The sequence below is a fragment of the Fistularia commersonii genome, chromosome 8 (assembly GCF_037954325.1).
Source record: "Fistularia commersonii isolate RoL2024-O1a breed Wild chromosome 8, RoL_Fcom_v1.0, whole genome shotgun sequence".
Taxonomy (NCBI): Eukaryota; Metazoa; Chordata; class Actinopteri; order Syngnathiformes; family Fistulariidae; genus Fistularia; species Fistularia commersonii.
In genome coordinates, this window is record NC_141291.1 from 20291823 (window position 1) to 20363911 (window position 72089).

The 72089-nt window shown below is 43.7% G+C and overlaps 1 pseudogene; it reads left to right on the forward strand.

Moving 5' to 3' along the window:
* Window positions 1-38611: 38611 nt before the first annotated feature.
* Window positions 38612-57408, forward strand: LOC147232217 (uncharacterized; annotated as a pseudogene).
* The last annotated feature ends 14681 nt before the right edge of the window (window positions 57409-72089 follow it).

Below are 72089 nucleotides of genomic sequence, written 5' to 3' on the forward strand. Positions count from 1 at the left end.
AAGGCCCATTAAAGTTCCATTCAAGAAGTCGCCTTTCATGATTAATTTCCAATCATTCATCTTTCCTATACTGTTATACAGGTATGTGTATACTGTATTCACAGATCATCAAATTTGTCTAGACACTGATTTGTCTGACACATTCATTGATTGTCGGTTTTCAAACTTTAATCAAACATTTTCATTTTTAGAAAGCTGTTCAAGGCCCATTAAAGTTCCATTCAAGAAGTCGCCTTTCATGATTAATTTCCAATCATTCATCTTTCCTATACTGTTATACAGGTATGTGTATACTGTATTCACAGATCATCAAATTTGTCTAGACACTGATTTGTCTGACACATTCATTGATTGTCGGTTTTCAAACTTTAATCAAACATTTTCATTTTTAGAAAGCTGTTCAAGGCCCATTAAAGTTCCATTCAAGAAGTCGCCTTTCATGATTAATTTCCAATCATTCATCTTTCCTATACTGTTATACAGGTATGTGTATACTGTATTCACAGATCATCAAATTTGTCTTTTATACCCTCATTGTTATATTTTATCCTCGAAAGTGGACATAGTTTGAAACGATCCCCCGTTGCAACGATTGACAGCTATAGAACGTGACCTGGTTGACTGAGAACCTCCACAGACTGTTTGACACATTGATAATGACAAGATAATTGACAAGATCAATTAGACAATGAAAGAATAGACAATGCCAAAAAAGTATAAGATAATGCATTACATTCTGATGGTGTAGAGGGTATTTCAGTTACCCTTCACAGCTATTGGATTCCTGTAGAAAGAAAATTAACTCTGCAATTTATTTCATCATGCTATGTAATGTGGTTGTTGTTTTAGAAAATATTGAAAAGGCTTACCTCATATTAGGTTTTTTTATAACATTTACTGGATTTTCATAATAATAACAGTAATTAAGATACTTAAATAGGTGAAATAATAAATAAACAAAATTTAAAAACAAGAAAGAAATTAGATGCAAATCAAGAGACAAAATCACTATTGAACATATGCTTTTTCACAGAACTGTTTGTCAGGCAAGTTTCAACATGAATTGGGTATTGAAACTTGCCTGACAAACTGTCCCCCAAGGTTTAACATGAATTGGGTATTAAACCTTGGAGGACAGTTTGTGAAAATTGATTAGGAGCAATTATTTTAATTGATAATGTATTGGATATCTGAATTAATAGCCATCTGTGATTTAGGACATAATTTTCTGTGTGCTCACTTCCTTTGAGAAAATTTGGTCAATTACTTTGAGAGACTAGTTGATCAGTTCCATTTTTGGATTTTGGACAAAATGTGAAGAGAGGCTACGATAATTCAGACAGAGACAGCACAAGATAAAGAGAAGCAAGCAGGCCAGATAAGGGCAGGGAGGGAGGGAGGGAGGGAGAGAAGCGTCCGCCTTCATTGAGAGCCAGAAGAAGAATTAAGTAAAATGTTCTCGTAAGATAAGATAAGCTAAGCTAAGCTAAGCTAAGCTAAGCTAAGCTAAGATAAGATAAGCTAAGATGGGTTAATTGTAGAGAACAAATTTCCACAAGGGGATTAATAAAGGATAAATTAAAGGATAAAGGATAAATCAGTATTATTATAATACAAATTAATACTTTATTGATCTTGTAGAGGAAACTTGTTTGTCACAGCAGTTCAACTTGTGTGAGTACATTGTCGATATGATTGAAAAAAAATCTTCATGTACAATACAATAAGGCACTGCAATCATTGTTTGTTGATTTTTAAGTTAGGAATCAGGGCTGTTTCAGGGATGATGGATGATGCACAGGTGTGCCATATTTTCAATCTCATCCTCGGCAGTAGCAATCCACACTGGGTGTAGTCATGGTCTTGGGTGAAAAGGCGGGTCACTGATGCTGATTTAGCACTCCTCGGAAAGCGCATTCGAGTCTGATGATGTTCATACCACTGAGAACAAGGGTATAAGACCAAAAGTAGTTGTATTAATCAAGCAACAGTTATACACATCCACCAACAGTCCATTGGCGGATAAAAAACCTATCCCATGAAGATGGACTTTGTCCCATTATCAGATAAGAAATTGTGTCTGGGATGAACAGCAGGCCCATGCAGCCAACCCTCATGTCACTACTCAGGGCCGACACTGGAGTTTCCCGTTTAATGAAACTTGAAAGGCCAAATGCACTGCTTGGCTTTGGGTCCAAATTTAGAATGGTCTAAACAAATCATGCTACTCAGCATGTTGGTTGGCATAGTAATCTGTGTTGGCCACATTGGACATTGCAGCATTGGCAGAGATGAACACAGAGGCTGTCATATCATGTTGTTTAACAGTCAGGAAAATCATGGCCTCCTTGGCGAGAGAACAGTGGTCAGTGATGGAGGTGCTGAAGAAAGCTGTGTGTACTGTAGTCAGGAGTTGGACGAAGAGATAGTCATGGTTGTGCCCCTCCTGGAGTCCATAAGCTCAGAGGACTTGCTGTATCCGAAACCATGCAGTGAAAATAATTGCTCTGCTACTGTCCAAAATGTAATTTTTCTAAAAAGATAAAAATGCACCATCCTAATCCCCGTGTAATTGTGGATGTTGTACAATTTGGATAGATCCTGCATTACTTAAGGGCCTGTTCAACTCATTCTGAAATCAAGGACAAAAAAAATATTTTTCAAGGCCAAATGTATAGTTTCGTCTCTTAGACCTGTGTGTCCAGCAGCCATGAAGCTTAAATATTGGGTATTTTCTTTCCCTCTTATTCTCCTATTTGTCAAAATTCCTGGAGACCACACATTGGATTTGTGTGATTACAGTTGCAACCAGCCAGCAGGTGCCATCGGATGCCCATTTAGGGAATGATAATGAATTAATTGAGTTCATTATTTCTATGTTGTTGTGGGAGGCAACTAACTGGCAAATTTGAGGAAAAAAAGAAAATTATTTGAAAATGCCTCTGTATCCATTAAAAAACAACCAAACCAAATTAAAAATACATTTTTAAAAATGATTTTTTTCCTTCTTTTTTGTGTAAATCTATTAACCATTTTCAAATCTCTGACATATGCAATGATCTTTAGCAAATTAAAACTCATTAATTTTTTGGCTGATAGTGATTTCCTATGTGGATTGTACTATATATAGTTTTATTGTATACAATATAGTTTCAGCCTCTAACTATAGAGCCTGAATTTGACATGCACAAAAGATTTTTTTCCTACTTTATAATCTTCTTCTTCTATCGGCTTTTCCCCTCAGGGGTCGCTAGAGCAACTCAACTTTCTCCATCCTACTCTATTCTCTGTAATCTTCCTCTTTCACACTAACTACCTTCATATCCTCTCTCTCTACAACCACAAATCTTCTCCTTGGTCTTCCTCGAGACCTCTTGCCTGGCAGCTCCAATTCCAGCATCCGTCTACCAAAATATTCTCTATCCATCCTCTGTACATGACCAAACACTCTCAGTCTGGCTTCTCTGACTTTCTCTCCAAAACATCTAACATGTGCTGTTCCTCTGATAGCCTCATTCCTGATCCTATCCATCCTGGTCACTCCCAAAGAGAACCTAAACATCTTCATCTCTGCAACCTCTAGTTTTGCTTGCTGTCTTTTGGTCATTGTAACAGTTTCTAGTCCATACATCATCGCTGGTCTCATCACTGTCTTGTACACCTTTCCTTTTATTCTGGCCAATAGTCTTCTATCACATAGTACCGCTGACACTTTTCTCCACCCATTCCAACCTGCTTGGACCTGTCTCTTCACCTCTTTCCCACATTCTCCGTTGCTCTGGACCGTTGACCCTAAGTACCTGAAATCCTTCAGCTTCTTGATCTCCACTCCCTGTAGCCTCACCGTTCCACCCGAGTTCCCCTCATTCACACACATATATTCTGTCTTGCTGCGACTAACTTTCATTCCTCTCCTTTCCAGAGCATACCTCCACCTCTCTAGATTTTCCTCTTCCTGTTGTCTGCTCTCACTACAGATCACAATGTCATCCGCAAACATGGTCCATGGGGATTCCTGTCTAACCTCATCTGTCAGCCTGTCCATCGCCATTGCGAACAAGAAGGGGCTCAGAGCTGATCCCTGATGGAGTTCCACCTCCACCTTGAACTTCTCTGTTACCCCTACAGCACACCGCACCAGTGTCTCACTGCTAGCATACATGTCCTGCACCAGTTTAACATACTTCTCTGCCACTCCAGACTTCCTCATACAATACCAGAGCTCCTCTCTTGCCACCCTGTCATATGCTTTTTCTGGGTCTCCAAAAACACAATGCAGCTCCCTCTGGCCTTCTCTGTTCTTTTCTATTAGCATTCTCAACGCAAATACTGCCTCTGTAGTACTCTTCCTAGGCATGAAGCCATACTGCTGTTCACAAATGCTGACTTCTGCTCTCAGTCTAGTTTCCACCACTCTTTCCCTCTATAATTGCCGCAATTCTGCACATCCCCTTTATTCTTAAAAACAGGCACCATCACACTTTGTCTCCATTCTTCAGGCATCTTCTCACTCTAAGATCCTGTTGAATAATCTAGTCAGAAAATCTACCGCTGCCTCTCCTAGACACTTCCACACCTCCACAGGTATATCATCAGGACCAACTGCTTTTCCACTCTTCATCCTCTTCGGTGCCTTCCTCGCTTCACTTTTACTAATTTGTGCTACTTTGTGGTCTACAATAGTCACCTCTTCTACCCTTGCCTCTCTTTCATTTTCCACATTCATCAGCTCTTCAAAGTACTCTTTCCATCCTCCCATCACTCTTCTAGCATCAGCCAATACATTTCCCTCTCTGTCCTTAATCACCCGGACCTGTTGTACATCCTTTCCATTTTTATCCCTCTGTTTCGCCAACCTGTATAGATCATTCTCACCCTCCTTACTATCCAACCGAGCATACAAGTCATCGTACGCCCTTTGTTTTGCCTTTGCTACCTCTATCTTTACCTTTTGCCGCATCTCCCTGAACTCTTGTTTGTTCTCTTCAGTCCTCTCAGTATCCCACTTCTTTGCTAACCGCTTTCTCTGTATATACTCCTGCACTTCCTCATTCCACCACCAAGTCTCCTTATCTACTTTCCTTCCAGATGACACACCAAGTGCTCTTCTACCTGTCTCCCTGATAACACTAGCTGTAGTTGTCCAATCATGTGGAAGCTCACCCTGACCACCCAGACCCTTTCTCAACTCCTCCCTGAAAACCATGCAAAAGCACTCCCTTTTCAGCTTCCACCACTTTGTCCTGTGCTCTGCCTTTGTTCTCTTCATCTTCCTTGTCACCAGAGTCATCCTACAAACCACCATCCTATGCTGTCTGGCAACACAATCACCTACTACTACTTTGCAGTTACTGATCTTTTTCAGGTTACCTTGTCTATACAAGATGTGGTCTACCTGTGTGCTCCTACCGCCGCTCTTATAAGTTACCCTATGTTCCTGTTTTTTTCTGGAAAGAGGTGTTCACTACGGCCATTTCCATCCTTTTTGCAAAATCTACCACCATCTGTCCCTCTGCTTTCCTATCCTGGATACCAAATCTGCCCATCACTTCTTCATCCCCTCTATTGCCTTCACCAACATGTCCATTGAAGTCTTTTCCTACTTTATAATACCATTCCTTTTCTGTTGCTGTATTCTATTTACCCTGCTGTAACTTGAATATGAATTTATGATAAATTAATATTTATCTTGATCTTCAAAGATGGGAAATTTGTTAGTCAGATATTGTCATCTTTTTAATTTTTTTTTTTTTAAGACACAGGAAAACTGAGCCATTTGTTGCATAAGGAGTAAATCATTTTTGCCAAAAAGGACTGGGTTCTGGGGGGGGGGGGGGGGGGGGTTGAGGTCAGCCATGACTTCCTCAAGGCTATGGATGTTGTGGATGTGCTGGCTGACCATTTCTGCAACTTTGCTTGGATGTCAGGGGCTGTGCCTCCAGAATGGTAAGCCAGGATGTTGATCTCCCTCTTTAAAATGGGGGATTGGACAGTGTACTCCTACTACAGTGGGATCATACTCCTAAGCCTCTCTTGAAAGGTCTTGAAGGTGCTGGAGAGGACGATTTGCTGGGCAGTTGAATCTCGGATTCAGGAATAACTTGTGGCTTTTTTTCTGGTCATGGAGCAGTGGACCAGCTCTATACCCGTAACTGGGTCCTTGAGGGTGCGTTGGAGTTTGCCCAACCAGCCTACATGTGTTTTGTGGAGAAGATATTCAATTATGTTCCATGGGGAGTCCTGGGGGGGGCATGATACAGGAACCAGATCCTGTAATGTGGGTTATTTGGTTCCTGTATCATGGGTGTCCGAGCTTGGAGTCAGATTTATTTCCAGGGAGGGTTAAACTCGTCCAGAGCCGCCCTTTGTCACAGATTCTGTTATTAACCTGTATGGACAGAATGTCTAGGCACAGTCTGGGTGTCAAGGGGATCTAGTTTGGTAGCCTCAGGATTGGATCTCTGCTTTTTTCAGATGATGTGGTTCGTTGGCTTTATCATACGGTGAACTTGAGAGAGAGTGGTTTGCAGCCACATGCATTTTCTAGCTGCTACAATCTGCAACGTCTGCCAAACAAATCCCACTGCAGTTTTTCAAATCATTAGAAGTCATCAAGGGTGAAATAAAATGGACTGGACAGACGTGCAGCACCGCAGGATCACATTGCATTCTGTGTATTCTTCATGGGGAGATCAGGTGGAGAGTCGTCTGCAGGGCTCACTTAATAGAAATGCGGTGATGATTGCTGAATCAGGGCAGGTGTGCAGTGCAGCTCCTGTCCGCACCTCCCTGACGCTGGAGAGCGTACCTCTATCAGGCAGATGTGCACAGGCCTGCGGCAACGGGTTGTGGAGTGGGAGGGGGACATTATGGAGAAGGTGTAGGCACACACCTCAGAGCCCTAACACTGATTTTTGCTCATCAAAGCTTGCCTCACTTTCTTCTTCTTCATCTTCTTCTTCTTTCGGCTTTTCCCGTCAGGGGTCGCCACAGCAACTCAACTTTCTCCATCCTACTCTATTCTCTGTTTCCTCCTCTCTCACACCTACTAAATTCATATCCTCCCTCACTACGTCCATAAATCTTCTCTTCAGTCTTCCTCAAGACCTCTTGCCTGGCAGCTCCAATTCTAGCATCTATCCCTCCTCTGTACGTGTCCAAACCATCTCAGTCTGGCTTCTCTGACCTTCTCTCCAAAACATCTAACATGTGTTGTTCCTCTGATAGCCTCATTCCTGATCCTATCAATCCTGGTCACTCCCAAAGAGAACCTGAACATCCTCATCTCTGCAACCTCCAGTTCTGCCTCCTGTCTTTTGGTCATTGCAACAGTTTCGAGGCCATACAACATCGCTGGCCTCACCACTGTCTTGTACACCTTTCCTTTTATTCGGACCGATGGTCATCTATCACATAGTTCCCTTGACACTTTCCTCCACCCACCCCAACTTGCTTGGACCCGTCTCTTCACCTCTTCTCCACACTCTCCGTTGCTCTGGACTGTTGACCCTAAGTACCTGAAATCCTCCAGCTTCTTGATCTCCACTCCCTGTAGCCTCACTGTTCCACCCGAGTTCCTCTCATTCACACACATATATTCTGTCTTACTCTGACTAACTTTCATTCCTCTCCTTTCCAGCGCATACCTCCACCTCTCTAGATTTTCCTCTACCTGTTGTCTGCTCTCACTACAGATCACAATGTCATCCGCAAACATCATGGTCCATGGGGATTCCTATCTAACCTCATCTGTCAGCCTGTCCATCACCATTGCGAATAAGAAGGGGCTCAGAGCTGATCCCTGATGGAGTTCCACCTCCATCTTGAACTTCTCTGTTACCCCTACAGCACACTGCACCAGTGTCTCGCAGCTAGCATACATGTCCTGCACCAGTTTAACATACTTCCTCCATCATCCTACAAACCACCATCCTATGCTGTCTGGCTACACTCTCACCTACAACTAATTTGCAGTCACTGATCTCTTTCAGGTTACCTTGTCCATACAAGATTTATTCTACCTGCGTGCTCCTATCTCCGCTCTTATAAGTTACTCTATGCTCCTGTTTTATCTGGAAAAAAGGTGTTCACTACAGCCATTTCCATCCTTTTTGCAAAATCTACCATCATCTGTCCCTCAGCATTCCTATCCTGGATACCAAATCTGCCCATCACTTCTTCATCCCCTCTATTGCCTTCACCAACATGTCCATTGAAGTGTGCACCAATTACCACTCTCTCATTTCTGGAAATATTCTTTGTCACTTCATCTAGCTCATTCCAGAACTTCTCCTTCTCTTCAGATTCACATCCCACCTGTGGGGTATAACCACTGACAACATTGAGCACCACACCTTCAATTTCCAGTTTCAGACTAATAAGTCTATCTGACATTCTTTTCATCTACAGAACATTCCTAACAAACTCCTTCAAAGTCCCTACTCTTAGTCCCAGGCTCTTTCCTTTCCTCCTCTCTCTCTGCTTCTGAACACACACTTTTCTTCTTGTTCTTGTTCTTCGCCCTTCCTGACGCAACCCTCTGCATTTATCCGGGCTTGGGACCGGCACAGGGAGACACTGCTCTGTGCCCCCCTAAGGCAGGCTTGGAGAGACATGGGCCAGTGCCGCCCTGAGGCTGCCTCACTTTCACCAGTTTACAATAATGAACCACTTGCTTAAGTTTAAAGTACTTCTTTTATGTCTCTCAAATAATGTGTTTGTCAAATGAGCTTTTTGTCAAATGGATTAAAGGATATTTAAATATCTTTATGTTCTACTCTCAACAGAGATCCGTGGAATTAAAATAACAGATCCTGACATCATTGTTTTAATGCAGGTCTGGAATGAGTGGGTCAGGGTAAATATATATGTGTATCTCAGATTGGCATGTGAGTGGCAGAGGTGTGCCCTCTGTCCTGTACAACCTTTTTCTTGATTAAATTTTGTTCATTATAAAATCAAATATTTTGTAGGAGCATTGATCATCCCTTGGTGCAGCTCCGTGGTGCAGAGTTTGCCATTTCTGACTCACAGCAAGAAGGCGGGAGGTTCAATCCAACTTTTCTGTGTAGAGTGAGGATAATCTTCCTCCCTCATTTCAAAATCATACATTAGATAAACTAGAGACCCCAAATTGCCCAGACATGTGGATGAGACAATTAATGGTTGTTTGTCTCTATATGTGGCCCTGTGATGGACTGTCGCCCACTCAGGCTCCAGCAGCACTGCTACCATGAGTGCAGGATAATGTGTATTGATAAGAAAAGGACGAAAGAATAAAAATCAACTCTTTTGAAGAAGCATTGATGATCCCTGAGTGATTTCCCAATATTCACCCAAACTTTTTTTATTTGATCAAAGATAGCTTTAATTTTTCTAAAAATGCGACATCTAAGTATACTCAAGCAAACATACAAGAGCAATTTCAGTAAATGATAAAGGAGACCCATGAACAGTTTATTAAAACGTGATGTTATTCACGTGACTGATAAAGTGTTCATGGAAGCATAGCAAGAGAACCGCTAAGAAAATATGTCGAAAAATCCAAAGCAAACGGGCAGATAGCATCCAATTGTTCTTCATCTTATTGTCATCTTTGTGAGTAGATTCAAGATAAATATGAGTCACATTTGAAGATTACAATTTAACATTTCTGACACGGCGACAAACTGCCCTGGCTTTACGATACTGTGTAACATAAAAATACATTTTTCAAGGACACAATATTTTGCTACATTTTATCTTTTTGCAAATGTACCCCACTGTATATCAGGCTTTGGTCAGTATGAGTCATGTCTGAAAGGTGTATAGATAGCTATTGTACTTGTTATTTGAGTTAATGAAGTTGTCAGCTAGTCAAATTGGGCTTGGTTGTTGTTTTGGGTTTAGTGTATTCAGAATAAAAAGGCTGACTGAGTAATGCTACTGCCCCGTCATTGGTAAAGAGCTCACTGCAATGCTCATTGCAAGATGAAATAAATTTGGGACTAACACCGCATTTATCCGGGGCTTGGGACCAGCTCTGGGAGACACTGCTCTGTGGCCCCCCGAGGCTGGCTTGGGGAGACACCACCCACTGCCGCCCTGAGGCTGTATCAAACTGATTGAAATGTCTTTTCTCATTTAGCACCCATGTCTACTTCTACTATTGCTGAAAAATACTCTCTGTGCCCATCACTCTTAGCTCTGATGTCTACAACATAATGTTGTCAGAATGGTTATCTGTTACATTCTAGAAGCAGCCAAATATCACTAAAAGTGGTGACTTTGGTGATTCACAAGAGCCGAATCTCAGAAAGTCTTGTGTCAAATATAACTGCACGACAATTTCATGTAACTGCCATCTATCTAGCTCTCATCTAACAGATAAGTTTTGCTTAATAAAGCCCCCAGCTCGGACCTTTATAAGCCATGCAACTGATATCTCTCTTGGTAGGACTCTGAATGACCCACCCATAATGATTGGAAAATATTGCATATGAGCACTAAGCAAGAATCAAGAAACATGTACTCCTGATTAATTAGCGAGGGGGGGTTACTATGTCTGATTGTAGCTGCTTTATTACATGGGCACAGGGACAATTATGTGCAGAGGAAGCCAATAAACATAATTTTTGTGTTGTAACTGTATTCTCTCAAGCCATCCACTGCTGCAAGAACAAGTTGATGTACTGGCCATAAAACTGAGTGACACCTGATACCAGATGTCTGCAGGTGGCCAAAGATGCAGCCTCATTTTGGCTTTCAAAATCCGGGTAATTCCAGTGACTAAATCCATGAACAGCGTTCAGTTGATATGACATTAGGAGCATCATTAGAACATGTGAAAGAAAAGTTTAAATGTAACCCTGTATCCTAAATGTTTCTAGAGAGACACTTGTATTAGCTAACTGTTGCTGCAACAATGAAAATCAATTCAAATTTTATCTGCGAAAACAACATGCCCTATGCTTTGAGCAAAAAAGTGCTTTGGTGTACAAGATGTTAAGTGGACAAGCAAGCTAGAGTCTATGCGCTGATGAACATTTGACACAAAGTTCTTTATTCCCTGCATGAAAGCCTTGAGCTGATAATAAAGTTTTAAAGAGAACAGAGTCTCTGAAACATCTGCAAGATAAAACTTGATGAGGATTTAGCTGCCATTTAATACCCCTTATCCCCAACCTACACTTGCATTTCTTCCTCATCATGTGTCAAATCTTCTGTTCAGGCTGAAATCTCGGCATCCTGCTCACTTCAAAGGCCAACTTTCAGATATAAGTCTGGAATTTGTTTTATTGGATTTGTTTACTTAATCGAATATTTATGCTCTGTGTTCTTGTGAATGCAGCACAGTTTGTGCCACAGACAAACATGACAAGCAGCCTTCAAATAAACTTCATAAATAAATTATTCAATAAATAAATAGATAAAAAATGGTTGAAAAAGAAGAACAAAGATGAGAAAAGAGGGTGTAAGGGGGATATATAAGTGAAACTGCAATGTACAGCAAAGCAGATAACCAAAGCTGACCTGGTATGAAGGGCACATTTTTCTGTCTTCTTTTTCTTCCAACTTTTTTTTTTCATTGATAGTCATATTAATCCTTGCATGTTTACATAATAGCACACACATTTGGCAAGGGCTTTGTTAAATTGCAGACCAGATGAATTATAAAAGGAAAATTAGCAATGTAATATCACAATCAAGGATCACATGACCAAATTGCAATGTCTGCATGCAAAAATTGTGTAAATTGAAGTTAGCCATCAAATAAATTATTCCTCATAGTTTTACCTTGACAAGCACACCATTTAGATTTAGTTGATGTTACAAACCCCAAAGTAAAGGTGAGTCTGAAAATTTTCTGTTCCGGTCCTCACCTGGTCAGCTGCATATTTTGATGCTCTATCTGCTTTACATTATTCATGTCCATATGAACTGATCTAAAGCTTCATCTACTGCAGAATGGCCCAGCCCATGTCTCGAAATAGTTCATGGTCAAACTTGTAGGCTCATTCCATGGCTCTAGAAACGGAGACAAAGCAATATCTTTAGTTGACAGTTATTCACTCACATCCTGAACATTCTATTTAATAATTTGTTACAAGCATGAAAGCTATCTGTTCAGACCTCAACCCTGTGGTAATTATTACTCTATGTATGAACCATTTTGTGTAGCAGTTGATTTGAGGGCAAATTATAAAAACATCTCATTTGGTTGAATTGGGATTTCAACAGTTTTTGTCCAAGGTTGAAAATGTCCTATTGGTTGAAAATGTGGGGCTCATCAGCAGACATTTTCCTAGAAATAACATACAAAGCATCATGTACATAGCCCATCAAGTGGATACCATTGTTCATATACAAATACATGGGCATAGTTTTCAGGAATATAAAATGACAAATGACCCAGAGTTTATAGGAGAAAGCTAGGGCATGGACTCAAGGGTAAATTAAAAGCTTTGCCTCCTGGCTCTGCTTCTTTTTCCTGTTAAAAGCCTGATGCAATGCTTGTAATACCAACCTGTCTGTCCAGTTCATGTTCCATTCTAGCCTTTACTTGCAAACAGGACTTCAAGGTACCATTACTCATTCAGGACAGTTCTTTTCTATTAACTTGTAGTGGACAATCCATTAGTTTCCAGGACAGAATCATAACTTCTGTTGTGGAGCTATTGTCTCCTGTCCTGACCATTTGACAGTCAGCCACAAACTGCCCATGTGCCTACTTGAGGTCATATATTGTTGAGGCCGAAAGGATATGTGGCAGAATAGTGAGTCTGAAATTCTCACAACAGGCATGATCCTCCTCAAGTAAGCATACAGCAATCCTGTTCATGAAAACGATGGAGACAATCAATGACAAAGAACTGCTCTAGAATCCCAGACCCAGGAAAAAAAAATGTTCTTTCGGTTCTTTTTTTTTGGTTTGTAAAAGAAGCATGCAAATTGTCTGTTGGCAACTGTCACATATTTATATAGTTTCATAGTGGATTATCATGCTTCTTGGTAGTATTTAATCTAGGTTTTACCATTGAAAAATACATTTAAATAGTACTGTTAGTAGCACTGACACTTGAGTGAAAGAATTGGTTTGATATTTTTTTACATTTTTTTCTTCAGATCTAGAATTATCCAGAGAGAAGTAAGACAAGTTGTTTTTGTACTAAACTGTACCTTTACCATTCATGAACAGAGGAACAACTCAATCCCACTTTGACAGGTCCCCTAAATCTTAATTAAATACCTCAACAAAAGTGATGCGCTCGGTGTGTGTGTGTATATAGTGTGTATAGTTTCATGATTGTTTCATGTCGACCTGAGCCAAATGAATAACCATGATAGTATTTATTGTCAAAAAATGTATTATGGTCAAAAATATTCCAAATACCCTTGATTGTTAACCATGGTGAAGAAAATGTGAAGAGTAAATGACATAAAACAAACATTTATCACCTACCAAAATGGATGCAGTAATAACGATCAGCACTGCATATAATCACTCAGTACTGGTACCAATTAAATCAATTATAATATGAAGTTAAATCGTTAATTAGAGTACCCTGTTCATTTAGTAAATGAATTTAATTACTTGGAAGCTCTGTTAATCATCCATCCCAGCACAAGAAGTACTTCCACCATTTTTTGCTGAGAGCAGTCATTAACTCCTGGTGAAAGTGACAAGAAATATGAAGGGGAAGGCAGGATGAACCAGTTGAGGTGGAGAATTGAGAGGGCTAGGTCAAATCATGATGCTGGGAAGGTATGAACATGGCTTATGTCTGATTTTCAAGCTCAATATTTTGCTGAATAATTTAGCAAGTGGTAATCCTGTCTTAGCACCCTATCGTATGCTTTTTCTAGGTCTACAAAAACGCAATGCAGCTTCCTCTGGCCTTCGCTGTACATCTCTATCTCTATTAGCATTCGCAAAGCAAATACTATATCTGTAGTACTCTTGCCTTTTGTGACACCTACTGTCATGAAATATCAGTTACTTTTTTGATCTGTTGTAATTGTTTATCTGCTTACCTTTAACTATTTTACTTTCTTAAAAGAGACCAATTTTCATTTGAGCCCAAAAATGGTTGGGTAGTCCAAAGCAAACAGGTCCTGGGTAAAGGACTGTACAAAGTGTGGTTCCAACAATAATGAATTGGAACAATGGATTGCATTTTCCTTCACACCAGACTTGGGTCACTGGGCTCCCCTTTGGAGCCAGTGTCAGGGGTGTGACTCAGTGCCAACTCCTGGGGGCCAGGCCTGATGGACACTGCCTGAAATGACAATGTAGGTCCCCCTTCCAATGCGCTCACCACCCATGGGAGTGGCCAAGCTGGTCAGGTATGGTGTGAGCCGGGTGGTGACCGGAGACGGGGAAGCTTGATAATTTGATATTCAGCTGCAGCAGGCTCAAGGAACATGGAATTTCACCTTTCTGATGGGGAGGGAGCCAAGGTTGGAGTGTAATGATGAGAGATTCTTAGCTAAATACTCAGATATAGTTGTACTAACAATGAAGCACACCTCCTTGAGAGGAATTGGACTATTTTCCCCCAGTGAGACACACTGAACAGATTTGTGCATACTTTTTCCCCCTGGCTTGGTACATTCACATTGGCTTTCACTCCAGTGGATGAAAGGGTAGCTACCCTCCACCTTCAGGAGGGGCAGGTTCTGTTTGTTGTTAGTGCCTCTGCACCCTACAGCAACTCAGAGTACCCACCCTTATCGGAATGCTTTAAGGGGGTGTTGGCCCCTGCTAGGCATTCCCTTGTTATTCTAGGGGACTCCAATGCTCATGTTAAAAATGGGACCTGGAGGGGTGTGGTTGGGAGGAATGGAACGTCTGTGCTCATCATGGATTATCTAAAACAAACTCCCTGTTCATAAAGGTGTCCCTATGTGCAGAGAGCACCAGGAGCACTGATGATTGACTTTGTGGATGTGTAAATTGGAGTTGCAGCTGCATGTCATGGGCACTCAGATGAAGAGAGGGGCGGAGCTGTCAACCAATCATCCCCTGCTGTTGAGTTGGCCGCAATGATGGGATAGGATGCTGTTCAGGCCTGGCAGGCCCAAATGTATTGTCACTGTCTTTTGGGAATGTCTGGCAGAGTCCTATGTCAGAGGGAGCTTCGGGGAACTGAAGCCATAAAGAACAAATCCCGGATGGCTTCAAAGAGATTTTGCTTCACCACGCGACAGCTCATGAAGGGGAAGCAGTGCTCTGTCAGGATTGAGTTTGGTGGGGATTTTATGCTGCTAACCTTGACTTGAGATATTCTGGATCAGAAGTAGGGAGTACTTTGAAGACCTCCTCAATCCCACCAACATGCCTTCAAATGAGGAAGAAGACCCTGGGGACTTGGGGGCTGGGCTGTCCTATCTCATGCGGCTGAGACTAGAGCAGTTACAGCTGAGTCAAAGGCTGCTGGGATGAGAATCGGAACTTCCTAATCAGAGACCATGATCTTCAGCCAGTAAATGGGTACAGTGGCCTGGGTCAGGGATGAAAACCTGCCCTAAACGGAGGTGTTCAAATATCTTGAGACTTTGAGAAACAGTTCAAAATAACTTAATTTGCATTTTCAAGTGTTTGTCCCAAATTTATTTCATCTTGCAATGAGCATTGCAATGAGCTCTTTACTAATGACGGGGCAGTAGCATTACTCAGTCAGCCTTTTTATTTTGAATACACTAAACCCAAAACAACAACCAAGCCCAATTTGACTAGCTGACAACTTCATTAAATCAAATAACAAGTACAATAGCTATCTCTACACCTTTCAGACATGACTCATACTGACCAAAGCCTGATATACAGTGGGGTACATTTGCAAAAAGATAAAAAGTATCGTAAAGCCAGGGCAGTTTGTCGCTGTGTCAGAAATTTTAAATTGTAATCTTTTCTTCAATAAGATGAAGAACAATTGGATGCTATCTGCCCGTTTGCTGCCCGTTTGCTTTGGATTTTTCGACATATTTTCTTAGCGGTTCTCTTGCTATGCTTCCATGAACACTTTATCAGTCACGTGAATAACATCACGTTTTAATAAACTGTTCATGGGTCTCCTTTATCATTTACTGAAATTGCTCTTGTATGTTTGCTTGAGTATACTTAGATGTCGCATTTTTAGAAAAATTAAAGCTATCTTTGATCAAATAAAAAAAGTTTGGGTGAATATTGGGAAATCACTCAGGGATCATCAATGCTTCTTCAAAAGAGTTGATTTTTATTCTTTCGTCCTTTTCTTATCAATACACATTATCCTGCACTCATGGTAGCAGTGCTGCTGGAGCCTGAGTGGGCGACAGTCCATCACAGGGCCACATATAGAGACAAACAACCATTAATTGTCTCATCCACATGTCTGGGCAATTTGGGGTCTCTAGTTTATCTAATGTATGATTTTGAAATGAGGGAGGAAGATTATCCTCACTCTACACAGAAAAGTTGGATTGAACCTCCCGCCTTCTTGCTGTGAGTCAGAAATGGCAAACTCTGCACCACGGAGCTGCACCAAGGGATGATCAATGCTCCTACAAAATATTTGATTTTATAATGAACAAAATTTAATCAAGAAAAAGGTTGTACAGGACAGAGGGCACACCTCTGCCACTCACATGCCAATCTGAGATACACATATATATTTACCCTGACCCACTCATTCCAGACCTGCATTAAAACAATGATGTCAGGATCTGTTATTTTAATTCCACGGATCTCTGTTGAGAGTAGAACATAAAGATATTTAAATATCCTTTAATCCATTTGACAAAAAGCTCATTTGACAAACACATTATTTGAGAGACATAAAAGAAGTACTTTAAACTTAAGCAAGTGGTTCATTATTGTAAACTGGTGAAAGTGAGGCAGCCTCAGGGCGGCATTGGCCCATGCCTCTCCAAGCCTGCCTTGGGGGGGCACGAAGCAGTGTCTCCCTGTGCCGGTCCCAAGCCCGGATAAATGCAGAGGGTTGCGTCAGGAAGGGCATCCGGCGTAAAACTTTTGCCAAAACCAAACATGCGCGTCAAACATAACTATACCATACCGGATCAGTTGTGGACTGGGTTAACAACGACCGCCATTGGTACTGATGACCTACAGGGTACTAATGGAAATTAGGCTACTGTGGGTCGAAGAACAAGAACAGGAAGAAGAGGAGGAGCGCGTGTTCAGAAGCAGAGAGAAAGAAGGAAAGGAAAGAGCCTGGGACTGAGAGTAGGGACTTTGAATTTCGGGACTATGACAGGAAAAGGTAGAGAGTTGGTCGACTTGATGCAGAGAAGGAAAGTGTGTATACTGTGTGTCCAGGAGACCAGGTGGTAGGAAAGGTAGGAAGGCCAGAAGCTCGGGAGCAGGCTTTAAGTTGTACTATCTTGGCACTAACAAGAAGAGAAATGGAGTAGGAGTTATCTCGAAGGAAGAGTTCTGTAGATGAAAAGAATGTCAGATAGACTTATAAGTCTGAAACTGGAAATTGAAGGTGTGATGCTCAATGTTGGTGGGATGTGAATTTGAAGAGAAGGAGAAGTTCTGGAATGAGTTAGATGAAGTGATGGAGAATATCCCCAAAAATGAAAGAGTGGTAATTGGTGCAGACTTCAATGGACATGTTTGTGAAGGCAATAGAGCGGGTGAAGAAGTGATGGGCAGATTTGGTGTACAGGATAGGAATGCAGAGGGGCAGATGGTGATAGATTTTGCAAAAAGGATGGAAATGGCTGTAGTGAACACCTTTTTCCAGATAAAACAGGTACATTGAGTAACTTATAAGAGCGGAGGCAGGAGCACACAGGTAGACTACATCGTGCTTAGACGAGGTAACCTGAAAAAGATCTGTGACTGCAAAATAGTTGCATGTGGGAGTGTAGCCAGACAGCATAAGATGGTGGTCCGCAGATGGGGTGTAGGGGTGTGATTAAAGAGAATTAGCCAGAATAAAAGGAAAGCCTCAGGTGATCAAAATCCAGTGTGTTTTGAGACATTCCCAAGCAGATAAAGGCAAAGGATTGTAAAACTTATGCCTGAACCTTATATGTAAATCAAACCCAGGTCAACAAAGACCACATTTGTGCCGATAACCAACATGGTACCAGTGGGTTACTGTGGGTTGAAGAAGGAGAAGAGGATTGTGTGTTCAGAAGCTGAGAGAGAAGAGGAAAGGCAAGAGTCAGGAACTAAGAGTAGGGACTTGACATTGAGACAATGACAAGACAAGCTCGAGTTGATTTATATAATGCAGAGAAGGAATTTGGATGTACTCTTTGTCCAGGAGACCAGTTGGAAAAGTAGCAAGACAAGAAGCTTAGAAGTAGGTTTTAAGATGTAGTATCACGGTATAGACATGAAAATAAATGGATTAGGAGTGATCTTGAATGAGTTTGTTCAAAATGTTCTGGAGTTGCAAAGAATGTCAGATCATGTGATTGATCCGAAGCTGGAAATTGAAATGATGTGTTGGTGTGATGGTAAATGTGGGTATGCCCCACTGAGATGATGAGATGAGATGATAACAACTTTATTTATCCCGAAGGAAATTGTTGTGCCAGAGTTTCAAGTAAAAACATAACAGTAATAGATAATAGTAGGAAGGAGGGAGAATAAGAAATACAATGAAATATAAATTGTCTTAACTGTTAACTGTTAACTACAAAGATTTGAAGATTCCCTGCGGCTGAGGGAAGAGGAATTAAAAAGTCTGATAGCCTCAGGTAGGAAAGACCTCCTGTGGCGTTCAGTGGAGCTCTTTGGTGGTATCAGTCTACGACTGAAAGAGTTCTGACAGGACGTCAATGTGGCATGCAGGGGGTGATGGACATTGTCCATGATGCTGAGGAGCTTCCTCAGCATCCTCCTCTCTGAAACCTGCACAACAGACTCCAGCTCTACTCCCAGGACAGACCCAGCTCTCCTGATGAGCTTGTTGAGTCTGTTGGTGTCCGCTGTCTTGAGCCTGGTGCCCCAGCACACAACAGCGTAGAAGATGGCGCTGGACACCACCGACAGGTAAAATATCTGCAGCATGGTCCTGCAGACGTTGAAAGATCTGAGCCTCCTGAGGAAGAACAGGGGGCTCTGACCCTTCTTGATGATGACATTGGTGTTCAAGGTCCAGTCCAGCTTATTGTCCAATTGGACACCCAGGTATTAGTAGGTGTCCACAATGTCCACTTCTGTACCCCTGATGGTGACCGGGTTCAGGTGGGTCCTTTGTTTCCTGAAATCCACCACTAGCTCCTTTGTCTTAGACACATTGAGCTGCAGGTGGTTCAGTCCACACCACTCCACAATCCTGTCCACCACACTCCTGTACTCCTCCTCCTGGCCTCCGTTGATGCAGCCCACGATGGCAGAGTCATTTGAGAATTTCTTCAGGTGGCAGGACTGCGAGGAGAACCTGAAGTCTGAGGTGTAGAGCGTAAACAGGAAAGGAGACAGGACCGTCCCCTGTTGCGCCCCCATGCTGCTCACAATGGTGTCCGACGTGATGTTTCCCAGCCTCATGTACTGCGGCCGACCTGTGAGGTAGTTGTTGATCCAGGCCACGAGTGGAGCATCTACCTGCATGTCCAGAAGCTTCCTGTTCAGCAGGGCAGGTCGAATGGTGTTGAAAGCACTGGAAAAGTCAAAGAACATGACTCTCACAATGCTTCCTGCCTCCTCAAGGTGGGTGTAGACTCTGTGCAGCAGGAAGATGATGGCATCTTCCACTCCTATCCGGGGCTGGTAAGCGAACTGCAGGGGGTCCAGCGAAGGTCCGACAACATTACGAAGTTGCCTCAGGACGAGCTTCTCCAGCGACTTCATGATGTGTGATGTCAGGGCCACTGGTCTGTAGTCACTGTGTGTGCTAGGATGCTTCTTCTTGGGCACTGGGACCAGACATTAGATTTTCCACCGGTCAGGGGACAACCATCTGGATCAGGCTCAGGTTAAAGAGATGTGTGTAGATCCCACACAGCTGAGAGGCACATCCTTTCAGCACTCTGGGGCTAAGGCCGTCAGGGCCAGCGGCTTTCCTGGGATGAAGGCGACTGAACTCTCTTCTCACCTCCTCAGCGGTGAAGGTGACAGGAGGGGGTGGAGAGAGTCCCAGTGGGGGGCAGGAGGGCTGAGGTGTTGACGAGACACCGCACAGGGAAGCAGAAGAGGTGCGTGGGGGAGGGGGGAAAGTCTTAGAGGTGAGGGGTGCGGGCACAGGGGGAGGAAAGTCCTGAGCGGAGCTGGGGGGAGGGTGGGCAGAGGCTTCTTTATCAAATCTGTTGAAAAACAAGTTTAGTTCGTTGGAAGAAAGTGATGGTTTTCAACTCACTCCACACCTCCCCCATGTTGTTCTGCTGGAGTTTGCTCTCCAGCTTTCTCCTATAACTGTCCTTGCCCTCTGCGATCTTCTCCCTCAGCTCAGTCTGCACCTTCTTCAGCTCCTCTTTGTCTCTGCTCCTGAATGCCGCCTTCTTCCTGTTCAGCGTGGCCTTAATGTCCTTAGTCACCCAGGGTTTGTTATTTGTGAAACATTGCACCGTCTTGGTGGGGATGATGTTGTCCGTGCAGAAGTTCACATAGTCCGTAATGCAGGCAGAGAGTTCTCAATGTCCTCTCCCTGGTCTTCGCAGAGCACATCCCAGTCAGTCGTCTCAAAGCATCCCTGAAGAGTCAGTTCTGCCTCCTTGAGACCACCTTTGGGCAGTTCTGGTGATCACAGGTTGCTGCTGGACTTCAGGCACATAGCGAGGCTTTAAATGGACCAGGTTGTGGTCTGACCTGCCCAGAGCAGGGAGAGCTGTGCAGCTGTATGTGTACTTGGCATTCGCATACAGCAGGTCCAGGGTTTTATTGTCTCTAGTCTTGCAGTCCACAAACTGTTTGAAAGTGTGCAGAGAAGATGACAAGGTGGCGTGGTTGAAATCCCCAGAGATGGCTATGAAGGCACTGGGGTGCTGAGTCTGGAGTCTTGCGACCGTTGAGCTGATGACGTCATTAGCCCGCAGGGGGATATGTGTTAGAGGAGAAGGAATAATTCTGTACTGAGTAAGTTGAACAGATACAGAATATCCCCAGGGGTGAGAGACTGGTAATTGATGCAGCCTCTCATTGACATGCTGGTGCAGGAAATAGAGGTGATGAAGACGTGACGGGCAGGTTTGGCATTTGGAATAGGAACCTCACTGATGTGGACACCCTGGTATTTGAAACTGTTCACCCTCTCAAACTCAAGACCTCAGATGAACCGCGGCTATTGAGGTCTCTTCTCCTCATGTCCACTATCATCAGTTTCATCTTGTCCATGTTGAGGGTGAGGTTGTTGTCCTCACAACATGATACCAGACTGGTCGCATCCATCCTGTAGGCCATTTTTTCCCCGCTAGTGATGCATCCTCTCACTGTAGTGTTGCCTGCGAACATCATAATGTCCTTGTGGGAAGTGACACAGTTGTGGGCAAAGAGGGATGCTGAGGACACACCCCTGAGGGGTGGCTGTGTTAGAGATGATGTTGGTTGAAGTACCTTTCCTGACTGAATGGAATCTGCCGGTTAGGAAGTCAAGGAGCCAGTCAAAGAGGGTGGGGTGCAGGCTGAGATGAATGTTTTATGGGTGTGTGCATTGGGGATGACATACATTAAGAGGCCAAAAAAAAGAGAAAACGGAGAGTCTCCAACACTGAGCGAAAATATGAAACACATGTTTGGACAGCTGTGTCACGGGGGCGGACTCGGGCAGGGAACCACACCTCAGAGCAGGAATCTGGGTTGAAAGCGCTTTATTTGGGTTGAAACGGCAGGTAGGGTGTCGCTGGTAAGTCCCTGGCCCCGAGACAGAGTCGCACAGGGCTGGGTCTCACCGGGACAGGCCCCGGGCAGGGTGAAGGCAGGAACTCGGATGGGGTCAACGCAGGAACCCAGGTAGGGGTCCAGTCATGACAGGGATCCGCAGTGGTCTGTGACAACCACAATCCCCCGGTGCCGGGGGGAGCCGCTGCCCTTTATAGGGATCTTGATTAGCAGTAGCTGCTGCAACTGGCGCCGTTTACAAATTGGACCCAGGTGTGAGACCCTGACAAGCTGGTAGAAATGACACTTGTTTAAAACAGAGGGGTTTATGAAGGTAAGAAAATGAATCTGCTGCACCATGCAGAATCCTCAACTGCAGGTCATTGTTTTGATTCTGGAGAGGTAGTTTCTAGAAGAAGAAATGCCTTTTTTGCCAAATACAGTTATACATAGAGCACAACATCAATTAAATTTGACCACTGCATTTAACCCATCATTGATGCACTATGAGCAGAAGGCAGCTAACAAACAGTATCTTGTTCAGAAAGACTTCAAGAAGCTAGGACAGGGGTGAGCAAACTGGTCCTTTTAACCCGGCCCGCAGGATTATGACACAGATTGGCATTGGGATTTAGGCTATACTGTGAACATACTAACACACATGAATGAGCGAGACATGGAGATTTAAGGCATAAAAATAGTTTGTGCATGAAATGCAAGCAAACGTCAGAGCCTTCAAAACCAAGCTGGTTTTATTTTATAAGCGAATGTCAGACAATGTTCAGACAATTGTCAGACGAGTCTGATATGTACTGTTAACAAATGCATTTTTTTATATGTATCGTATCTTGTGCTGACCTGGCCCATCTGACAAATCTTAAAAGTCAATGTGGCCAAAAACTTTGCCCACCCCTGGGCTAGGGGGACCAAGGAATCGAAGCAGAAATGTTCAGTTCCAAGGACATGTACTCTAACTCCTGCACCATGCTGCAGCACAGTATCTAACACTGGGAGGAATGTTCCCAAAGTCTGTTCAAACACACACAGCTCTGTCACACAGGTTGCCCTTGTTTTGGGCATTCATGCAGTTGCTGTGCCTCAAGTACAGACTTTAACAGTAACTAATTTCTGTTAACTCACCCTACTTCTGCATTCAACCACCATGTGTTGAATAAAAGGGGTTGGATCCTTTGTTCCACGGATCAACCCCCATGCGTCAATAAACTAATTCTTACCTTCATGTTAAGTCTGGTACACACTCCGGAGGCGAGGGATGAGACGGGAGGCCGCCTACTATGGGGGGCCCATCTCGGCATCCTCACCCATTGGACCACAACCAGACATATACTGTGATGTCATAAATTTACCACGCAATTTGAAGTGAAACACCGCTCTAACAGCTATGCTCTAACGGCCACTCTTGAGTGCACAAGAAGTGGCTGTATATAGATGCAAAGACAATTTTTCCCATGCGTGGTCCCAAGCTCAACGTCTCAACCCGACTACCGGACCTGCAGACTGCACCCAACTCCAAGAGTTAACCACATCTCCAGATCGCCAGCCATCTCTCACTCCTGTCAACAACCACAAATTCGACCTGCAGGGCCAGCTCCATGAGCAGAGATCACCAGACTCCAGTGAGAGAAAGACAACCTGAAAAGGAAGCTTAGAAGAGCCAGGCAGAGCAGCACAACGTGTAGAGGGTTTTGAAACACATGCGTGCTAAAGTGCACTCTACCCTTAATCAGAGCAGAAGGTATGTGTCAAGAACTCCGACCCGACCAGGTAATTGACACCACCGAGTCGGGGGAGGAGGAAGACGGACCCTCATACAGCAATATGCCTGAGTTGGTGAGGATACTAGAACCTCACACCTTGTTGTCAGACAAGAGGGCAGTTGTTGTCATCCTGGGACAACCTGGGACAACCAAGTCCTGGGACATCCCCTGTCATCCTGGGACAACCAATACCCAGGTAGGAGGACTGTGCCCCCCATAACCCTTAGTCACACCCCCTTCAATGCAAAGGAGGGGTATTATTCCCATGCTTGAAGGAGTAATGGAGGACTCAGGGTACTATCCCTGTTTGAGAGACGTGCATGATGTCACAACTTCAGAGAAACTCAAGTTGATCTGGAGAACCAAGGCAAGGAGTGTTCACACCTTCATTGAAATGCTGCCAGAAGGGACCCGAGATGACTACAGGTCATTGTGAAGACTTTTTTCATTGTTTATCCTCTCTGGGTAACAGCCAAACAGCAACTACAAAAAGTTCCCTTTCCTATCACCCATACTGTAACCAATGTAGTCAGAGACTTGCCCAGAGGTAGCTTCAGATCAATGCCCAGATGCTTGAGCCTTTGGAAGTGTGAAGTTTTTGGACTATTAAAGCATGGTTCTTTCAACCCACAGGACTGTCCAGTGCTCATTTTGTTTCAAAGACTGTGTCCAGCCCCCCACCTACTCCTTATTAATCTAAAATATCATTATTGTCAAACATTAATATTTTAGATACCTATTTCTCAAGACTGTGTTTGACTAAATTATAATTTTTGGGCTTTTCTGGAGGTGCCCCAAATGAAGGTTGGTATCAGTGTTGAGTTAATGATATTCCAAGAACTTTGATTGATCAGTAATAATAATTACTGATAATTGTTAGTTATTATTAATAGCTAATTTTAGCTCCACTCTCCGAGCAACAAATGGTGCCCTGTGTGAGGGTAGAGTAGAACAGAGCGCAACACAGTTTATATGCTAATTTGACTCTGGGAGTCTGCTTAAGTCTTAAAACCCAGGGCTCAGGTGAAGATTGAAGAAAGCATTTGTAAGGTTGAGGAGGTTCAAAAGACAGTTGCACAGTGAGACATTTATCCCCAGCTGGTTCAGTATATGGGTGCGCTTCTGGGGGAGAATTGTGTTGAATGCGGAACTGAAGTCTGAACAGCATTCTAACATATACAGGACTGTCTCAGAAAATTCCAATATTGTGATATTTGAGTTTTTTTTAAGATGTAAGCCATAATCAGCAATATTAAAATAATAAAAGGCTTGCAATATTTCAGTTGATTTGTAATGAATCCAGAATGTATGACATTTTTGTTTTTGTAATTGCATCACAGAAGATGAAGAACATTATCGCAATATTTGAATTTTCTGAGACAGTACTGTAAGTTCTCACTGTCCAGGTTTGTGAGTTGAGGGCACTGGAGATGCCATCAACAGTCAAGCGGTTTGACTGATATGCAAACTGGTAGGGATCCAGGGAGGAGGGGACAACTTGATGTGCTCCGTGAATAGCCACTCAAAGCACTTTATAATAATGGAGGCGAGTCAAACCGGGCGATAGTCATTGGGGGTAGATGGGGATTACTTCTTTGGGTCTCAGACGATGGTGGTGGCTTTGAGGCACGTGGGATCAGCAACTGACTCAGAGATGTGTTAAGATAAGATATGATATGATATACTTTATTGATCCCCACAGGGGAAATTCTTTTTGTCACAGCAGCTCAAGAATTGCAGTATCAATAAATATGGGTATAACTATACATAGAGTGATAATTATAAGATAGCAAGGATCTTCTTCATTCGGCTTTTCCCGTCAGGGGTCGCCACAGCGAGTCAACTTTCTCCATCTAACCCTATTCTCTGTATCCTCCTCTCTCATACCAACTACCTTCATATCTTCTCTCACTACGTCCATAAACCTTCTCTTTGGTCTTCCTCGAGACCTCTTTCCTGGCAGCTCCAACTCCAGCATCCGTCTACCAAAATATTCTCTATCCATCCTCTGTACATGACCAAACACTCTCAGTCTGGCTTCTCTGACCTTCTCTCCAAAACATCTAACATGTGCTGTTCCTCTGATAGCCTCATTCCTGATCCTATCCATCCTGGTCACTCCCAAAGAGAACCTAAACATCTTCATCTCTGCAACCTCTAGTTTTGCTTGCTGTCTTTTGGTCATTGTAACAGTTTCTAGTCCATACATCATCGCTGGTCTCATCACTGTCTTGTACACCTTTCCTTTTATTCTGGCCAATAGTCTTCTATCACATAGTACCGCTGACACTTTTCTCCACCCATTCCAACCTGCTTGGACCTGTCTCTTCACCTCTTTCCCACATTCTCCGTTGCTCTGGACCGTTGACCCTAAGTACCTGAAATCCTTCAGCTTCTTGATCTCCACTCCCTGTAGCCTCACCGTTCCACCCGAGTTCCCCTCATTCACACACATATATTCTGTCTTGCTGCGACTAACTTTCATTCCTCTCCTTTCCAGAGCATACCTCCACCTCTCTAGATTTTCCTCTTCCTGTTGTCTGCTCTCACTACAGATCACAATGTCATCCGCAAACATGGTCCATGGGGATTCCTGTCTAACCTCATCTGTCAGCCTGTCCATCGCCATTGCGAACAAGAAGGGGCTCAGAGCTGATCCCTGATGGAGTTCCACCTCCACCTTGAACTTCTCTGTTACCCCTACAGCACACCGCACCAGTGTCTCACTGCTAGCATACATGTCCTGCACCAGTTTAACATACTTCTCTGCCACTCCAGACTTCCTCATACAATACCAGAGCTCCTCTCTTGCCACCCTGTCATATGCTTTTTCTGGGTCTCCAAAAACACAATGCAGCTCCCTCTGGCCTTCTCTGTTCTTTTCTATTAGCATTCTCAACGCAAATACTGCCTCTGTAGTACTCTTCCTAGGCATGAAGCCATACTGCTGTTCACAAATGCTGACTTCTGCTCTCAGTCTAGTTTCCACCACTCTTTCCCATAACTTCATTGTATGGCTCATCAACTTTATCCCTCTATAATTGCCACAATTCTGCACATCCCCTTTATTCTTAAAAACAGGCACCATCACACTTTGTCTCCATTCTTCAGGCATCTTCTCACTCTAAGATCCTGTTGAATAATCTAGTCAGAAAATCTACCGCTGCCTCTCCTAGACACTTCCACACCTCCACAGGTATATCATCAGGACCAACTGCTTTTCCACTCTTCATCCTCTTCGGTGCCTTCCTCGCTTCACTTTTACTAATTTGTGCTACTTTGTGGTCTACAATAGTCACCTCTTCTACCCTTGCCTCTCTTTCATTTTCCACATTCATCAGCTCTTCAAAGTACTCTTTCCATCTTCCCATCACTCTTCTAGCATCTGTCAATACATTTCCCTCTCTGTCCTTAATCACCCGGACCTGTTGCACATCCTTTCCATCTTTATCTCTCTGTTTCGCCAACCTGTATAGATCATTCTCACCCTCCCTACTATCCAACCGAGCATAAGCCCTTTGTTTTGCCTTTGCTACCTCTATCTTTACCTTTCGCCGCATCTCCCTGAACTCCTGTCTGTTCTCTTCAGTCCTCTCAGTATCCCACTTCTTCTTCGCTAACCACTTTCTCTGTATACACTCCTGCACTTCCTCATTCCACCACCAAGTCTCCTTATCTACTTTCCTTCCAGATGACACACCAAGTACTCTTCTACCTGTCTCCCTGATAACATTAGCTGTTGTTGTCCAATCATCTGGAAGCTCACCCTGACCACCCAGACCCTTTCTCAACTCCTCCCTGAAAACCATGTAACACTCGTCCCTTTTCAGCTTCCACCACTTTGTCCTCTGCTCTGCCTTTGTCCTCTTCATCTTCCTTGTCACCAGAGTCATCCTACAAACCACCATCCTATGCTGTCTGGCAACACTCTCACCTACAACTACTTTGTAGTCACTGATCTCTTTCAGGTCACCTCGTCTATCCAAGATATAGTCTATCTGCGTGCTCCTAGCTCCGCTCTTATAAGTTACCTTGTGTTCCTGTTTTTTCTGGAAAAAGGTGTTCACTACAGCCATTTCCATCCTTTTTGCAAGATCTACCACCATCTGTCTCTCTGCATTCCTATCCTGGATACCAAATCTGCCCATCACTTCTTCATCCCCTCTATTGCCTTCACCAACATGTCCATTGAAGTTTGCGCCAATTACCACTCTCTCATTTCTGGGGATATTCTGCATCACTTCATCCAACTCATTCCAGAACTTCTCTTTCTCTTCAGATTCACAACCCACCTGCGGGACATAGCCACTAACAACATTGAACATCACACCTTCAATTTCCAATTTCAGACTCATAAGTCTATCTGACATTCTTTTCACCTCGAGGACGTTCCTTACGAACTCCTCCTTCAAGATAACTCCTGCTCCATTTCTCTTCTTGTCAGTACCATAATAGTACAACTTAAAGCCTGCTCTTAAGCGTCTAGCCTTACTACCTTTCCACCTGGTCTCCTGGACACACAGTATATCCACCTTCCTTCTCTGCATCATGTCGACCAACTCTACCTTTTCCTGTCATAGTCCCGATATTCAAAGTCCCTACTCTCAGTCCCAGGCTCTTTCCTTTCCTCCTCTCTCTCTGCTTCTGAACACGTACTTCTCCTCTTCTTCTTGTTCTTGTTCTTCGACCCACAGTAGCCCATTTTCCATTAGTACCCTGTAGGTCATCAGTACCAATGGCGGTCGTTGTTAACCCCGTCCGCGACCGATCCGGTATGGTATAGTTTTGGTTGACTCGCATGTTTGGTTTTGGCAAAAGTTTTACGCCGGCTGCCCTTCCTGACGCAACCCTCTGCATTTATCCGGGCTTGGGACCGGCACAGGGAGACACTGCTCCGTGCCCCCCCAAGGCAGGCTTGGAGAGACATAGGCCAGTGCTGCCCTGTGGTTGCATTTATAAGATAGCAAGGATAATTAAGGTAAAAACAGACAAAGGGGTTAGGGCATGACAGGTGTGAATGAGTGAGGTACTGAGGTTGTGGTAGCACAGATGCACCTCCGGCTGGTCAGAAATGTGTGCTGTCCAGAGTGCTTGTATACAGTCTGATGGCCATGGGCACAAAGGAGCATCTGAAGTGTTCAGTTATGCACTGGGGTGGGATGAGACATTGGCTGATTTAGCTGTCCATCAGCCACAGCTCGTCATGCAGATGATGGGAAGTATGGTCCAGGATAGCTACCAGTTTGTCCTTCACCTTCCCCACTACCAGTGATTCCAGAAGGTTCAGGTTCTGTCCCACCACCAAGCGGGCTTTCCTCGCCAGCTTGTTGAGCCTGTTGACCTCACCAGTTGTGTCACCACCTCACCAGCACACTATAGCGAAGAAGAGTGCGCTGGCTACCATAGACTGGTAGCCAGCACTTGTGGTCTTGTGGAGCCCACTACCGACACAAAACAACCTCAGTCTCCTCAGGAAGTACATCCTGCTCCAACCCTCCCTGTAGAGTGCGTCTGTGTTCTGTGTCCACTCCAGTTTATTGTTAATGTCGACCCCAAGGTACTTGTAGAAGTCCACTATTTCCACCTCCTCACCCTGGATGGTGATTGGTAAATGTCTCCTCCAGTTCTTCTTGAAGTCCACAACCACCTCCTTTGTCTTGGAGATGATGAGTAGGAGGTGGTTCTGGTTGCTCCACTCAAAAAAACTTGCAATTGGACCTCTGTTCTCCTCATCATCATCATCAAGAGTTATCGCAGAACTTCTGGAGGTGGCAGGAACTGCAGTTGTACCAGAAGTCGAAGGTGGAAAGGAATGGAGACAGGTGAGTACCGTGGGCCAGAACCGTGCTGTACGCCACAGCCTCAGAAACACAGCTGTCCACCCTGACATACTGCAGCTGTCCTGGGAGGTAGTCCAGGATCAAGGCAGTGATGTCAGGGTGAAGTTGCATACTCGACAGCTTGTCCTTAAGGAGGGTGGGTTGGACGTTGTTGAAGGCACAGGAGAAGTCAAAGACAGTGACTTTCACAGTGCTTCCTGCACCCTCCAGGATAGGGCTCCATGTGTGAGGATTGCATCCTCCACACCCATTACAGCACCTGTATTTCAGGTGCTGGAGTTCAAGACCTCTAAAATGACTTCATGATGTGTGACGTTAGGGCCACTGGCCTGTTGTCATTGAGATCACTTGGACATCTTTTCCTGGATACAGGCCACCTGTCAGATATGGTCCATTTTATTGAAGATGTTCGTGAGGGTATATGTGTCTTCTGCACAGTCTCTCAGTACATACCAAGGTATGTTGCCAGGAGCTGTGATTTTGTGTGCATTAATCCTGCCAAGGGACCTTCTCACACTGGCCAGGGACATTGTCAGTACCTTGTCGTTGGTAGGGGGTGCTGTTCTGTGTCCCCAGCTCTCGAGACAGTTTTCTGAGCTATTAGGAGGCTGAGGATGCCCTGTCAGCCAGGTTGTCTGATTCGCCTGAGCAGTGAAGGTCTTGGGCTCTGTAACATCATCCATACACTTTGTAGGTCTTTTTGGAGGTCTGTGGTGTTGTCGGAGGTGTCAGCCCCCTTGAACATGCCGCATTCTATTGTGTTGCAGCAGTCTTGAAGAGCCTGCAAAGACCCATACAGCCACATCCATACCTGCTTACAAACTGGTCTGGTGCTTTCGATCTGTGGCTTGTACACTTGCATCCGCATGATGTGATCAGATACCCCAAGGTGGGAGAGAGGGATGGCCCTGTCAGGTCTGATCTAGGTGGTTAAGATTTAGTCTAGAATGTTATTTCCTCAAGTGGTAAAGTTATTATGCTGGAATATTTTGAGGAACATATTCTTCTGGTTGGCATGATTGAAGTCCCCAGCAAAGATGAGGAAGGCATTGGGCTGTCTGCTGCTCACTTGTGAAACTCATTCAGAGCCTCCAGCCTGGTGTTGCAGGTGCTCGGATGGTTGAAATTGCCACAAGCAGTATAACTTTAAATTCCCTTTAGTTAGAATTGCTGGCAATTTAAAGTGGTTTGAGTTTAAACCATAAAGCCATAAACTCCGCCAACACCTGTGGAGTTTATGGCTCTAAAGCAGTGTTTACAGACCACAACAGCATCGCGGCATCACTGATGTAAACATCGAGTCCACTGCCATGGGTCTGATCTCCCTTGACAAGACCTTTGTCCATTCGGTAGCATGGTAGCCGGACTGGGCTGTCTAGAATGTCATCTGTGAGCCACGTTTCCTCAAAAACAAAGACATAGCACTCCTTCACAGTCTTCATGGTATTCTGGAGTAGGCAGATATGGTCCATTTTGTTGTCAAGTGACCATATGTTTGATAACACAATGGTGGATATAGCCAGCTTGTGTGGGTTAGCCAATAGCCTAGGCCAGACACCACCACATTTACCACCTTCAGCAATTTCCTTCGGGATTAATAAAGTTGTTCTTATTCTTATTCTTATTCTGTTTCCTCTCGCACTGGCTGTGATGCTTCCACTGCTTCCACTGACAGAGCATCATGTGCATGCACCACCATCTTGGATCGAAAATACCCCTGAAGAAATTGCACTCTTAATGCTGTGGTGCTGACTGGGGAGACCAGTCCCTAACACCCCTTGTCCCTACGTAAAAACAAAACTGTCTGGCCCCCAATCCAAACCAAGCCAAAAAAAAGTACAGACCATTTTGGTCTGTACTTGGGACAAAAGACCTGATGAAGGGTCCAGATAGGCCAGCCAGTCCAACAGTAAGGGTGCTACCAGGTTATTTAGAACACTATCCCTGTATATGATATGTGGGAGTGAAACTAGCTACACTTTGCCAACTTTCAGCTATTTTCTGTGTGAAGTCTTCTACATTTAGGTGATAGGTTTTTGATGCTGTGCATGGCCTTCTCCTCCATGGTGGGAAGTTATGTCAAAAGTGTCTGGAGTGTCCATGTTGATAGAGTATGTGCATCAGATTGGTTTGCCCGCACTGTCATGTGGCCAAAGCCATACTACCATCTGACTGTAGTGTCTCTCTATGTAGACCACTCCATATATGCTTTGGCACTTACTCTTTCAAGGAAGTGGGTAAATCAGTGTAATAGCGTTGCGGACAGTGTGGTAGATGTTCACCATTCTTAGGATCTCTTGCAGGAATCTCACTGTGGCTGACCATTGGAAATTTAAGACCACTTCTACTTTGGACAGGAGTGGAACAGCCTCATCCTTACTGACTTGATGTCCCAGCCAGCCAGTTAGTGGTCCACCTGCACTGACGCTTAACTGGGTTGATGATTAGTCCATGGGAACCGAGTGAGTCTTTTCTGTGTGCGGTTTGCATGTTCTCCCTGTGTCCGTGTGGGTTTCCTCCCAACGGCCAAGTACATGCAGTAGGTTAATTGGAAACAAAATGGATGAATGAATGTATGACTGAGTGAACGGCTGTTTGTCTATGTGGCCCTGCAATTGATTGGGGACAAATACAGGGTGTATCCTGCCTCTCGCCTGACGACAGCTGGGATAGGCCCCAGCGTTCCCCGTGACCCTGAGTGCAGGGCAGAAGATGGATGGATGGATGGACATATACTAACACATTCAGATAACAAACAGATGAAAAGTATTGTGTCTGTTTTAGTAGAAATTCCATATACTGGAGGTTCTGCTTATCAAAACATCATCATGATGAAGGAAGATGCATCCCAACTTCAAACCCTGTACCCCTCAATCTTCATTACCTCCTCTTTGTAATGAGCAAAGCACCAGAGGAATTAAGGAATGTGGTCGCCACAACATCGGCTGGTCTTTTTCTATTTGGTCGGGATAGATACGTTCTGCATCAATAGAGTCATTCTCTAGCGCATCTTACATTTCCAAAGTGATAAAGACAAAGCTTGGGAATGATACTGCAAACACAGTCTTTACAGCAGCTCTAAATTTTTTTTTGCCTGTGTATGTGAAGAGGCCATATTTATTTTGCCATTAACCAAATGGTGGTGTCTTGACTGGATTAATAAACTGACTAAATGGCTATTTAGCTTTTAGATGCTGAACGTATTGGTATGGTGGATAGAAAAATAGGCAACTATAAATTAAAATTCAGTGAATTTGTTTTGAAGAATTGTGGTTTGACTGTCCTTTGTATGAGACAACAATGGTAATTTTGTGTGAAATATCATAAGCACTACTCTGTGATGTGAGACAGTAGCATAATACACTGACATAATTCATGCCTTTTATTAAACTTCAATAAAGTAAACATGAATATCTTTTAATTCAGTTTTCAGATTTTGCTCTTTAAAAATCACTGGGTGCTTGCTTTTTTATTGCCTTTTTTTCTCATTCATGTATTTGATTAAACAGGAAAAGAAAGAAAATGGAACCGGCTGTCAAAAGTCTGTACCTGTGCCCTAATTCTGCTATTTTGTATTGCAGACATTCTTGCTAACAATAGATCATGGCTGATCAGCTAAATGACTGAAGGTGGACAAAATACAGTATCTCTAACAAGCAAACAAACAATCAAACAAGCAATTGAGCAAATAAGTAAAGAAATACACTGAATTTGGATATTTTTGTCTTTGTTTTTGGTTATAAACTTCTCAATTCTTTTTATAAACTTCCCGATTCTCAAAGCTCTTATAGTTTTATTAGTACTATTATAGGTCATGTTTACAATAATTTTTGTGATAATGAATATGTAAACATTCACTGTTTACTCTAATAATGCTTATGTGGTTTCATAGATGGTGAAATAGAATCTACAGAGGACTGAGTAACCCAATTGCTGCAACACAGGATAACAAGGGCCCTGGGGAGGTCATTGCGAAGAGGCTGTTTGCTATCTCCATATCAGTAATTAACATACACAATGCTGATTACTACTTTCAATGTCTAGCCTAGATTTATTACTGAACTGATATACAAAATTAACATGGAAGGAAAAATATATATATGAATGTTTTAATGTACATTCTGCCCCACACCGCCCCCATATAAGACAACATCAGCATAAAATCAATGTATAAAATCAAATTATTATTAACTCACAACAGTAATATTTGCATGGTGCAGGAGGTAGACCAATCATCTTTGGAACTGAACTTTCCTGGTTCAATTCCCAGCTTCTCCAGTGTGTCGAAGTGTTGTTGAGCAAAACACTGAACCCTAACTACTCCGCTGATGGATGGCAGCCTAGTGCTCATGGTTCATCCATGATGAGTTAATTGCAGAGAACAAATTTCACCATGCGTATTAATAAATATAATAAAGGATAAAATAGTATTATTTCAGCATAGACCTAAAGGTCAGGATAGTTTTATACCATTTGTTCTTTGTGTTTTTCACAAAGAAAACCACAAATATGCCGTACTCTTTTTGCCACCGTTTTGGTGGTCTTCTGTAGCCCAGGTTTTTTTTGCTAGCTATCATGAGGTAACTGAATAAGCAAATGGAACAATAGGTTAATGTATCTCGCAGACAGGACATTAGCCAATAGCATTGCATTGCCACCTGGGGTGGATGAGGTCGTACAAGTTCACCAGATGGACTGACTGCATGTGGAGAGGGATTGCCATGCTAAAAGTTGTTGAGAAGTTGTTATGAGGAAAAAAAAACGACTGTAGGATAATCTACATTTCCATTCACTGAACTTGCAGAGTGTTGGTTATTATTTTCTGCCCAGTTATGAGTAATTTGTGTATTATGAGATAAAAGGTGTTGAGTAGAAGTGGTGTTAGACGCAAAGCAAATGTTAGCTGTTGGCTAATATAGTGCCTCATCTGTATGAACCGCTAAGCAGAAACCTCAATATAGTCAGTTTTGTTGGAAAGTATTCAGTGGGGATTTGATGTTGAAAGAACACATCAACACTGGTAGTCAACAACAGGGAGTAGAGGAGACCAGCAACAGATAGTAACAGGGTGGGTTCCTAAACACTTGGTTGAAGATTCAGTGAACTGTTTAGTGAGCTACAGAGGATGAGTGGGCAACCTCCCTTCCCTACCTGTGGTGTGGTGGGATATTGACACGCGCACAAATCAAAGGAGATAATACCTGAGTTTGTAACTGAGGGAGAGCCATATCAGACTCAACATAGGGACAACTAGTGACACCAGCATTACAAAGGCAAACCTAGTGATGGTGGATCATTTCAAAGGTCAAATGTACACTTCAGCTGTGGGGACTCCCCTGTTCCACCTGAGTGGGAGGAGCACATTATCCAGCAGCTTTTTAGCAAGCCAAAAGTGATTGAACAACACGGCTTGGATTTTGGATGAAGGGATAAAGTTGTGCATAACAGAAAGCTTTCATGTAAGACTCCCTTTGAGCAGCGTCCTCAGGTAGCACATCCAGCCGATGTTCAGGCCATTTTAAACACATCTAAGAGCTCTTATTCACTGAAGTAATCATAGAATCAGAGTCACCTTTTTTGCCACCAATTAAGGTGGTTAAAAAATGGTACCATCCTAATTTGTATTGATTACAGTAAGTAATTAAAGTCTGGTTATTACAAAATTGTAGTTGAGGGGTAAGACAAACACAAGACAGCATTATATGTCCTTTTTGGTCATCAGAATTCAACAGAATGCTGCAGAGCATGACAAACACACGAAGTACCATTCACAGGTAAATGGAAAAATGCATAGGTGACATGCATTGGAAAGAACTCTTTTGTGTTCCTTGGTGACCTAATAGTTTTCTCAAAGGAGCATGCCACCCGATCATGAAGGAGAGATCCAACTTAAAAGGAAAGGCTTATCAGACTTACCACAGCCTGAAGGAACTCTTTTGGCTTGCAGCCTTGTCCACTTTTTCATTCAAGCTATTGTATAGACATGGAAATCAAAACACTGACGCAGATTTCTCTGGAACCCCACAGCAGAGGAACAAAGGAATGCCTGTCATTAGAGATCACTTCACAAAGTTCATGGTCGCCATTGTAGCGAAGTGTCTGTGGGACAATTTCAATATACATTACAGATTCCATGAAAGTCTACATAGCTACCAGAGACCCGATTTTGAATCCTGTGGGATTCAAGAACTTTGTCAAGTAGCTTGTCAGCATAACGTCAGGATGATTCCAGACCTACCTCAGAGTAACCCACTGATCAATGTAACCGCGCCTTATTGGATATGCTAGGTACCCTGCTAAATCGAAGGAAGCCTCAAAGGCATGAGTTCGTAAAGTCCTTTGTCCACACCTACAATTGTACAAGGGAGGAGGTGATGGGATTCATGCCATGTGAACTTACACTAAGCTGCCAGCCTTGCTCACCAGTCGACCTTGCTTTTGGGTTGGGTTGCCGCTGGGTGGTCAGCACACATCACACTCTCAATATGTGCACAGTCTAAAGTTTATTCAGGAAAGCTAAATAATGGCAATGAAAAATGCTGTGAAAACATTAAACTGAAACAAAACAAGATACAACAAGCGTGGGAGAAACAAGGAGTTTTTTGCTGTAGACCAAATCATACTGCACAGTATGTAACGGTATAAATGAACTGGTATAAATCACTCACACACACATACACACACACTGGTCACAAACATTTTTCACAAAAACAACTTGCAAATGGAAAATGCATGGATGTTTCCCATGTCTCGCACAACCTCACACACGCACACACTAAACAAACATGAAAGAACCAACAGACGTTTCAGGGAAAGCAGTTTTAAACAGCCAAATTTAAAGGCATACGTGTTCTCCAGGTTTGGGGTGGGAACTCTCCTGATGTGCAGATCATTTTATGCAAGTGCGCTGTTCATGATCCCAAAGATGTTATTGTTATATAGAATCCATTAGATAACAAGTTCCAGGAAGGCTATTTTGAATGGATGCAGTGACATGTCCAAATTCTCCAATCTGTCTAAGGCAGCCTCAGTTCTTGACATTCCCTTTAATTACATTGCAGAGAAGAAATTACTTCCCTGTTCTGTTTGGGTGATCTTACCGAATGTGTATTTTTTTCTTCAGTCTTATGACAGGTAGTTGCAAATTAACAAAAGGACCAACTGCTGACTATTCTGTGAGGAATTCATCAGTGAGCTTCAAAGTCTTTCATTAGAATGTGAATCGAGGCAAAAGGGGAAGCTGGAAAACACGAACTTGTATGAATTTACATTCATAGACAAAAGATGAGGACAGGCCTATTTCCTGAAGGTTCTGTTCTGTGCCATCATCAGCATTTTCTCTGCATTAGAAAGTGTGGGATTACGTAAGATCGACAGCATCAAATGATAGGTATCTCACACTGTCTCCTCTTTAAGTCTACCGTCTGCAGGTAAATATGTGAAGTCTGAGAAAAACAGTAAGTGACAGTCAACTCTGTCAACCAGTTCTCTAAGCACACGCTCACACACACACACACACACACACACACACACACACGCACACACACACACACACACACACACACACAAAGACAAGCCCAGATGGTGTGTTAAATGTCAAGGACAGTTATAAAAAAATATATGGCGGTAGTATAATATACTTGAAATATTGTACATAGACCATCTACTATAAAAAAGGATGTCTCAGCTGCAGAGCCTTCAGGTTGCAATTGGTGGTTTCACTATGAAGCAACAAAATTTCAGCTATTGTGGTGTGAGGCTGCTGTGTATAAAAGCTTCATTGAAGTCAGCTGAGTTCTGAAGCTCTGTACAGTTTTATTATGAAGTACTCATTCAAATTCAAAGTATTATGCTCTATCAGCTGGTGCAAAAAATAATTCCTTATTTGTTTTCCTTTTTCTATGCAATTTAGCCAATGAGTCATTCATGCTTTGTTGGGTCTATTTGGTCCGGAGAAAGAAAAGTGATAAGAAAGAAATGAGAAAATATCCAAACAATGTGAGGAGTAAATGGCCCAAAAGTATATAAAAATGTGGAACAGCTAAACATTTCCCCTCTTCAACTATATTAGATGTACATTTTGAGTATGTAATATACCTCTTTATTAAAAATCAAACTCTTTATGTCATGGGATTTAACATTGATTGCGAACAGAGCAAGTGCTATGCTCCAATAGAATTGACAAATCAACACCATTAAATTGAAACTTTTAATGAAATCTTCTGCTTTGACTTATGCCACAACCTGTGAAGATAAAGGAAAGTTGTTCAATGACAACACTGGTTTTCTGCTCAGTGACCCAGCAACTCACCGGACGCAGTCAAGCTAAAGCACATTGATTACTGGGTGTCAGTGAGTGAAGCATGTCAGATCCTGTGACTCTTATCAGCAGTGGTGAGTCATCATTTGTTTCATCATGCTTTTTTCTTCAGAACTTCACACTGTCCTTTTAGTTGATGAAATCCCCCAATTCTTGTCTATACAATTTCTGGTTCAATATCTGTACCACTCCATGCGCAAATAATTTAATGCCTTCATTCAACATGGTCTCATGCAAGCACATAAAACCATACAAAGCAGTGTGTTTTTGGATTGCACGATAGAACATCCTGATTTAGTGATAAGATTTTTTTTGTCAGAGCTTATCTGCAATGAATATGCATTGAACCACTCGGTGATGCAAACATGGAATTCTTGTTACATTTAAAGATCTGTTGATTACCCCTCAGCAAGGCAATAATGCATTACTCACATTGTTAACCACACCAATGAAAATAGATTCACTGTTTCTCTTACGCGTCAAGTGAAGTATTGTGTCTCATTAAGTAGTGCTATTAAACTTTGCTGTTCAATGAAAATATTGTACTCTCAGAGTCATTAGTGCCAGGGCCAGAAAACAAGTGAGCAACAATTTGTACCGCATCATCATTAGTGCTGTATATTACTGTTGATAGTCATTGTTAGGGGAAGTCGACAACTGGAGGCTTAGATACATGTATAATTTCTTGAAGTATTTATTAATTTATTTATTTATTTATTTATTTATTTATGAATCCGTCCCCAACAGGACGGATTCATTGGTAACAGACCAAGGCAATAGACAAACGACTATGAGCTCACAGTGTATTTGTGGAAAGGTTTGTAAAAACATGCACGGCTTGAAGATCCACCAAGCAAAGAAGAAGTGCTTGGGGGGAGCAGGAGCAACGCAACGCACAGGTGTTTCACCTGGTGAGACGCAGGAGGGGCCTGGCCCGGAGTCACCCCACAGTGCTCGGAACCTCCAAGCGTTGCCCTTGCGCTCCTTGAGCATCAATTCAGAGCGGAGGCGGATCAAGTGGCCAGCAGCTACCATGACTTCACTGTGGAAGCAGTTCGACGATGACGTGGACCAAATCCTGGAGACTGCGTCAAAAGGAGAGGCAGAGCGAAAGCTGCATGCCATGACAGCAATCATTGTCGGCATAGCGGTGGAACGGTTTGGCGAAGAGCAGAAGAAAAGCTCGGGAGCATCTTACGCAAGGAACCACAGAGCAGAACAGATCCACCTCATCAGAAGGGAGATGAGAGCGCTGAAGTGCCAGTATAAGGAGGCAGGAGAGGAGGAGTGATCGGGCCTAACCCAATTGATGGCCATCCACCGGAAGAGGATAAGGGTCCTACGCCGAGCAGAGTGGCAGCGGAGGCGGCGACGTGAGAGGGCTCGTAAACGAACGGCCTTTATCGAGAACCCTTTCAAGTTCACAAAAGACCTGCTAGGCCAGAAACGCAGTGGAAAACTTACCTCTTCAAGGGAAGACATCGATCGAGACCTCTCACAGATGTTCGGCGACCCCAGAAGAGAAATGGAGCTGGGAGACTGCGACATCCTCATTGATCCCCCTGAGCCAGAGGTGCAGTTTGACATGTCGGAGCTGAGGCTAATGGAAATCAAGGAGGTTGTCCATAAAGCCAGAGCATGCTCTGCTCCAGGACCAAGCGGCACTTCGTACAAAGTGTACAAGAACTGTCCCAAACTGCTTATGCGTCTGTGGAAAATCCTGAGTCTTCTAGAGAAAGGGAAGGATACCAGAGCAATGGCGATGGGCCGAAGGAGTATGGATTCCGAAGGAAGAAGGCTCCACCCGCCTTGATCAGTTCCACATCATCTCCCTCCTTTGCGTGGAATCGAAGATCTTTTTCAGCACTATCGCCAAGAGATTGGGCTCATACCTGGCTAGAAACACCTACATCGACACATCAGTACAGAAAGGTGGCGTGTCAGGAATGTCAGGCTGTGTGGAGCACACAGGGGTGGTGACACAGCTAATCCGGGAGGCTAGAGAGCTGAGGGGCAATTTGTCAGTGTTATGGCTCGACCTGGCCAATGCATTCGGCTCCATACCCCATAGGCTGGTCCAGCTCACTCTGGCGAAGCATCATGTGCCGAGCAGATGTAGAGACCTCATCGCTGACTACTACAACAACTTCAGCATGAGGGTTTCTTCAGGAGCAATTTCATCCAGCTGGCACAAGGTGGAGATTGGCATCATCACAGGGTGTACTATCTCTGTGACGCTATTCTCCCTGGCCATGAATATGCTCACCAAGTCTGCTGAGCCAGAGTGCAGAGGACCCCTGATGAGCTCTGGACAACGACAGCCACCCATTAGGGCATTTATGGATGACCTAACAGTTACCACAGAATCAGTTCCGGGATGTCGGTGGATTCTGAAGGGGCTGGAGATGATGATGGTGTGGGCCCGGATGAGCTTCAAACCTGCCAAATCCAGGTCGATGGTGCTCAGGAAAGGGAAGGTAGAAGACAAGTTCCGCTTCAACATAGCAGGTGCAGCTATCCCCACGATCTCAGAGAGGCCAGTCAAGAGCCTGGGCAAGATGTTTGACAGCTCTCTCAAAGATGCAGCATCCATAAAGACAGCTTGCGCTGAGCTGGATGTCTGGTTGAAGTCTGTGGACAAGTCCGGTCTACCTGGAAAATTCAAGGCTTGGGTCAACCAGCACGGCATCCTCCCCAGGATCCTGTGGCCGCTCCTCATCTATGCCGTCCCACTCTCCACAGTAGAAACCCTGGAGAGGAAAGTCAGTAGCCACCTCCGGAGATGGCTGGGGTTACCAAAGAGCCTGAGCAGCATTGCTCTCTATGGGCGCAACAACAAGCTGCAGCTGCCCTTCAAGTCCTTGGAGGAGGAGTTCAAGGTAGCCAAAGCCAGAGAGGTGGTGCTGTACAGGGATTCCAGCGATACGAAGGTGGCTAATGCTGGAGTCCAGGTAAGGACAGGCAGGAAGTGGAAGGCAGAAGAGGCTGTAGAAACAGCTGAAGCTAGGCTGCGCCATAGGACTCCGGTGGGAGTCGTCACACGGGGCCGAGCTGGCCTAGGATCCTTCCCAACCCCCCAAATGAACACCAGGGGGAAGGAGAGGAGGCGCCTGGTCCAAGAGGAGGTGAGAGCAGCTGTGGAGGAATCAAGATCGTGCAAGGCGGTGGGCATGAGACAGTAGGGTGCCTGGACAAGATGGGAAGATGCGCTTGAGAGGAAAGTTACCTGGACGGAGATCTGGAAAGCTGAGCCCCATCGCATCAAATTTCTTGTCCAGGCAGTGTATGATGTGCTGCCCAGTCCATCGAACCTGCATACTTGGGGCTTGGCGGAGTCGCCAGCCTGCCCATTGTGTTCTAAGAGAGGCACCTTAGAACACGTCCTAAGCTGCTGCACCGCAGCGTTAGGAGAAGGGCGCTACCGATAGAGGCATGACCAAGTCCTGAAGACCATCGCTGAGGCACTCAGCACAGGGTTGGTTTGGGCAAAGCAGTTCCGCCCTGCCAAGAACTCCATTGGCTTTGTCAGGGCTGGGGAGCAGGCAGCCACAGCTAGAAGAACACCAGCAGGCTTCCTGACATCTGCAAGAGACTGGCAGCTGATGGTGGACCTTGGAAAACAGCTTAAGTTCCCTAGTCATATTGCAAGCACCACCCTCCGTCCTGACATTGTCCTTGTATCAGAGGCCACCAAGCAAGTGATAATGTTGGAGTTGACCGTCCCGTGGGAAGACCGCCTGGAAGAGGCTTTTGAGAGGAAGCTCTCCAAGTACACAGGACAGGTCAGGGGGTGCCAGCAAGCAGGATGGAGGGCAAAATGCCTTCCAGTGGAAGTGGGCTGCAGGGGATTTGCAGCCCGGTCCTATGCCAGTGCTCTGGGTTGTCTGGGCATCGTCGGGCAGCATAGGAGAAGAGCCATCCGCAATACCACCGAAGCGGCAGAGAGGGCCTCAAGATGGCTGTGGCTCAAGAGAGGAGAGCCATGGAATCATGGTAGCTAGCGTGCCAACTGGACACAAGTCGGGGCCTGATCAGCCCTGGCTGGGTCACCTGGATGAGGGTGTATGATGTTGAAAGACCCGAAACACCCGATGATCCCAGGAACATCACTGAGGATGTGTCCAGGTGCATCAGTAGATGTATTTACACAGTTTACTTAATTATTCAAAGGTCTTCCAATATGTATAAATGAATAACCATGTAGTCACAAAATCATCCATTTGATTTTTAAACATTTTCCCCTCTCACAGGTGCACATTTAGGGAACTCATTTGAGTTGCAATTTGAGTAGGTCTTTGTACAGTGAAAGTTTGGACTGTGTGAAAACAAAAAAGCATGATGAATTACATCCCTTTGCCTGAGTCTCAGTCAGTAGACACCTGTCACGACTCCTTGAATCCCCAGACCAGCTGCACCCCAATCACTGCAATTATCCTCCGCACCTGGAGGCTACGCCACACCAGAAAGGAATTCACCTAATCAAGCCAGAGTATATAAGTCGGACCCAAGGTTTCAGTCAGCGTCTGGTCTTGTTTGAAGAAGGAGCTTATGTTGTCCCTGACTCGGTGTTGTATGGAAAAGCTCCAGATTGAGAACCTGTTAAACCAACCAGCAATTCTGCTAACCTATGTCTGTGCTCCTGGGGGAAAGCGTAACAACACCAGGGGCCTCTTTTATCAAGTGTGTGTACATGTGGAAGAGTGCGTAAAGAGTGCATACAAACATTTCCAAGCAAATCATCGGATTCTTCAATTTGTAGTCTTGTGTAAGAATATATGTAAATTTAAACACAACTCTTACCATGCAAATGCATAAAACGTAGTGCCAGAACAATGAAACTATAAATAAAACACTTTCAGAGTATTCAGCAATCTAAAATATCACAATAGGCCTACTAAAAGGCTGATGGTTGTACCATAAGCTTGACCTTGTCTGCCAGTGCAATTAGAATGCATATCATTTTTAAATCTGACATCATACAACTCCAGCGAGTCTGACTTATATTTCAATCTTACAACAAAGGCTGCTGGGGTAGCTGACTGTGCTCTCTCGTTTTCTAGAGCACCGGCCTTCTCTTTGGGAGTTCTGGTCTCTAAGGAAAAACAAATAATTGTTTATTATTGTTAATTACTCTATCTCTGTACGCAACATACACCTCCTGTAACGGTTTACAGGTGAATACGAAACAATCAAATGTAGGTATATCACAAAAATGCTCACAATACCATAAAATAGTAAAAATAATACCATGTTAATAAATTGAATGGTCAATAAAAATGTGTAATTTATTAACCCATCCTTTACTTAAGCCTTCTGATCTAATTTGTGGCCACCATCTCCCTTTACAATGCATACAGGTTGTTTTTTTTTTTTTCTGCTGGATTATATTTAAGATACATTCATGTGTCTTTTCGTCATTTCCAGACGCTAAGCTTATTTGTTGATACTGTTGCTGTGGTCCAAGGTCTGTGCCCAGTAATTGCAGGTGTGCTGAACACAATGTCTGCTGCACACTGGGTCATGGCCGTGACTGAACAAGGATTGGATGCAGCAGCAATGCAGACACATTTTGTGTTTTCATTGACAGATTACACCCACAATAAGTAGAAATGTCATGCATCTTGAATGTCTGACAGACCAGACATTAACACCTTTGCCGGAAAGTCACACGTCTCATGTTTTAGTCACCAAAGACCCATTTTTATCTTGTCACTGTCTCATTATTGTCATGAAAAAAGGGGCACCAACGAAATAATTTTGTCATCATTGTCGTTGACGAAAACAACACGGAACCGGACAGGGAAAAGAAGCTTTCTGGCCTCTCTGTGGCTGACAGACTGTACCTCCGGAGTGGAAATTGTTCGAGGGCAACACTACTGTGTTGTGGGGGGCTGCACAACAGCATGGCACAGAGTGTGCCCTACTGATCGAGCACTGTAATGACCAAAAAGTACTTAGCATCGTCCACAAAAATTCCAGAGAAAGCTCTTTCACATGCTGGAACCAGGAGGCTGGGTTGTTCTTTCTGTCACAACTGTGGAAGCTTCACAGCCCTGGCAAGAATAGGTGGCTGTGAGAGTTGGGGCATCATGGTCCCAAGTGGTCCAAAGTGGAGTCACACACTTCTTCTGAGTCAGACAAGTTCAATACAGGGTCATCAACATGGCAGTGTGAGGGAAAATAATGAAGATGAAGGTGAGTTCAAACTTTTCCTCAAGATCAAAACCAAACAAAAGACACACTTTGTACCAGAAAAACTAAGGAACGCAAACCATCCCCCCAGCTCAGTCCCGTAGGGTGCCACTACCAAGGACTTCTCTCATCATTTCATTTTAGCCAGTCGGACACACACTGGCAGTGTAAATAAACCAGATTCACACGCACGGAAAAAAAGTGTTTCAACTGAGAAATATGTCTGCAGTCCATCGTTATTTGTTGCAATACAATATGAAAAAAAAAATACAAGCACACTGACTTTCTTCTAAAATTATACATCCTGCCTATTATTGCCTGCATCCTATGGATTTAGGGCATTTTTGACATTTCTTGCTTATGACTATTATAACGTTTAGATATTATGTAACCCCTGGGAAATATAGTGTTTCATTTGATTCTTGTGATTGGGCGTTGAATCGTCTTGTCAGTTTTTCTGTTTCCAGTTGGCTGGGGGGTGGGAGTAAGGCAGGGTGAGCTGCAACCAGGTTTGGGTGTGAGAGAGGGACGAGGAGGAGCAGGAGAGCTGCACGTGCGGCTCTGCGGCAGCTGCACCTGGAGGACTTTCTGGACTGAAAAAGTTCCGGTTCTGCTTGATGTAAAGTGCCGAGCGGTCAAACACTACATGCTATAGTGACTGGACTGCGGTGCGCCAAAAAAAAAAAAAAAAAAAAAAAAGTGACGCCACCAAAGAAGGATTTTGCCAACGTGTTAGTTAGATGGCTTAGCTATCTGGATCGGCAACCGCGGACGACAATCCACGGCAGCCCAGATAGCGCTCTAGGTGACCAGGAAAAGCCTGGTAGCTCCTCTGGCCACGAGGTAAATGGCGACCAGCCCTTCCCACCTGCCGCCTCAGCCGACGCCTCCAGTCTACACTGTCAGGAGCTGAAAGAAAGAATGCTGACATTGATTCTTCTCCGAGTGTGAGTACTTCGCTTCATTTTGCTGACTGACTCTGCTCAAAGAGGGAGAATTCGCCTCCTATTTTTCTCCCACCACCGAAGTAAAAGGCCTGTACGTTTTTGGCTCCCACGTTCTTCAGCATCGATCAGGCCTGCAACTGGGGGTTTATTTTTCTTTAATGTTTCTATCTGATCACCCGCTGGTGTGTAGGAGTGGGCCCACAATTTAAAGTGTTATACAAGGGTTCATAATTTCATTTTTTTTTTTTCTGACGCATTCTTATTTCTGTTTAATAAATTACAAGTTATTTTTGTAAAGTGCTTCGGCGATTTGTTTTCGATACGTGGTATTTTTGGTGATCTTTGAAGAAGGGGTAAATACATTTTACCACCTCAGTGAGCCTTTTTACTTTATATGCCTGACAGTTTCCTGCCCAATCACAACTTAATACTCACCCAAATCACTAAAACAGACCAAATTTCAACCTGGTTGTCAACTACCTAACACAATAATGTACATGAAGAGGAACCAGTCAACAGCCTTGAAAGGTTTCAAACTGCATCAATAATGAAGACTAAAGTCAGACAAACAAATCTGCAGGGCAACAACAAGAAATAAAATAAGGGCCACAAAAAAAAAAACAATCAAGCCAATTCAAAACAATCAAAATAAAATCTGTATTTATCAAATGTTTGGAAACCAATCATAGACACACTTGCCAGTAATCTCTGCTGAGTTCTAAGCTACCATGCTTATGCTTGTTTATGCTAATTTGCATTCAGATATTGACATAAGTATGACAATAATGTTATATTCTTTCAGAAACTCAGGAAAAGTCTTGCCTGCACTCAGGTGCCAGAGGCACAGAGTACACAATGACTCGTTTGCCTTGGGGGACACCTTGTCTGATGGCCATGGTGTGACTCATGCAACAAGCCAAGATGATGCACCAGTGAAGCACAAACGGCATATTTCTTATACCCTGCAGCAGCTGCAGTTTGCATTCAACCAGGCTGTTAGAGAGTGGTGGGGGGGTTGTACCAGGGGAGGTGGGTAAACATCTTCTCAAGCAGTTTTGTACAGGGTGCTGGGATGCCTCTCTGCTTTCTAGTTTACAACTTGGACAGAAGAAAAACTCAGAAGAAGGCAACCACATCCCTTGGAGAAATGCAATGCTCAGATGTGTGTCAATTAAGAACACCTTAAAAGAAAACACTCTGTAAGGTAAAATACCAACCAACCCTAAAAGAAACTTAAAAGTGTTGAGTTGCTAAAATTGGCTAAAGCCAAGGAGGAGTCCACCTACATGGAGCACCTGGAGAGAGTGAAACTGTCCAACTGCCCATGGGCCTCGCCACTCCACATGGTGGCCAAAGCGATGCATCATGGCAGCTAGCAGGCACCACTATTTCTCAAAGGTGGACCTACTGTGCAGCTATCATCAGGTTCCCGTGTACACGGAAGGCATGCCCAAGATCAGTGGTCACCCCTTTTGAGCTCATATACATGCATTTTGGCTCAAAGGGGACAGCACAAACCTTTATAGCCTGATGAACACAGTGTGAGGCCTTACTTTCATGTTGTTAACCTCAACAACATATTGGTGACCAGCCTATTGGCTGAAGAGCAGTGTTTGCACACCGGTGTTTGCAAGGACATCAACAGTGGGCAGCTGCATGTATGGCATGCCAGCGTACAGAGTCTCTTGCACACAAGGTCCCCCTTCTGCTGTTCCCGATTCCGGCTAGGTGTTTCAAGCATGCACATGTCGATCTGGTGGGCCCTCTAACCTCGTTCCCAGGGTTTTTCACACCTGCTCACAATTGTGGATCAGACCACCAGGTGGCCATAAGCTGTCCCGTTCTCTACCGCAACATCCTCAAACATTGCACGTGCTTTTCTTTGCTCCTGGATTGCCCATTTTGGCACCCTGTTGGACAGGGATCCACAGTTCATGTCTAGGCTCTCTGATGGCAATTGGGTAGACAGTTTACCGTGAGCTATGCTTGGGTTGAATTTGGCTCCTAATGAGGATCAGTTGCTCTGCCTCCCAGAGGTAACTTTGCCTTTGAGTCCTGAACCTCAAACCTGTTTGGCTGTTCTTCTGTCTTGCCTGACAGTGCTCAGGTTTCAAGCCCCATTCCTCATTGTTTTCCACAGTCTGTCATGCCTGGAGCTCATATTGGCTTGTTTTGTTTTTGTGCAACATGATGCTTACCTTAGGTTCCTCCAACCCCCATATGATGGCCCATTTCGAGTTCTTGAGAAGGGTGCTTAAGGTTATTGTGTGGATTTCTATCTATTGCCACTAGATGTCCTCCCTTTCAGCTGTTTAATTGTTGTTGAGTCATGTTTTCTGATGATTAGACTGTGTTAAGTTCTAATTACTATCAACTGTGGCTTATTACGGGAACCCTAATGAGCGCCCTCTGTTTTTTTTATTCTTTGCTCAGTCTACCTAGAGTTTGGATGACTGAAAATTACCCTGGTTTCCTAGTGTACACTTTTTTTTCCTTTGGACCCTCTATGTTTTGGAACAACTTTGCCAAGCTCTATGCAACCTTTTTTGAGTCAGTAAAAATATTGCCCTGAATCTTGTCTGCCTCTCTCTGCATCTGAGTCTGCCCTGAGGTCTTGTGATAAAGCTTCTGCCTGGTACGCAAGTGACCCGGGTCCTATCCCTGGGTGAAACCTGACAGCTATGTTCTGGATATGGATGGTTGTGGGGAAGGGTAATGTCTGATAGGCTCAAACTAGTGCACAGAGTGGTGGATAGAGTTGTGTCCCTTATCGGGTTGGCCTCCTGCCAGGACCACCACAGGCTCAGCGCCCTTTCTCACCCAGCAATGGACCGTGTTTCTCCTGATGTTTGGCTGGGAGACTGCACAGCCATTAGTGCACACTACTCAGGCCTCTGGTGAGAGACCAATTTCTTTCAAGGAGTCCCTTCTGGGTGTTTGGGTCAGGGGGGGTCGTGTGGTGGACAATAGGGGCGCTCACTTTACAAGACTGTAAGCTGGGGGTGTGGTTTAAGATCCTGGGTTTTTCTGGAACAAAGTGTTCCTTTTGTTTGTTTTAGGTCTAACAGGCTCCAGCATTCCCCATGACCCTAACTGTAGTTTCAGCAGTGAGATCTCACTTTCCCCAGTGGGCAAGTGAAGGCAACAAGCAAAGCCTTTGTAAAAAGAATTCTATTATGGAGGGATTTGGTATTTTTAGCAGTGATTTGCTCAATGCAAATTTATTTACATGGCTATGTGAAGATTTCCAGTTGGAAGTTTTATTACATGTGTTTTATGCTTCACAAGTTTGTGCGTATTCAAATGCTCGATAGGTTTAATCTGTTGCGAGAGAACATTAAATATAGAGGTAGAACATTACATGTAACACAGACATGATATCCCTGGATAGTGAATTAAACTGAACTACAACTTGTATGCTTGACACCACACAGGGAAACTCAGTAAAGGTAGTTGATGTGCGAATTGGGAGAGGGGTTAGGATGGTGAGGTCTCTCAAGGGTCAGAAAGAGAGACGGCATTAGGTAACAAATAGTTGATGTAGTCATGATAAGGAAAAGGAAATGCCATCAGGAAAAAAACAGCAGAAAAGTAAGATGAAAAAGCTGTGATGACTAATTCCGAATTGGGCAGGCTGGGTGAAGAGGAGCCAACTGAAAAAGAAAATGAGGGCTAGGTGAAGGGGAGAGAGATGAGGTACGAGAATTGGCATCCTCATCGTAGATCTCCTCATTATTGCTCCTGCTGAACCATCTTCTCTAATCTTGGCAGTGTGTAATAGAGGCATCACAGATAGTGGATGTTATTCCCGTCCCACTCAGAGAGGCAGGACCACATGATTGAACTGAATGAAAGTTCTTGGTCTACATTCTGCCAGGTTGCTGCTAAAAGGTGACACCATTTGAATTAATCTTCTTGGAAAACCGAATTAAAAATAAAAGATAAAAAGCAAGTGTTAAGTAATCAAAATGAAGAGACAAATGTTCCCCGTTTTACTAAATATTATCAAGTATTTCAACTGTATTTATATAGTTCTCATAAATGGCTTTTCAACCATGCCATTTGCGTCATATAATAAAACTCAAATTCAAATGCATGCAGTTTATGTTTTATACCCTCTAAGATAGATTCATTAAACTTGTAAATGTTCCCAGTTCTGTGATTATATCAATAATGTAGTAATTCTAGCTGGTCAAAAAGTATGTATAGTATTAGGTGATTTAAGTATGAGGAAGCAGCACAGGTCTATCACAGGGGTGATCAACATGTCAATCATGATCTACCAGTTGATTGCAAAGGCAAGATCGATCATGGAACACTGTCTTTCAAAATAATTTCTATCACACAGGATACCACACATTGTAAAAACGACTGAGCCATGAGCCACAGAATACACTACAGAACAGGTAGCATGGGTAGATCGTATGTCAATAAAAGAATACCTGTTAGCTTATCTGTCCTCACTGCGGCATTGAGGCACTTGATTTACATACAGCACAGCCAATTTGAGATCTCGAATGAAATACCTCTCCACCATGACCAATGATCATCTGAAAGTGTATTTGAGGCTGGCTACCAGCAAATACTGATCCTATGCAACTCTGACTGATTCCCTTCATTACAAGACATCATCAGAGTAAGGTAATGGGCAACAGTGTACAGAATTGTTTTGTGCCATTCATGTTCATGCTGTCATACAAGGGAAACAATAAATATTTTAAATATTACGTTTTCTCTGAATTCTAATTGCTGGTAGATAATTTTGACTCGGTAATTTTTAGCTATATTTTGTCTATTAGCAATACAGTAGGATAATGAAATCCCTTTGTCTTCAGACACTCTAGGCTATAGCACAAACTGGGGAGAAAAAGAAATATATTTCAATTCTTTTTAGCTTGGTTTGGTTTTGGGTTTTGAGTTGGTTTTTTTTGCCCGTAATACAAAACTGCCTATAGACTATGGTCATACCAAACCTGGCATTAGTGAAAAGGCCTCTTCCCACAGATAGCCATCTCAAGGAAGATGTGAAGAGAATCTAACAACCATGGTCATAGCTCTTTGAAGAGATAAAAATTCCCCCTACCTTTATAATATATAATATATTATTATTCATGTTTTCTTTTTTTTTTAGATCCCTGTTTTTAAAAAAAATCCCTTTTGGAATATATACAATGGGGTAAAAATGCAGGCTCAGGGCGGCATTGGCCAGTGTCTCCCTGAGCCAGCCTCGGGGGGCATGGAGCATTCTCTCCCTGAGCCGGTCCCAAGCCCGGATAAATGGCGGTGGGGTTTTGCATGGCCCCGCACCCCAAGTACCCGGATTCCAAGAGTGTGTAAAACAAGCCCTTATAAGGAGATAAACCAAACCAAATGGTCACAGGTATAAAATGAGCGTGACCCTTTGGCTCGGGGTCAGAACCTCCTTATCTGCACATCCGCTGGACGCGTCTCAGCGGGTGTCCAGAGAGGGTGAACGATCCTCTCGGGTGACATCCTTTCTGACCCGGGATATCTCGTAAGTGTATTACTGACTTTGAATAAATGATTCTTGCTTGATTAGTTCCTGACCATCGTGACGTCTTACCTGAATGAGATCTGAACACACCGTGACAAAGTCCGGTCCCATGGCGGAAGCCACAAAAACAGACAAATTGGTGATCCCGACGTGATATCAAACGACCCTCAGAGTGGCCGACCGCAAAAGGAAGAAGTCCCTACTCCCTGATGACCTTCAAACCTTCCAATTGCTCCTATCCACCTTCTCCTCCATTCTCTCAACGGTCAAAGCCACCCTCTATCACTCCAAAATTCAATCCTCTGCATCTACTCTCAAGAAACTCTTCGAAACCTTCACTACACTTCTCCAACCCCCATGTCCCCCTCCCCTCTTCCCGAAGATTTTGCAAACTTCTTTGTAAAGAAAGTAAATAACATTAGATCCTCTTCTCTCACAATCTAACCAGCTCCATAGCCAACCTCCCCTCCTCTCCCTTCCCACCTACCGCACCAGTCACTACCCTCCTCCCCTCCTCAAACCCTTCCTCTTCATCCCCTTTTAACCCACCTCAGCTTATCCTACCCCACTTCACCCCTCTCTCTCCCCCCGAGGTCCTCAAACTCATAACATCCAGCCGCCAGACCACCCGCTCCTTCGACCTGGTCCCCTCCCCCCCCTTACAATCCATAGCACCAGACCTTCACCCCTTCCTATCTCACCTCGTCAACACGTCCCTCAAGACAGGCAGCTTTCCATCTGCCTTCAAGACTCAACAGGGTCACCCCTCTGCTCAAGAAACCAGCACTTGACCCATCTGATGTCAAAAACTATAGACTCGTCTCCCTACTACCGTTTCTCTCAAAAACACTTGAGCGCAGTCTTTAACCAACTCTCTCACTACCTTCAGCAATTCAACCTCCTGGACCCTCTTCAGTCAGGGTTCAAAGTAGGTTACTTGACAGAGACAGTCCTCCTTGCGTCGTCACAATCACTGCAGGAAGTGAAAGTGGCCTCTCTCTTGTCTGTGCTCATACTTCTTGACCTGTCAGCCACGTTCCACACAGTAAACCACCAGATCCTTGTCTCCACCCTCAAGGCTCTGGGTGTCACAGGATCTGCACTCTCCCTGTTGGCATCCTATCTGACAGGTCGCTCCTACCAGGTGACATTGCGGCGGGCTGTGTCTGAACCATGCAGACTGCCTACCAGTGTTCCAAAAGGTTCGGTGCTAGGCCCTCTCCTCTTCTTCCTGTACACAACGTTGCTTGGTTCTGTCATTCCCTCACATGGCTTCTCTTACCACTGCTATGCCGACGACACACAGCTGATCCTGTCCTTCCCTCCGTCAGACACACAGGTGGAAACTCGAATTACAGCTTGCCTGTCCGACATCTCAGATTGGATGGCAACTAACTACCTGAAGCTCAACCTAGACAAGACTGAGCTGCTCTTTCTCCCAGGGAAAGGTTGTTCGCACACAGATCTGGCCATCGCCTTCGACAACACTGTGGTAAGGCCAACCACAACTGCAAGAAACCTGGGTGTGGTCCAAGACAACCAACTGTCATTCTCGGTGAACATTGCACATAACTGCAGATTCCTCCTCTACAACATCAGCAAGATTCACAGATTCCTCAAGGAGGATTCAGTGCAGATACTCATCCGGGCTCTAGTCATCTCTCCTTTGACTGTGACTCCTTCCTTGCCAGTGCCCCAACGGTGATTATTAGGGCCTCTGGAGCTTATTCAGAAAGCAGCAGCTTTAAGTTGTACTATTATGGTACTGACAAGAAGAGAAATGGAGTAGGAGTTATCTTGAAGGAGGAGTTTGTTAGGAACGTCCCAGAGGTGAGAAGAATGTCAGATAGACTTATGAGCCAAAAACTGGAAATCGAAGGTGTGATGCTCAATGTTGTTAGTGGCTATGCCCCGCAGGTGGGATGTGAATTTGAAGAGTAGGAGAAGTTCTGGAATGAGTTAGATGAAGTGATGCAGAATATTCCCAGAAATGAGAGAGTGGTAATTGGTGCAGACTTCAATGGACATGTAGGTGAAATGAAGAAGTGAAGGGCAGATTTGGTATCCAGGATAGGAATGCAGAGGGACAGATGGTGGTAGATTTTGCAAAAAGGATGGAAATGGCTGTAGTGAACACCTACTTCCAGAAAAAAACAGGAACATAGGGTAACTTATAAGAGCAGAGGTAGGAACACGCAGGTAGACTACATCTTGTACAGACAAGATAACCTGAAAGAGATCAGTGACTGCAAAGTAGTTGTAGGTGAGAGTGTTGCCAGACAGCAAAGGATCATGGTTTGTAGGATGACTCTGGTGACAAGGAAGATGAAGAGGACAAAGGCAGAGCAGAGGACAAAGTGGTGGAAGCTGAAAAGGGAGGAGTGTTGCATGGTTTTCAGGGAGGAGTTGAGAGAGGGTCTGGGTGGACAGGGAGAGCTTCCACGTGATTGGACAACAACAGCTAGTGTTATCAGGGAGACAGGTAGAAGAGTACTTGGCGTGTCATCTGGAAGGAAAGTAGATAAGGAGACTTGATGGTGGAATGAGGAAGTGCAGGAGTATATACAGAGAAAGTGGTGAGCAAAGAAGAAGTGGGATACTGTGAGGACTGAGAAGAAAAGACAGGAGTACATGGAGATACAACGTAAGGTAAAGATAGAGGTAGCAAAGGCAAAACAAGGGCGTACAATGACTTGTATGCTCAGTTGGATAGTAAGGAGGGTGAGAATGATCTATACAGGTTGGCGAAACAGAGAAATAATGATGGAAAGGATGTACAACAGGTCCGGGTGATTAAGGATGGCGAGGGAATGTATTGACAGATGCTAGAAGAGTGATGGGAAGATGGACAGAGTACTTTGAAGATCTGATGAATGTGGAAAATGAAAGAGAGGCAAGGGTAGAAGATGTGACTATTGTAGACCACAAAGTAGGGCAAATTAATAAAAGTGAAGTGAGGAAGACATTGAAGAGGATGAAGAGTGGAAAAGCAGTTGGTCCTGATGATATACCCGTGGAGGTGTGGAAGTGTCAAGGAGAGGCACTGACTCCATTAATCAACAGGATCTTAGGGAGCTGCATTGTGTTTCTGTAGACCTAGAAATAGAAAAAGCATATGACAGGGTGCCAAGAGAGGAGCTCTGGTATTGTATGAGGAAGTCTGGAGTGGCAGAGAAGTATGTTAAACTGGTGCAGGACATGTATGCTAGCTGTGAGATACTGGTGCGGTGTGCAGCAGGGGAAACAGAGAAGTTCAAGGTGGAGGTGGGACTCCATCAAGGATCAGCTCTGAGCCCCTTCTTGTTCGCAATTGTGATGGACAGGCTGATAGATAAGGTTGGACAGGAATCTCCATGGACAATGATGTTTGTAGATGACATTATCATCTGTAGTGAGAGCAGAGAAGAGGTTGAGGAAAATCTAGAGAGATTGAGGTATGCGCTGGAAAGGAGAGGAATGAAAGTTAGTCGCAGCAAGACAGAATATATGTGTGTGAATGAGAGGAACTCGGGTGGAACGGTGAGGCTATAGGGAGTGGAGATATAGAAGCTGGAGGATTTCAGGTACTTAGGATCAACAGTCCAGAGCAACGGAGAGTGTGGAAAAGAGGTGAGGAGACGGGTCCAAGCAGGTTGGAATAGGTGAAGAAAAGTGTCAGGGGTACTATGTGATAGAAGACTATCGGCCAGAATGAAAGGAAAGGTGTACAAGACAATGGTGAGACCAGCGATGCTGTATGTCCCAGAAACTGCAAACTCTCGTTCTGTCTCCTGTCTTTTCGTCATTTTAACAGAGATGAAGATGTTGAGATTCTCTTTCGGAGTGACCAGGATGGATAGGATCAGGAATGAGTCTATCAGAGGAACAGCACATGTTAGATGTGTTGGTGAGAAGGTCAGAGAAGCCAGACTGTGATGGTTCAGTCATGTGCAGAGTAGGGATAGTGAATATATTGGTAGATGGATGCTGGAATTGGAGCTGCCAGGCAAGAGGTCTCGTGGAAGACCAAAGAGAAGATTTATGGACGTAGTAAGAGAGGATATGAGGAGGATACAGAGAATAGTGTTAGATGGAGAAAGTTGATTCGCTGTGGCGACCCCTGAAGGGAAAAGCCGAAAGAAGAAGAAAAAGATATACAGTGGGGTAAAAAAGCTTTTGGTCAACCACCAATTTTGCAAGTTCTCCCGCTTAAAAAATAATAGAGGTCCGTTATTTTCTTTATAAGTACACTTCAACAATGAGAGACAGAATGCGAAAAAAAAATCCAGAAAATCACATTGTCTGATTTTTAAATAATTTATTTGCAAATTATGGTGGAAAATAAGTTTTGGGTCAAGAACAAACGTTCATCTCAATACTTTTTTAAATACCCTTTGTAGGCACTGACAGATGTCAAATGTTTCTTTGAGTCTTCACAAGGTTTTCTCACACTGTAGCTGGTATTTTGGCCCATTCCTCCATGTTGATCTCCTCTGGAGCAGTGATGTTTTGGGGCCATCACTGGGCAACACGGATTTTCAATTCCCTTCAAAGATTTTCTATGGGGTTGAGATCTGGAGACTGCACCTCAGCACTCTTTCTCCCCCAAACACGACAAGTTGAGTTTTTACCGAAAGTTCTATTTTGGTTTCATCTGACCATAGGACTCCCAATCCTCTTCTGGATCATCCAAATGCTCTCTAGCAAACTTCAGATGGTCCTGGACATGTACTGGCTTAAGCATGGGGACACGTCTGGCACTGCAGGATTTGACTCCCTGGCTGCGTACTGTGTTACTGATGCCTTTGTTACTTTGGTCCCAGCTCTCTGCAGGTCATTCAGAAGGTCCCCCCGCGTGGTTCTGGGATTTTTGCTCACCGTTTTTGTGATAATTTTGCCCCCCAGGGGTGGGATCTTGCGTGGAGCCCCAGATCAAGGGAGATTATCAGTGGTCTTATATGTCTTCCATTTTCTAATAATTGCTCCCACGGTTGATTTCTTCACTACCAAGCTGCTTACCTATTGCAGATTCAGTCTTCCAAGCATAGTGCAGGTCTACAGTTTTGTTTCTGGTGTCCTTTGGCAGCTCTTGGCCATCGTGGAGTTTGGAGTGTGGCTGTTTGAGGTTGTGGACAGTGTCTTTTATTCTGATAACCAGTTCAAACAGGTACCATTAATACAGGTAACATGTGTAGGACTAAAGCACCTCTTACAAAAGAAGTTACAGGTCTGTGAGAGCCAGAAATGCTGCTTGTTTGAAGGTTACCAACTACTTATTTTCCACCATAATTTGCAAATAAATTCTTTAAAAATCTGTATGATAATATGATTTTCTGTTTTTTTTTCACATTCTGTCTCTCATAGCTGAAGTGTACCTATGATGAAAATTACAGGCCTCTATCATCTTTCTAAGTGGGAGAACTTGCACAATTGGTGGCTGACTAAATACTTTTTTGCCCCACTGTATACAGTATACTGTATATAGCATGAATGTTTATGTATTTTAGATTGCCTCTCAACAGACAACATCCACACATTCTCCAAAATACACATAAACAGCATACATTTCACATTACAATACAATATATTTCTCACTTGAGATTATTGGGTCAGGATGGTCAGGTGTACTATTCTAAATGCTTTCAAAGGGAAAATTGAGGGTCTGTTGTAGCAGGGATGATCAGTATCTGCCCTTTCACCTGTCTCCGTCAGTTTTCAGGGCCTTAATTTCTCAATTAAATTATAATAGGTATGTAGGTATGTTCACACCGCTGTAGCCCTGATGGAGCAGCTGGGAGGTAAGGCAAGACATATTTTCTCAGCTATAGCCCACACAAATATTAACATAAACACACGCCCACACAGAAAGACATTGGAAGTGACAGATGACTGAAATCCCGGGTGCTGTTTGTCACAGAAATGACATTTTGAAGATGCGTTCGAAGAAAATAGAAGCAAAAGGAAATGTTGCAGTGTCACAAAAGGGAGGAAGAGATCAGGAGGCTTGGCAAATTCCCTTATTCATTTTCTTTCTGCGAAACTAAAAATTATAAATCATGGGGAAAATCACAGAACCTACAACTCCAATACCTTCCAACTTACACAAAGAGACAAAAACACACACACACACACACACACAGACACAAATACACAAACATACTGCATGACTTACATGTGAGTTACTAAAGTTAAGACCATGATGTTTTTTTAAGACATTCAATTTCTGATGAGCTGAATAACTTTATGGTTGTTTCTTGACAATCCAGTATTCTAAAATGACAAGTGAAAAATCTTTCACCAGATAACTAGCAAATATAGAAATACATACTGATCACAAAATTTACAGAATCTAAACATTAGTCTATAAATGTTTAGGGAGCGGATGGTGACCAGTATTTATCATACTCTTGTTTCATCACTGAGAGTGCTGCCTGTTGGACAGGGCACCCATGAGAGCCTGAAACTGATGACACACCCAGTCCTCATCACTCAGACATAAAAACCCATGGGTGCCATAATTCTCCTGCTGCCACTCCAACAGCTCCATCTAATCAACATGGTGAGCATCAATTGCATTTGAAGAATGTATTTTATACTGTTTTCATCCACAAGTTCTGTTTTAATTCACCAATCTCTTCACTCATTGATTATTAAAAGCCACTGTCTATTAATTAAAGGTACGGACATATATTCTTTTGTATCCATACATGTCATTACATTACTCAATCTAAAATAGCAAAAATCAAAGCCCAGCTTTCGAAACGTGTACCACACATTTAAGGTCTGCACATTCTTTGTGAAATATCCCAATTCAAATAAGTGGAACTGTTAGGGTCTCACACCTGGGTTCAATTCGTAATCGGCGCCAGCTGCAGCAGCGGCCGCTAATCAAGATCCCTATAAAGGGCAGCGGCACGCTCTGTCTGCTGCCGGGGGATTGTGGTTGTCCCAGACCACCGCGGGTCCCTGTCCCTGTCCCTGTCCCTGTCCCTGTCCCTGTCCCTGTCCCTGTCCCTGTCCCTGTCCCTGTCCCTGTCCCTGTCCCTGTCCTACCCTGACTGGACCCCTACCCAGCCTTGACCCTGTCCAAGACCCTGCCTTGACCCAGCCATGACCCTGTCCGAGATCCAGCCTTGACCCAGCCCGAGGTCCTGCCTTCAACCTTCACCCTGCCCGGGGACCGTCCTGGTGGGACCCAGTCTTGTGCGACTCTGTCTCGGGGCCAGAGACATACCAGCAACACCCTATCTGCCGTTCTACCTAAATAAAGCGCTTCAACCCAGATTCCTGCTCCGAGGTGTGGTTCCCTGCCCGAGTCCGCCCCCGCGTCCCATGACAGGAACAGTAAGCAGTTTTGTTTCGTGTTATTGTGTTCAGTTTTAACAACACAAAACAGTCGGCATGAACTGTGCTATGAATCTACTCCTGAAACACAGCTGTTAGCCATATTAGCCATGTATATTTGATTCAATGTACTGGAACATTTTCCACAACTGGTTCACAGATGTCAAGGGATGCTGTTTGCACCAAGAGACAAACAATAAACAAAGACAAACAATAAATTACACCAATGAAATTCCACACATTCTTGAAGTAGTTTACTACATTGTCTAGTGTTTTTAATTCTTGCCTGCTCCTTATGCCTACAGTAAAATATTAAAATGTTTTTATTTATTTATCTTTAATTTAAAACAACTCTCACCCCTGCTACATATTTTAATAAATTTGTATTGATTGTTTTTGGTTTGCAATATGATTGTATGATTTTCTTCAAATCCTCCTACCTAAAAAAAAACCTCATGTTTCCAATGGATTTTACTGACTCAAAACAACTGCCAGTGACAGCAATATATATCTTACTCTTCCTACACATAAGATTTATATACATTAGCATTACAATATTGTGATCATGATATTTGTTGGTGCATTTTCTATTTGAATCATGCAAAGAATATTCTGCTTAAGCCATGCAAAGTTTTTTTGTTTGTGTTTTATTAAGTGAAACAGGGATAATGTAGATATAATTTTTGAAGAAAATGTTTGAAGCAGAATGAAAAACAAAACAGTGGACTTCAAAAACATCCCCCCAAAACATCCCTTGATTTGTTCAAAAGGATCTGTCACTAAAGTCAAGAGGGAAAAAGATAAATTGTTGCTATTAGTGTCTGTGTGTGTGTGTCAGTTTGTGTATGTGTGTGAGTGCAGGTATGTGTGAGTGTAAGGCTCACAGCTGAGTGATTCCCCTCATGTCACTAAAGGGTAATTAGCCCTGGCGTGGCCTGTCATTGCTTTACAGGTCTTTTTAGTCCCAAGCCTCAGCTGGCCATGTCATCAGAATGGCAGAGCTCTGTCTGTTGGGAGGCAAGCAAGCAGTGGATGTCTATTTGTGGAGCCCTAAGGGGTCAGACTCAAATAATCAGTCTGTCATACCCTTCTCTCTGTGTTTCAATTGTCCCACAATTGCTTTGTCTCTGTTACACTACATAAGACAATGTCCATCCATCCATCCTCTACCTTTTATCCAGGGTCCAGTCATGGGGGCAGCAGCCGAAGCAGAGATGTCAAGTCTTCCCTCTTTCTGGCCATTTGGTGCAGCTCTTCCAGGGGGGGGATCTCAAGGCGTTCCTAGGCCAGCTGAGACACATAGTCTCTCCAGTGTGTCCTGGGTCTTCCTTGGGGCCTTTTCCACGTTGACATGCCCAGACCACCTTGACAGGAAGGCATTCTGACTGGATGCCCAATCCACCTCTTCTGACTCCTCATGGTAGAGGAGCAGCAACTTGACTCTGAGTCCCTCTCAGATGGCCGAACTCCTCACCCTATTTCTAAGGATAAGACAACCTAACAAGAAAAAGTAAATTCAGCCACTTAGATCCATGATCACTACCCACAGTTTGTGACCATAGGTGAGCGTAGGAACATAGATCAGCTGGTAAATTGAGAGCTTTGCCTTTTGGCACACCTTCATCACTGCAACAGACCAATGCAGAGTCTGCATCACTGCTGATGCTGCAGCAATCCGCCTGTCAGTCTCCTGCTCTATCCATCTCTTACTTGTGAGACCCCAAGTTACTTGAACTCCTCAGCGTCAGGCAGGACTTCATCCAAGATCTGGAAGGGATACCACCTGCTTCCATTTGAAAACAATGGTTCCAGATTTGGAGGTTCTGATTCTCATTCCATTCGCTTCACATTTGGCTACAAACCTCTCCACCAAGAGCTGAATATTATGGCAAAAAGAAGAGAACCAATCCTGAGGGCTCTAACCAGATCCCCTTGTCACCCTGGCTCCCCCTGGAAATTCTATTCATAAATGTTATGAACAGAATTTAAAGCAGACCTGGCAGAGACCAACCCTCACCGGAGACAAATCTGATTCACTCCTGGCAGTGTGGACCAAGTTCTGACACATACAGGGACCAAATGGCTTATATCACAGGATCTGGTACCCCAGATCTCTTGCCTGGTAGGTCCGATTCATGCATCCGTCTACCAATATATTCTCTATTCCTCCTTTGTGCATGACCAAACCATCTCAGTCTGGCCTCTCTAACCTTCTCTCCAAAACATCTAACATGTGCTGTTCCTCTGATAGACTCATTCTTGATCCTATCCATCCTGGTCACTCCCAAAGAGAACCTCAACATCTTCTTTTCCAACCACTTTCTCTGTATATACTCCTGCACTTCCTCATTCCACCACCAAGTCTCCTTATCTACTTTCCTTCCAGATGACACACTAAGTACTCCTCTACCTGTCTCCCTGATAACACTAGCTGTTGTTGTCCAATCATGTGGAAGCTCTCCCTGTCCACCCAGACCCTTTATCAACTCCTCCCTGAAAACCATGCAACACTCGTCCCTTTTCAGCTTCCACCACTTTGTCCTCTGCTCTGCCTTTGTCCTCTTCATCTTCCTTGTCACCAAAGTCATCCTACAAACCATGATCCTATGCTGTCTGGCAACACTCTCTCCTACAACTACTTTGCAGTCACTGATCTCTTTCAGGTTACCCTGTCTGTACAAGATGTAGTCTACCTGTGTGCTCCTACCTCCACCCTTATAAGTTACCCTATGTCCCTGTTTTTTCTGGAAGTAGGTGTTCACTACAGCCATTTCCATCCTTTTTGCAAAATCTACCACCATCTGTCCCTCTGCATTCCTATCCTGGATACCAAATCTGCCCATAATTTCTTCATTTCGCCCACATGTCCATTGAAGTCCAACAATTACCACTCTCTCATTTCTGGGAATAAACTGCATCAATTCATCCAACTCATTCCGGATCTTCTCCTTCTCTTCAAATTTACATCCCACTGCAGGGCATAGCCACTAACAACATTGAGCATCACACCTTCGATTTCCAGTTTTTGGCTCATAAGTCTATCTGACATTCTTTTCACCTCTAGGACGTATCTAACAAACTCCTCCTTCAAGATAACTCCTACTCCATTTCTCTTTTTGTCAGTACCATAATAGTACAACTCAAAGCCTGCTCCTAAGCTTCTAGCCTTACTACCTTTCCACCCGGTGTCCTGGACACACAGTATATTCACCTTTCTTCTCTGCATCATGTCGACCAACTCTACTTTTTCCTGTCATAGTCCTGATATTCAAAGTCCCTACTCTCAGTCCCAGGCACTTTCCTTCCCTCCTCTCTCTCTGCTTCCAAATCAAGTAATATTTGCAAAAGAGACGTCTTCATTTTGAGACCATGGCATTATTTTACAGTATTGGTCATTGTCTCCTGCCATCTCCCTGGAGGAAATCTGTAACATTGCATGTGGTCTCCCTTGATGTGCTGTTATGGTTTGAGTTCCTAACACTAACATTCCCCTAGTATTTATTTAACTTTATTATTAATTTATAACTTTATTTCTCAATTATTCATTCATTCATTTATTCATGTGCTTGTATAAATCTTTCTAATTGTTATTGATGCTGAGTGTGTTCGTCATGTCTCAACACCACCTAAAAAGATGAAGATATTTCTTACACATGAAAATTTTCAAGCTGATGTCATGACATACACATATGGTGAGTTTACCTGACTCCAAGAATGAACATTTTCATCATAATCACTTCATAAACACTATTATTTTGAGGAGATGAGTTCCTAACATTTAAATTAAATTCAAAACATTGTCACGATCTCCTCTCGGCAGCCGGGAGGAGACACGGCTGGGTCATATCAAGAATCGGCGCCAGCTGCAGCAGCGGCTAGCTGCCTCTAATCAAGATCCCTATAAAGGGCAGCGGCACGCTCTGCCTGGTGCCGGGGGATTGTGGATCCCCACGACCCCTGTCATGACCGGACCTCGCCGTGGTGCCTGGACTTCCCCTTTGCCCAACGACCCCCGTTACGACCGGACCCAGCCGGCCGGTGTAACATCGGACCCTGACCCCGCGAGACCCCCCTGTGGACCAGGCCCCCCCTGGACCTTCGGACCCTGACCTTGTGAGACCCCCTGGTAGACCACCGGACCCGGACCCTGCGAGACCCCGTTACGACCAGACCGAGCCGGCCGGTGTGACATCGGACCCCGACCCTGCGAAGACCCCGCATCCCGTGGTTAAAAATAAAATCCGAACATGTTCTAGCCTTGGTGTGGTTCCCTGCTCGAGTCTGCCCGACCCGTGACAAACATAACTGTATATACAGAATCTGCTACTATCTGCTGTGACAATTAACATTATATTAGAATGGCATCACATTCAAAATGAGAACCATCTAAAGGTTTCTATGACATACTATACCTATACTTTCTAGTATAGGTTTGGCAATATCTTCATGTAAATAGATAGGCTGCCAAAACAAAGACGATCTCTTATCAAAGTGTTGTTCAGAGATCACGCTACTCTGCAGAAAAAATGAAAAATAAATGTTGACTGAACAGTGGATTTGGTGCCAATACAAAAATCAACTATTCCTATGTTTTGTTGCTTTTTTTGTTTTTTACCTTGACTTTCAGGTAGGAGCAGGTTCAGAAATGTAAACCTGCCACGGACCATGACAAATTGAAAAGCTTTCCAATATCAAGATTCTCTTATAGAATGTGATGTTTACCTGATAATCATGCTAATTTAGCATTCTGAAACACTTGGCTTCAGATGAAAGAAGGCTAAATAACTGCAAAAAATCAATCACACAAAGATTTACACCAAGTGAACTGTGGTTCAGCCAAGACAGGCTTTTAGCTCTGCTCCCTCTTACAATCATTAAAATGTCATACACATCACATATTTACAAACCAGTGAAGCGAATCACATCATTTCTACGGGGGAAACCTTCACTCCATGCTGTCGGCACCATTTGAAATTGCACTGCTGAAATGAGGCAAAATATCAATCAAGAAATTTCTTCCAGCTGCTCCAACTGTCAGTGCAGCAGCCTCCTGCTGCCTCTATCATCATATATTTGTTAACCATTTACATTACTCTGTATATTGCTAACAAATTTCTCAAAGATGTAGTGGCACTTACAGGAAAATAATGTGAGGCAGTTAGGATGTTAATTTGGGGGGTCTGATGTATCCCTCTCAAATCCTCACAAAATAATCAAGGCTATATAATGGAGAAAATTGTAGATGACAGCTGAAAGCAATACTGAACCAATACTGACTGCTATTTACATTAATCCCTTAACAGTCGCAGTAAAAATCTACTATCAACACCCCTTTGCGATAGCAATGCTGATATCAGCGGGCTAGTTCCCAGACAGCCCTGCATCTGGAGTGTCTGTCAAGGCCTTAACATGTTGCAACTACTGCTGAATGGAGGACAATAAATCCATTACTTTAAACAATCAGACGCAGATGTGTCTTATTTTTAGGTGTTGTGTTCTGTCCATATACAAACGATTTGAAGACCCTAAAAAATGATCTTTAACCAGCTTCTGGTAGATCTTTACAGGGTAGAAATGTCATGCCATTTTTGTCATCACTATTATTTCACATATTGTGAATTCCAGTTATATTAATGGTGCTCACACACATTTTTCACCAGGTATGCAAAAAGAAAGCTGGAACCGGCGATGGCAAAGGTCAAGAATGACAGCACAGTATTTGACCAAGATGTGCAACATTAGGAGGATCATGGATTATTAATGAGAAGTTTGTCAGTTTGACAGAACACAGATATATGTTTTATCTGAGTGGCAAGTTCTGAAATTGCTGTCATTAGATCAATTTGTTTTACAAAAAGAGAGACTTTGACTAAACCTAGATTCAGTCAGCCTCCATGTTTCCTCTTCTCTCACTGAGTGTATCTGCTGTCACTTTTATGATGTTGGGTGAGTGTATGTATGTGTGCAATACCCAAGGTGGGAGCTGAGGGCCCATCTGTGGGCTTCCTCCTGAGCCTCTTGAGAGGGCCACAAAGGCTTCTAATTATCCCTGACCTTCTGGCTCTCCCTCCTTCTGCCTCCTACTCAGGCCCCCGTGGCTCACTCAGGTCTCCCATCTCCGCATGTACTCTGTCTCTGTGCTGTTTGCCCCTGTGCAAGTAAAAATAAACCCCTTTGCTTTGCTCCAGCCACTAATTGCTGGCACTGTTTGGTGCAAGGCAATCCCCAAGGTCAGTCAAGGAAAGGGATTGTAATAGCACTTGTGTATCTGTTGAGGCTTATGATAGGTGTATTGAATGGTACTGGTTTGACAGGTATAACTCTTAGTTTCAAGGTGCTCCATCAGGGGAAGAAAAAAGATGATTCTATATTTTGAACACCAGCAGTGTAGAACTGAGAAACAAGAAATGTGAGTTACATTTAAAAATTGACTTGTTTTTTTAAGTAATCATTTTAATATTGATCTTAAAATTAGTTAAGAGCTTTTGATGGTTGATTGACAAGGTATCTACAAACTTGAGCAATTCAGAGATGTTACCTTATTAAATTGGAAAACTGAAAAGGACTGTGGAATCTGAGTTAATCACTTGGAAGCATTAATTCTATAATGTTGTTTGCTACTCATAAAGCAACGAAAGCATTTCAATTTCAACATAGCCGGGAAACATAGTTGTTACTGACACCCTCGTATGATTATGAGGTTTACTATTGTAAGTTTCTCATGGTAATTCCATTTGCTGATTATATACAGTATTCTTATGTGTCGGGAGAAATGATAGGTGTCCTTCAAATGGATTCAGTGAAATTCATCTACATTCTGTCTGTGCGTTACTTCACACATACTGTACGTCCACTTGCAGAGCATTAGCCCCTCTTAAAAACATTCTGTAGACTTTAATTGTTTAACTTTCACTTATAAAGCTGAAAATGTTGAGCAAAATCCATTTTTGACAAAGCCAAAGCAGATGTGTTCACTTTACTGCCATGAATGAATGGTAAAAGTGAATGTGGGCTGTAATTAAGTCCTACTAATCGAATTTCACTTATTGACTTTCACACATTTAAAATTCAGAACTATTACTAAGTAAATGAGGGGCATTACAACTTGATTTGCAGCATTTCAGGATTCTGAACCACTTACCAGAAATGAGCATGGATGGAGTTTTTTCTAGTTAAACATAAAGCACATGTTCTTTGCACTTTCACATCCAACCAGACATTAAAATTTTGGATGCTTACCTGCTACCTGCTCAGCAACAAATAATAACGGGAATGTCCTGTGTTTCATAAGTGCTGAATTCAAAAATGCCCAGCAATCATCTGAACAGAAGCATCACCATGGAGTCTCTAATTACATGCCTCTCAATGGGAGGGGTGGAAATGGACATGACAGAATCCAGTGACACTGGAAAGCATATCAGCGCTTCTGCCCTTCAGTACATAATTACTGCACTGCCGCACTCTGTTTCCTGCTGAAACCTTGCACTCTTTGAGACAGAGTTGCCAAGGAAACCAAGAGTTAAATAAATGTACAGTTATATGAGAGGCTAAGGGATACTTTTGGATGGATGACTCACAGACCAGGATATATGATCATAAAAATAAGACATGTATTCTCCATTATCCATTTGTCACAAAGCACATATAAGGGATAATCAGGGGTTGGCAGAATAGCTCAGCATGTAACTCACACAAAAAAAAAAAAATCTGTATATCAAACCTTATTTGATATATATATTTGGCATTCAGCTTCTCTCCCTCTTGCTGTAACATCAAAGCACTACTTACAAAACTGAAATGAAATCCCTTTACGTGGCACATTCAAAAGATAGAACGTTAATGTTTTCCATGAACTTAAGATTAATGCAGATAAATAATACATGGGAAATTGAAGAAGTATCCCTTCAACCAAGCAACCAGGATTCAATCATGATTTTCATTTTCATACAGACTAAAGTTGGTGAGGACAAGGGTTTTTTGGCCAATTTAAGTGTCAGAGTCCACAGATTCTTATGTTCAAGACCGTGTACTTTTCAGCTTTTCTGTGTCCCTTGCTTACTCTATTGACCTGCTCTTTCTTACCTAATTGCATTCACCTGATCACCAGGGTTCAGGACCACTATAGATGCAATCCTCAGACTCAACCACTTGCCAGGTTTCCATAGCTGTCTCTGGTGGCATCATCACTGTCAGTGTCATTTTGTTGTTGTTGTTATCACCACCATAATCTTTATCCTTTCCAGCCTGGTTCTCTGTGATGTGAAAATGTCCAGCATTTCTTTTGCCCATCTTCTGGTCTTCTCTGTCTCTTACTCAATCTGCTTCTTCTGCTCTCTACATGAGTTTAATTGATTGGACTTTTCCTACTCTTTTCTAAATCCAATTGCCTGTTTAGACTACACCAGCAATAGACAGTAAAAGTCAATTGTACTTTGACCACTATACTGTAGTCATTGTGCTGCAGTCCAGAAACATTGTACCTTCTGGCCGTTAGCTCATTAACCTCAGTGGTTCTTCAACATTTGTATAAATGCATCTTTCCGAAGGAGATCTTTGCATAGCATTCATAGCAATGAAGGATGTCAGATGTAATTATATAGTTCAGCACCAGTGGTGAGGCTACCCTGGGTATACAGTTATTACCATTTTAATATAGTTCAACAGGACCTGATGTTGTTGATCTCAATTGAAGACTGCATTATAGATATATGGTAGGATTTCCGAGGTGATGACAGCTTCTGAGAACGTTGTCAAAATCTTCTTGTCTCGGCAACTGGACTTGAATTTCTTCACTTAAAGACGTTTCACTACTCATCCCAGAGGCTTCTTCAATTCTAGTGACCTATGGGGAGTCCTGAATATCACTGCTGGGTTTTTGGGCGGGTCTTGGTTATGGTGGCTTGTTGTGTAAATAGAAGAGTTGATCTGCAGAAGCTACATGTAAGGGGGGTTGTTATACTAATGGGGTGTCATTCATAGGAACAAAAGACCAACTTAGTGGGATTACCTGGATTGGAATGTGGAAAGGTAAACCTAAACAAAGGAGTGAAACCTGTTTGATCACATGAACTGCAGCTCATGTGGATGTTACCAGGGACTGGTTCTGGTGGTGGGCCCTTCCTGGTTGTCTGGAGGGTGCAGATGGGCATGGTGTGTGTGTGCAAATCCGTCTTGGTATTGATCTCAGTACAGCGTTGTATGTTTGTGACAGGTTGTGACTGAGGCACCCTTCTCTGTTCAGAGATGTTTTTTTCTGTTTTGACAAAGATGGCTACTTTGAATCCATTTCTTAAACCACCTGTCTTCGCTGTCCAGAATATAGACATCGCTGTCTTCAAAAGAATGGCCCTTGTTCTGCAGTTGTTGGTGGACCCCGGAGTCCTGTCCTGAAGTGGTGGCTCTCCTGTGTTGGGTCATCCGCATGCAGACGTCGTTTGGTTACTCCAATGTACATGTCATTACAATCCTCAGTGCCTCAGTTTTTGCCTCAGGGTGTTGTGAGGTTTGCGTCGGGATGTAATGGGGCTTGAAATGTACTGGTATATGGTGTTTGTTGAATATCCTTTGGAGTTTCTCGGCGTATGATGATGTTCTTTCATTTGTTGTTGTCTTCCTCCTGTTCTGTGTTCCTGCCTCTGGTGGTTTCTGATTTGGAGAAGGCCCAAATAGGGTAGCCACAGGATCTCAAGGCTTTCCTAACATTTTATACCTCAGTCTTGCTTCCTTCAGCGGTTGATGAGATGTTCTTGGCATGTTGGTGTAGCGTTTTGATTGCCCACAATTTGTGCTCAAGGGGGTGGTGTGAGTTGAAAAGTAGATACTGGTCGGTGTGTGCTGGTTTCCTATAAATCTTGATGTCCAGGCATCTGTCCTGTTGGATGTGAGCGCAACAGTCCAAGAAGGGGATGTTCTTCAGCAGTGACGTCCTCCCTTGTGAATTTGATGTGGGCGTCCATCATGTTGAGGTGAATGCTTCTACCTCATTCTTCTTGATCTTGAACCATGTGTCATCACCTACCTGAACCAGTGGGCTGCGGCGTTCCCTTGAATGAAGCGAAGGCCTTGCTCTCAACCTCCTCGATGTATAATTTCGCCACTATGGGGGATACAGGCAAGTCCATGGCACATCCATGTTTTTGCCGGTAGAAACTGCTGTTGAACTTAAAATAGGTGGTCTGTAGACACAGGTCCAGGAGGCGCAAAAGTGATCCGTGGAGAGTTTTGTTCTGTTTATTAAGGTGTCAAGAAGATTTTGACAAGAATTCACTATGACCTGGATGACAGAGAACCTCCACAGACATGTTACTAAGAAAGAACTACCCAAGAACAAAAGCAAACAGTTGTAAAGGAAAGGAGTTAATCAGATTGATACATGAAAAACTGTCAAGACTTTGTCAAATGTAATGTTTCACAATAGAGGCCCAGACTGACTGTAAATGGTCATTTATCAAAAGTGGAAAAAAATCAGTCGAGCAAAGTATTGCTTCATCTACACCAAGTGGACGATGTCTTTGAATTTTGGAAAATGCCAAATATGTGGCTCTTACAATTGATGGGAGACAATGTACCTCTTTATATTATGACCCCAAAAGTAAAAATTTAGAAATATGAAAATCTCTTTGTACTTACTTTGGGCTTTTTGTACCAATTACTGTGTTTGCTGTCTATGAGACAGTGGCTATATACTTGTGGACCACATTATAGACATTTAAAATAAAATTATGAAACACTACTCCGGTTCAAATGATTTCAATGTGCCTTTGCTATATGTTCATTTTTTTGAGCTAAATGCCACACATCATTATCACTATTTGCTCCAAAACTATTTGCTTTGTTTTTTTTTTCCGTGAACTGATTCTAGGTGTTTTATTCCTAGGAATGTATTTTATGTTTTTCAAGCCCTATTTACAGCAAACAAGAAAGCAACAGACAAAAAAGCTAGTTTCAAAGCTGCATGGGAACAAAAATGAGTGAAAAAAATACAATACCGATAAAAATGTCAAGTCAGATTTTATTTATATTCCAGCAAATTACAACAGCTTTCTCATTACACTGTGCAGTGGATATTTAAGCCACAACATTGTCGTCATCACATGCGACTGATTGGCACCAATCGTCCCTATCTGAGTTTCCTCAAAAAGCACGGTACCTACTACTCCAAGGTGTGTAGCAGATCTGATCGTTTGTTGTGATCTCCAGTGGTCTGTTCGGTGGTCTCTTGGGAGTCCGAGCCCGTAGGGATCTGCCCTTCATGGAAAAGTGGCAGTTTGCTGTGAGTCTCGTCTGAGTTACGGGCTGTATGAGGAGGTTGTTCTTGATGCTCCACTCAACAAAACTCCTGATCAGACCGCTGTACTTTTCCTTGTTGTCATTGTTGATACATCAAACCATGGAGTCATCGGAGAGCTTCTGGAGGTGGCAGGAACCAGAGTTGTACCGGAAGTTGGAGGTGAAGAGGGTGAAGAGGAAAGGAGACAGGACTTCTTGGGCACTCTTGTGCTGCACATGATGGCCTCGGAAACACAGCCATCCAACTTTACATACCGCAGCAGTCCTGTGAGGTAGTCCAGGATCCAGGCAGTGGCGTCCGCGTGATGTTGTGTACTCAGCAGTTTGTCCTTGGGGAGGGTGGGTTTGACACTGTTGAAGGCACTGGAGAAGTCAGTTGACTATTTTGATATCCTTCGAGTCCTTTGATGTCTAGTCTGATCAGTAGCTGGGGGTGAGTAAATTCATTTTGTGTAATAGTTCAGCTATATCAGTGATTATCCCTAAACTTTGTGTGTGATTATTGTGTTGTTGCTTGTTTCGTCCTTTGTTCGCCCCTGCACAGTACTTTGGTCTAGCTCCAGCTTTTCTATAGTTCTCTATAAATAAAATTGACGAAGATGATGATGATAATGATTATTCCCACGCTTCACTTTTTATCTTTGAGTGACCAGTTATCCTCCTTGTTCCCCTATCATCATCAATTATTCATCACTCCCTTCGAAAATAAATTAGCCCATTGAATACACCCAACTGATAAAGCATTACATAGTATCTATGTGGCTACTGAATCCTGCAGTTGCAACCATGAAAGTAGACACTGATCAAATATGACAACAAAAAACAACTGCATTGCTGTAAAAATACTAGAAAGGCAATGCGTCTGTATGGCCAACATAGCAAATATCAACATAGCAGAGGAACGCTTTTCAAAGGTTCATTCTCCTTACTGAACAAAAAGGTTAAAACCATGCTACAAACACCTCAGGTGATAATTAACAACCCAAACTGTCTTGTTTATGGTGCCGCCACTCTCTGGCTTCCTGTCATGCAAAAGAACAACACGGGTAAGTGCATCACATTTGCACCTGTATAGTACACCAGCATAAATGTGTGGGCTTTCAAGATTTTCATATCAGGAGGCCACCAAAGTTCTGACTGCCTAGGCAAAGGATGCTGGCAAGACTCTCCTGCAAGTCTCCCCACAACACGTCACATATCCCTGACCTAGCTGGTTTGATGTCCTTAGCATCTTTGGTGTCTGTAATAAAATCATTTAAGTGGTGTTGGACTTGGTGCTATTGACGGGGTTGGTCGGACGCTTACCCAGTAGGCTCTGTAGATGAGGCCCGAGGCTTGTATCCAGTCCTTGCCTCACTCTCTGCTGGGGTCAGTGTTTGATACGGCACCAACCATTCCTTTAGTACCTTCAAACAGCTCCTCTTTGTCAACCTGACCCGTACACAACTCTTGGGTTTTTCACGGGGTCTGACCAAGTGGCTCATCAGTTTACGGAAAAGGCCTTTCTTCCTTTCTCCTCTCCGGGAGCTAAACCTTCTCCACAACAGTTCATTGTTGTTTGGGCCTGGCCTCTGTGAGGGTTTACCTGGTTAGGTCCTGCTCAGTCTGTCTCACAGTTGGTAATCAAGGTAAAAGATAATCCAAGCCAGGCTCACCTTCCAACTCATTACAGAGGAGCATAAAAATGGGTCACTTCCTTACCGGCAGCAGGTATCACAGTGGTGAACGAAGCGCTCTACATGTCGGTGGCATCCTGGCCAGTAGAATCAAGTTCAAAGCTGTTAAGGGTCTTGGTGTCCCCAAAGTGACCAACCCCCACCGAGCAAAGAACCAGTCGGAGCACATGTAGTCGCATCTGCATTGCACAAGGAGCTGGGGGAGATCATGGTTGCCCGCAAAGGTCTTCAAAGCGGCAGTGGAGGAGGCCAACATGTGCTACAAGCCATGCCCACTGCAAAAAGAGGGCCTAGAGTCTCTGTGTCAAGCTCAGAGACTGCTGGTCATGACAGTTGTTGAAGATGAAAGAGAGCATGGTCATTGTGCTGGTCCTGCTGGAGCTGTTTGGGCTTTGTTCCCAAATTTGTTGGCTGTGGAGGAAACCTGGGAATCACCTGGACTGTCATTTGTGGGATTATCGCTGGCCAGTGTGTCACATAGGGCTGCTAATACCAGAGTCCCTTCCTCTGGCTCCTCCACACGTTGGCATGGTCAACACTGTACTTCCTTGCAGGGCCGTGGGGACAGTGCATCTGAGTTGTGGCAGTGCTGAACAGATCGTGGCAGATTTCAAAGTCATAGTCCTCCAAAGTATCCAGCCTAGGCCAGCTGCCCTTTTGGGTCTATGAAGTTAGGAAGACAGGTGAAGGAAGCATGGTCAGCACATAGGAGGATCTATTGTCCATAGAGGTATGGGCGCAGGTTGCATAGGCCCAGTACTTCGCAGCTGCTATCTTAGCTGGGTCGGTGGTCTCCCTAGCTTTGCTCACAACATTACTCAGGAAGGACAAATGGTGAGGAAGGCCCTTGGTCTATGGAGAACACAGTCTTGGGATGTGCCCTTGTCCTAACTCCACCTGCCAGTGGCCACTCCTGGGATTGAGGGAGCTGAACCAGCAGCACTCAGTGACGTATACAAATGATGGTCTCTAAAAGCTCTCTTCTGTCATAGTGAGGAAGCTTCATCATCATCTGCTGGTCTTCTGCTAACATCTGCAAAGTCTCATGCAGAACACCTCACAAAGAATTTGGAAAGGTTTTCTCAAAATTGTTCCCAGAGGCATGACACTTCTGACAAAAATGTGTCAAGCCAAGGTGGCCACAGGCAAATGGAGCAGGGAAACCACTTTTTCAAGTGTCATGTTTTTTAAAGAATGCTTAGATTAAAAACTAAGCAACAAACAGAAAAACAGATGGTGATTAAGAACATAAGTGGTCTCAATTAACAGTCATCACATTCTGCCATCCCGCCATTCAAAGGTACAGCATGGGTTGGTGCAGCACAAGTGCACCTGTAAAGGAATGCAGCCTCAGGGCGGCACTGGCCTATGTCTCCCCAAGCCTGCCTTGGGGGGACACGGAGCAGTGTCTCCCTGTGCCGGTCCCAAGCCCGGATAAATGCAAAGGGTTGC